The sequence below is a fragment of the Mirounga angustirostris genome, unplaced genomic scaffold (genome assembly GCF_029215605.1).
Source record: "Mirounga angustirostris isolate CCGP_5_RB_7025 unplaced genomic scaffold, mMirAng1.0.hap1 SCAF_4, whole genome shotgun sequence".
NCBI lineage: Eukaryota > Metazoa > Chordata > Mammalia > Carnivora > Phocidae > Mirounga > Mirounga angustirostris.
Window position 1 is genome coordinate 93,332,551 of NW_026991712.1, and position 60,948 is coordinate 93,393,498.

At 44.9% G+C, this 60,948-nt stretch overlaps 1 protein-coding gene across 1 annotated transcript; it reads right to left on the bottom strand.

Moving 5' to 3' along the window:
* Positions 1-9,287: 9,287 nt before the first annotated feature.
* MAB21L3 (mab-21 like 3) lies at positions 9,288-54,474 on the bottom strand. The gene is made up of 7 exons (XM_064588584.1): positions 54,168-54,474; positions 36,530-36,772; positions 26,368-26,508; positions 23,264-23,555; positions 20,055-20,233; positions 19,364-19,558; positions 9,288-14,961 (listed from the first exon to the last, which is right to left on the bottom strand). Exons 2-7 carry the CDS (start codon positions 36,575-36,577, stop codon positions 14,728-14,730), a joined length of 1,089 nt encoding a protein of 362 aa, XP_064444654.1. The 5' UTR covers positions 36,578-36,772; positions 54,168-54,474; the 3' UTR covers positions 9,288-14,727.
* Between the last annotated feature and the right edge of the window lie 6,474 nt (positions 54,475-60,948).

The following is a 60,948-nucleotide window of genomic DNA, read 5'->3' on the forward strand; positions in this document are numbered from 1 at the left end:
TTCCCATTCCAACCCCACTGGAGTCAGTCTGGCATGGGGACTGCAGGGATGAGTGAATTTCAGGAGGCACTGAAGATGTAGAACGGAATCTGAGATGCTACTGCAAAGGAGCAGTGGGCTAAGGGGGAAGTTTGCAGCGCCTTTGCAATCGATGTTTGGTGAGTAGAGACTGTAGGCAAGGCACATTTCATGTGCTGGCATGAGCAAATCATGGCAAGGGGCACGGAATGACTTCATTTTATTTTGTCTGGGAGCATGAGGCACCAGGGCATGCTTTTTAGGGAAGGCAACTGTGTGTCTCCGGTGCTTGCATCGACAATCCCTAATGGTTGGAAGAGGGGCAATCCTAGGAGGACATATTTTAGGGAAGAGTAAGAAAGACCCAGTTGCTTTTCAGGCAGCCTAAGGTTACCCTGGGAGCCTAGTATTCTTTCTTCCTTAAGGACCCCGAATGGTAGATTTTGAAATAATATTAAAATATTCCTATCTCCAGCAGCTTTCCTCTTTAGGGAGCAGATAGCCTGTCTTAGTGTTCCCCAAACAAAGCCAGGAAAAGGACCTGGGGTAATCCGGAATCCATTTTATGGTTACGGGCTGCTTTATTTCAGTCTAAGAAGCAATTTCTCACATGCTGTCTTATCTGGTTTTCCAATTTTCTGAGGCAGGTTTTATGATCCCCGTTCTACAGATGAGGAAATCAAGGCTCTGAGAGATTAGGAATGTGCTCAACTTCTCTCAATAATTATATGGCAGAGCAGGGACTAATTCCCGGGTCTGTCTGCACAGCGCCCTCCCATGTCCTCTGTCGCCTCTCCTATATGGAGCGAGGTTCTCAAACTGAACGCTGTCTCTAGGGATTGCGAAAATGACACCCGCAAGATGAGAATTTCCTTTTACTTCAGTTCTGAATTTAACAAGTGAAGACCTTAGTAGGTGCTCCACTGCTGGCCAGGAGTATTTGTTGAATGTTTCCCAAATTCAGCCCTGCCTTCCTCCCTCCCTTCCTTCGCCCCTTCTCACAAACGCATACTGAGGCACTGCAACCCACAAGTCATGGTGTTCGGCATCGTGGAAGTTACAAAGATAAATGAGAGTCAGATTCTTCCTCCAGGCGCCTTACGAGGTCGTATTTAATCACAAATAGGCATGTTACAGTAGACCATAGCAAAGTCAATGGATCCAAGGGCTCCTCCGTTGTACTTATGGGAATCTAGAATATCCTTGTTTGTTTGCTTATATTCTGTGGCCATCACAGGCAAGCTCCCTGTGAGTAGGAACACATCTCTACTCACCACTGAATTCTCAGTACCTGGAACAGCACCTAGGACACAGTTGGTGCTCAGTATCTGTTGACTGAATGAATCAGTGTGAAATTGAACCTTAATGGGGGTCTCCTAGAAAGTTGCAAGGAGAAATGAGCATTTGTACCAGGCCTTGATGAAGAGGGAGGTGTTTTAGCAGGTAAGGTAGCTACGTGTGTTCCAAACAGAACGTGAAGAGTGTGGCACTGAGCTGCGCTGAAACGTACAGTACATGTGGGAGGGAAGTGAGGTTGGGCCTGTATCATGCAGGACCCAGATGGCAGCTATTTGCTGGGCTGGCCGTGGGAGACCATCCAAGTGTCCGTAGTGGGAAGAGGCTGGCCAGACCCATGGGTTAGTGGACAGACCTGGCATGGATCAGAGCGGGAGTGACAGGAGGGAGGCTGTTGGGGGTATTTGAGGTGGCAGCAAGAGTCCAGGTGAGAGGTGACTGAACTCAGCAGAAGTTGGGGGACTAGGAACAGAGGGCACTTCACAACCAGAATGTTCCAATCTCAGGGAGTGGATGAATATGGAGGTTGAAGGACAGAGGGAATCGAAGAGGATACTGAGGGGGGCACCTGGGTACTAGGAAGAGGAGCCAACCGTTTGCTTGGGACATCTCATGCTTGAGTGCCCATGGGATGTCTGGTAAGAATGTCTAGCCACCTATCAGAACGTTGGAGAGATGGGTATGGCCTGACAATGTCAGCCCTTCTCATCTGCGGGTCAAAAATAGCCAGTGGAGCTAGCTTGTGGGATTACAGGCTGCAGAGCATTGGCTTTGGAAGTGGCCTTGGAACTCACTCCTCTTCTGAGGCCCAGAGAGGTTGAGGGACCTGCCCAAGGTCACACAGCCAATTGACCCTCCCTAATTCTTATAGGAGGTCAATTATCTTTTAGGTGATTCGAATATTAAAATTGAAAAGCTGCTAACTTGCATCTCTCTCTGTGCAAAGCTGATTAAGGAACTACAGTAATGAAATAAAGCAAGTGATCTCTGTTGGTGAACATAGCTGCCACCCACATGAAAGCAAGGTCCTAAAGGAATCAGGTGCAGGATGGGCGGTCACTTGGATTTTTTGTTTTTAGTATGCTTTTGTCCCCTTGGGTCTCCTGCATTCAGCATCCCATGAGGGCCACAGCCACAGATGATCAACTTGCTTGAGCTCTGAATCCATACCCTCTCAAACTTCCAAACTCCCAGGAGGTGGAGGAAAGAAAACCAAGGCCTGTACTGTACCCCAAATTCCTTTCTTCCTCACCTAAATGACATTGGTCCCGCTCTAAACTCTAGGACTTTTAAGAAAAGCAAACAAAACCCCAACCACATGCCAAAGGTCATCTGGCCTGCGGTGAGAATGAATGATTAACTCCTATGAAAGAGTGAGTTTTGAGGATTTTTTTTTTTTTTATAGCGTTCAAAGGTACAACTTGAAAATGTTAGCCCAGGGCAAATTCTAAGACAGCTCCTTCCCCCATCCCATGTGCTCCACCCAATCCCTTTCCCTCAAGGACCACGATCCGCATCCATGTGAGGAGTGAACCCTGCCAAGGGCAGAAGGTGTGGGTCATTCCCTCTCCCTTGGCCCCTGAGGGCTCATCTGACTGCAGAGGGGGCAGGAAGGCTGAAGCTTCTACCTGGAAGGCCCGGTCTGCTTTGTCTCCATGCATCTCTCCCGGCCCCTGTACTGTGAGAAATTCATTACGACAAAGGCACAAAACATGGCTTCCCCTGCAGCCAGCGGGGTGAACTTGAGGGAACTCCTTTTTCTCTCTGAGCCTCCAAATGCTCGTCAGCAAAATGGGTTTACGATGCCTACCTACCAACGACATAAGATAGAGCAGAAAGTACACAAAAATGTGCTTGGTGCATAGGAAAGATTAGCACACCTTGGAGTCCTTTCCTTTCCTGGAGCATCCCCTTCCCTCCTAACCCTCCTTCCCAGACGCCTCGGGGCTTCTCCTTAGGGGTCTGTAAGGACAAGGGATTATAGGAGCACGGTCTGCCTTTTCTCTTCCGCAGCCCGTCCACTCTTGTGGGGAGGCGCTGGGCGCCCAGCAACGCACGGATGTGCCACGGTCTGCTAGGGGGGCCTGGACACCCATGGTGCAGTCAGAAAAGAGGGGGCCCCGGGAGCACGCGGTCAGCCCGGTGGGTCAGAAGGGCCTTTCCAGGCACCAGGTGAAGCGACCGAGGACCCCAAGGGCGCAGGGCTCTGCGGGGGGCGGGGGGGGGCTTGCTGGCGGGACTGCTCAGGGCAGGTGGCATTGCCTGTGCGCAGGGTCCGCAGGAGAGGAGCCGCGGGCGCCCCCTGCCGCCCCGCCGTCATACAGCGCTGAGCGGGGCTGCGGACCTCTCTCCCCAACGCAGCCCCAGGACTCTCCGCACCCCGCCCCCGCAGGGTGAGGGGTGCACCCGTGCCCCGCCCCCACTGCTCCTCCTCACTCAGTCAAGAAACCATATCCTGGTCACCAAGGCCACAAGTCACTAATGGTAGCCCCTGAACAGAGAGAGTCAAGGGCAGAGAGCTTTCCTGATGTCCCTTGATCCACCCTGTGGGCAAGGAAGAACCTCTGGGAGGGAGGAGGAGAGGGGAGGGAAAGGCAAGCTGAGAAGGTGTCATGATCCCAGCAGCGCAGGAGCCCAGAACCCAGCTCTCTTTGACCCCTGGCCCCCAAATGACCCAAACTGTGGATTTCCTTAGAGAGGGGCAGGTGGCTTGCTCACCTGATCTCTCAGGTGTGAAACTACGCTGCCGTTTGGGTTGGGTGCTCCGCCTAATACCCTAATATCCCTCTATGCCCCCAAGAGGGAGGTGACATTTTACATGATATTCAAGAGTTCTGCATTACGCCGTGAAAGTGTACGCCGTTCCTTTACAACGCGATTCACGATTCACACAGAAGCACCGCTCTTTTGTATTTGGCCTTCAAAGGTTAGGTCCTGATAGAAGATTCACAGGTTACAAAGCCTGAGGACGGAAGATAAAAGCTCACAAAAGAAAGTCATGCAGCCCAAAAATGATGCTGGTTGAATGAGAGGAAATGAATGGTCTAGACCCAGAGACAAAGAGAATGGGACAGAGACCTTCTGCCAAGAGCCCTACTGTTTGTCCCTACGCTTGGCAGGAAGGGAGGGTGAAGGCTTGAACCCCTTTCTGATGTGTTTTGTTTAAATGCAAAGTGTGTGGGGGGGAATCGGAGGGGGAGACGAACCATGAGAGACTATGGACTCTGAGAAACAAACTGAGGGTTCTAGAGGAGAGGGGGGTGGGGGGATGGGTTAGGCTGGTGATGGGTATTAAAGAGGGCATGTTCTGCATGGAGCAGACAATGAATCATGGAACACCACATCAAAAACTAATGATGTATGATGATTAACATAACATAATAATAATAAATGAATAAATAAATAAAAGCAAAGTGTGTGTGTATGCACGTGTGTGAGTGGGGGGTTGTGTTGCTCACACAATCCACAAAACGCCGGTGTTGGATCCTGGCTGAGCTGATTACAACAAGGACACCTCAGTGTTCCCCTAGGTAGCACCAGGGAGGCTGAAAGAAAGGCATCCAGAGCCCGGAAGCAGCTTTTCTTCCTCTAAAGCCAAGGATGTGATTCCTCAACCCTTTGGAGTATTACTTCGTGGGGGAGAAGAGCCTGGCCTGAGCATCTGAAGACCTGGGTTCGAGTCCAGACCCTGCCTGGAAGTGAAGCCTATTGTGGGGCAAAATCATTCATTCATCCCTTCATCTAACTATCCATTTAACAAATATTCACTGAGCACATGCGAGGCACCAGGCGCTGTTCTCGGTGCAAGAGATGCAGCAGTGATCAGGACGACTCTGCCCATGAGAAGCTTACATTCTAGTAAGGAACAGGCAACCCTCTATAGGGAGAGTAAAGCAGGGTGACGGCACAGAGAGGAAGGGTGCTATCTGTTAGGCTGGTCAGGGAGGAGGGGGCTATGTTGGCTGCGAGTCAAGGGATTTCTGAACACAGGGGCAAACAGGTACGAAGGCCTGGGGTGGGATGAGCTTGTGTAGGAAACAAGGCAAGGGAGGCGGCATCCTGTGGCCCAAATGGAGTGGAGGTGAGAGGTGGGGGGCAAGGGCAGAGAGAAAGGTGGCAGGCAGATCACGTGGGCCGTGCGGGCGGGCAGCGGGGAGTTTGGGTTTTTTTCTAAGAGGGATGGGAAGCTACTAAAGGGTTGGGACAGGGAAACATGATTTGATTTGCATGGCAAAGAGACGACTGGGTCTTGTGGGGAAGACTTGGGTGGGGTGGGGTGGGTGGCAAAAGTGGGAGCAAGGGACCCAGTGAGAACGTCCCTGTAGTACTCTAGAGAGGAGAGGGGGGTACCTTGGCCTGCAGTGGGAGCAGCGTGGAGGGCGCAGGGATGCACACTCAGACTACATGTGGGAAGGGCAGCCAAGAGGATCCACTGGGGCACTGAAGGTGTGGGGTGATGGAAGGAGAGGCTCCAGGACAACTCGTGGGTTGTGGCTGAAGCAAATGGTTAGACAATGACTCTATTTATTGAGTGGGGGCAGGCTGGAAAAGGGAGATCAAGAGTTCAGTTGGGGACATTGCAAATTTGAGCAAATCATTTTCTCGCCTCTCTTCTGGCCTCTCCCTTCTCACCTCTACAGCGAAGGGTTGTATAGGTCACCTGCAGATCTCCTCCGTGGTGATTAGGGCTACTTTCCCTAATCCTTACACATTCCCATGCCGTTTAAACCCACTAATAGATTCTGAATTCAGAGAAAAGAAGCAACAGTACCCTTTTAATTCTCTTTGGGAGAGAGGGAGAGAGAAAGACCCCACAAAAGCAGGTCCCCGTGTCCCACAAGCGTCCCTCCCATGCTGATGTCCTGATAACCATGACAGTAGAACCAGGGTGGAGGGCGAGGGGGGGCAAGTCAGCACACAGGCCCCAGATGAGGAAGAATCACCAAAAATGTTTGACCAGCCAGAGACTGATTTGGATTTCAATTCCTACATTGCTTAGGTTTGCACTTGAGAAGTTTCAGGGGCTTCTGAGCGAAGGAAAGCATTTTAGACTTTCAATTACAAACCAGCTCAAAGTTTATGATCTGAGCCTCACAGTTCAACCTGTTTGAACCCCCAGGTACTGCACTCTAAATGTAAAGACCTCTACCATCTCTTCAAGTGAGAAAATTCTATGGTTCCATTGTTTTGAAGGAGAGAAAAAAACCCAAATGCATGTAGAAGTCCAAGAAGCTTGAGACCTGAATGGATAGTTTCTGAAGGAGTTCTGCAAACATTTTCATTCAACATTTTATTTATTTGGCATTTAGTATGTGCCCAGGGTTGTAAAGACATAACCCTGAAAATACAGATGAAGTCTCTTTCTCACAGAGATTTCACTCTAGTGGGAGATGATAGATAGATAGATGATAGATAGATAGATAGATAGATAGATATAGATAGATAGATAGACAGACATAGACAGAAAGAAGAAAGGAAGAAAGGAAAGAATGTCCAGGTGGTGCTGAGTGCAATGGAGAGAAATAAAGCCAAGCAGGAGGCTAAACATATCAAGACTGGGGTAAGGAGGCAGTAGGGACCAGTGATACTAGTTTGAATAAGGAGGTTAGGGAAGGTCTTTAGAGGAAGCAAGTAAAGAGTCCTGCAGTGGAGTCATGTTTGGAGTGTTCTATTAAGAGCAAGGTGTGACTGGAGGTGGGTGTGAGAAAGGAAAAGAGGAGGAGGTAGGCTCAGGAAGCTCGGGGGTTGCAGATCATCTGGGCCTTTGGATTTTAGGATGAGTGAGATGGGAAGTGATTGGAGGATTGGGAGCAGAGGAGTACCGTGACCTGAAAACTGAAGAGGACCCAGACTGTGAGCGGTGGGCGGAGACCAGGGAATCCCCGGGGCCTCAGACACCACATCAGGATACTTGAAGCTCTAAAGCGATCAGGCATATTTGTTCCACCAAATGTTCAAACCAAAATCATCATGAGAAGCCTACACCACTGCTGCTGGAAGCTCCAGTCACTTGTGCCCTGCAGGGTTATTGGCTGTCTGCTGTGTGCCACATCCTGGGGATTCCATGGGATGGAAGACAGTGTGTGTGTGTGTGTGTGTGTGTGTGTGTGTGTGTGTGTGAGAGATGGGTAGTGGCAAGCAAGCTGGACTCCAAATCCAGGGTCATAATAGCAGATAACAGGGGAAAGGGAGTGATAAGAGCCAAACCCCTGCAGTCCTTGTTGGAAGAAAAAAGATATTGGTTAACTTTTGACTTCAGCCTATAGAATTAGTCTATACGTACAAATAGCCTTGGCAACCATTAAAAGGACAGAGAGATAGCATGTGGACCTTACAAACTAGTAAGGGGGAAAAAGAAGTAGAAAAGGGAAAAAGAAAACCTTAATTTTGTATTTAAAATGGCAAGACAGGGGCGCCTGGGTGGCTCAGTCATTAAGCGTCTGCCTTTGGCTCAGGTCATGGTCCCAGGGTCCTGGGATCGAGCCCCGCATCGGGCTCCCTGCTCCGAGGGAAGCCTGCTTCTCCCTCTCCCACTCCCCCTGCTTGTGTTCCCTCTCTCGCTGTCTTTCTCTCTCTGTCAAATAAATAAATAAAATCTTTTAAATAAATAAATAAATAAATAAATAAATAAATAAATAAAAAGGCAAGACAGTGGGGCAAAAGACAGAAGAAGGTTTAGAAAATGGGTCACATAGAAAGTACAAGAGTAGCAATAAATCCAAATGTGTTAGTCATCAGAATACATGTAAATGGATTAAACATTAGAGTCAAAAGACCTCAATTGTCAGATGGGGTTTTTTTTAAGAAAATTAGCCATTTATAAGAGACAGAGTTATCAACAATGTAAAGATACAAAGAGGTGGAAAGCTGATAGAAAATGATACACTAGGGCAAATAAAGTGGTGGTGTCCTGATATTAGTATCAGACAAAATCAATGTTTACACAAAATGTTTACAATAGTGAAGAAAAAGTCACCTTACAATGATCAGCTCTTCAGTTCAGTGGGAAGATACAAACATTCTAACCCTGTGTGTCCCTAATAATATAGCCTGAAAGTACATTAAGCACAAGTTGTCAGCGCTGTAAGGAGAAATTGAAAAATCCACACTCATAAAGGGAAATTTCAAAACTCTCTCAGTAAATGTTGGAAAATGCAACCAAAAAAGAAATCTGAAATATACATAAACTTTGAGCAACACATGACCTGACATTCCTTGCACCTTGCATCTAAGCTTATGTACCCCCTTGTATGCACAGACCAATGCAGAAGCACAAGGTGAAAAGCTGGCCTCCACGGACATCCAAGGATCGGAGCCTTCAGACCACTGTCTTTTTTTTTAAAGACTTTTTTAAAAAAGATTTTATTTATCTGTTTGTTTGTTTATTTATTTATTTGAGAGAGCGAGCGAGCAAGCAAGCTCGAGCGCATGTGAGGGTAGGCGGAGGGGCAGAGGGAGAGGGAAAAGCAGACTCCCCACTGAGCATGTAGCCTGACTCCCCCGGTCTCTATCTCACAACCCTAAGATCATGGCCGAAATCAAGAGTCCGATGCCTAACTGAATGAGCCGCCCAGGCGCCCCAAAACCACTGTCTTTGACTATAATGCAATCTATTTAGACAGCAGTAACAAAAACATAATGAGGAAACCCAATATGGTTGAAAATAATACTTTTTAAAAACTTCTAAGTACCCCATGGGTCAACAAGGAAATCATGGTAGAAATCAGAAAATAAATAGAACTAAATGAAATGAAAATGCAATTTACCAAAACCTGTGGAATTCCACTAAACTGGTATTAAAAGGGAATTCATATACTTAGAAAAGAAGAAACGCTGAGGAGTTCTGAGATAAGCATTTAAGAAGTTATAAAAAAAAGAACATTAGGATAAACCTGAAGAAGTAGAGGGAAAGATATAAGTAAAATTAATGAAAAACATATGAAGATGAACAAAGCAAACAACGATTACTTGATAAGTCTCATCAAGAAAGAGGAGTACAAACACATCAGAATTTAAATAAAGTACTATGAGCAACTTTTTTGCCAGTAAATTTGAACACTTTGATGAAACAGATGAATTCTTAGTAAAATACAAATTAACAAGAAGCTCAAGAAGTAGAAAATCTGAATATTGTTTATCCCTAAAAGGAAATAAACAGCTTAAAATCGTCCAACAAAGAAAACACAAGGTTCCCAGTCAGCTTTTTAGGTGAGTCTTACCAAACTTCCAAGCAAAGAGATTATTCTAATTTTATTAGAATTGAATAGAAAAAAAGAGAGAGTATTTCCTAACTGGGGAAAGGCAGAGCAGTAAATTTTTTTTTTTTGCCACAAAAATAGATGTTCTCCAACTTACTTCAGGACAGCTTTTTTCTTATAATTTTCTTTTTTTTTTTTTCATTTGACATATATTATTTGTTTCAGGGGTACAGGTCTGTGATTCATCAGTCTTACATAATACACAGCATTCACCATAGCACATACCATCCCCAGTGTCCATCACCCAGCCACCCCCCCCCGGCCCCCCTCCACTCCAGGAACCCTCAGTTTGTTTCCTGAGATTAAGAGTCTCTTATGGTTTGTCTCCCTCTCTGGTTTCATCTTGTTTCATTTTTCCCTCCCTTCCCCTATGATCCTCTGTCTTGCTTCTCAAATTCCTCATATCAGTGCGATCATATGATAATTGTCTTTCTCTGATTGACTTATTTCGCTTAGCATAATACCCTCTAGTTCCATCCACATCGTTGCAAATGCAAGATTTCATTTTTTGATGGCTGCATAATATTCCATTGTATATATATACCGTGTCTTCTTTATCCATTCATCTGTTGATGGACATCTAGGCTCTTTCCACAGTTTGGCTATTGTGGACATCGCAGAGCAGTAAAATTTTAGAGAACAACATAGGAGCGAGCATACCTCCATGACCTTAAAAAATGGGATTTCTTACACAAGATACAAAATGCGCTCCACGCCATGGAGAAAGTCACTGAAAATTCACCTTCATTAAAAGGGAGCTACCCTTTTAACTGGTGCTACTACTTCAGAAAATATGTTGACATTACCTCACTAATTTAAACATATATATATATATATATACACACTTTGAACTTGAGATTTCACTCTTATGGACCTACCCTTAAAAGACCTGAGTGCATTGGAAGGTACATGTAAGAATGTGCATAAAAACGGTTCAAATCACTAAAACTAGAAACAACCCAGATATTCCACAGCAGTGAAAAGGAACACACCACTGCCACCTCCGTGCACACGGGAGACTCTCAGAGGCACACCACAGACAAAAGCCAGTCACAAAGACTTTGTATAGTAGGATTCCATTGATATGAAGTGCAAAAAAATGGGCACAACTAAAAAGACATCCAGATGCATGCAGGTCATGTTTTGTTGATTCTAAAATACACTTTTCACATTCTAATCTCCCTAAACGGGGGGTGGGGGGGGATGCATCTTATAAGCAGCTGCATCTTGCAATGACGTTTAGCAGCACTTTTTCTTTCTTAGACGTGAAATAAAGACTCGCCTCACAATTGTGGGGGGCTTAGGTTCAATGAAATATGATAGGTGGTCGAACTATAAAGAAAAGCAGCAGAATGACTGACACAAAATTGGGGAGTGAGGGGGCTAGGGGGAGGACCGGCACCTCGAATTCTATAGTACTGGCCAAATGCTATTTTTCACCCAGATGGTGACTATTGGTGTCTGTTTTATGGTTCTTGAAATACTCTCAAATCCAACATATATGGTAGCTTTCACACAAAAAAGGTGTTTGGAGGCAAGGAAGCAGGGCCACGTGTCCAACAGCTCAGGAAGCTGGATGGTGAAAGGGGGGAAGAGGGGGCGACACTTGCAGGAGGAAATGGAGGGTAGGACAGGAGCTAAATGAAAGCCGTCCCTGACACGTTGGGCAGCACGGTTCCAACACACGAGGAGAAGTCCGGAGCTACTTCTCTGGTGAGCAAGAGGGACAAAGGACAAGACGGGCTTGTGGAATTCGGGGTGGAATCCTGCGCACGTTTTCCTTCGATGGCTTCTAGCCTATTCGTGAAGGATTCATACATGGGGTGGGGGTCCTTACCAGGCCTGGCAGGGATGGGGCAATGGCCATGGCGAGTTGGCGTCTAAAATGCTAAGCACGTGTTCCACGGTTACTATGTGCCAGATTCTGAAATGAGGAGCTTCTGACACCCATTATTCTGCTTACCCCCCTCCTCAGAGCAGCGAGGTAGCTCCTCTCTCCTCAGGCCTGGATTCGTTGCCCAGCGTCGCCATCACAAAATACCACAGATCGCATGGCTTACACGACAGAACGTTATTTCCTCACGGTTCTGGAGAATGGAAACCCGAGATCAAGGTGCTGGCAGTCCTGGCTTCTCCTGAGGCCTCACTCCTTGGCCTGCGGAGGGCCCTTCCTCCCTGCACCCCTGCCCCAGGTGCCTCCGCCCCTTCTCCACAGGAACGTCAGTCCTGGTGGATCGGGGCCCACCCTCACGGCCTCATTTTAACCTGGTGTTAAAACCTAAAGAGGTGTCTTTAAAGGCCCCATCTCCAAACACAGTCAGATTCTGAGGTGCTGGCGGTAAAGGGCTTCCACCTACGAATTTTGCCCAGGCCACGGGAGACACAATCCAGCCCCTAACCATACCCATGAAGAAATGGAGACGTAGAGAGGGGTGAACAACTTGCCAAGGGCATACAGTTGTGTCAGAGCTGAGACGCAAAGGCAAGCAGGTCAACAACAGGGGCTAACTACCAACCATTCCACTCTAAAACAAAAGGTCTTTTGGAGAATTAAAAAAAAAATACTGACCAGAATAAAGGAATACTATCAGACTTTTCAGAGCCAGGCACTCTGTTCCTGCAAACAGAGCAGACGGACTCCTCTCTCAGGGGCTCCCTTTGAAAGTCTGAGCTTTAAGCACGGAGACTGTAATTGCTGGCCAACGTGGCAGGAAAGGTCAGTCATTGAGCATCAGCTGAAACCCTTCGGCCAGAAGCCAGGTTTAAGTTATGGGCTGAGGAGGGTGCCACCTACTGGGCTCTGAGGGGTATGGGTGGGGTATGGGTGGGAAAGAGGCTCTTTTCATGGGCAGTCCTCTACTGCCCTCTGCTGCGCAGCAGAGGAACACCCAGGAATCGACAGATAACCCTGCTTCCTTCAGAGACCCCAGGCGGATAGGGAAAGGTGGGGGCAAGAATCTACTGGAATCTGGTCTGTGGAGGATGTCAGTCCCACTCCTCCCCACACACATACACACATTTCCAATCAATGGTCCAGCCAACTTTCACTTCTTGGCATTTGATAAACTTGCATCAGGGCGCCTGGGGGCTCAATCCATTAAGAATCCAACTCTTCATTTTGACTCAGGTCATGATCTCAGGATGATGAGATCAAGCCCCATGTTGGGCTCTGGGCTGGGCATGGAGCCTGCTTAAGAGTCTCTCTTCCTCTCCCTCTGCCCCTCCTCCCCCAACAACAACAATAAAAAATAACCTTGCTCAGTTGTTTTCATCATTTAAAAAAATTATTTGCTACCTTCTCAAAAATGATGTTTCCCAAGGCCCTAGAATGTGAGAATTTGAATGCATGCTTTGATGACTTAAGAAAACATGGGTTTGCTCATTGTTTCATGTTTTCAAAAATTATAAACTTATTCTATAAAAGTTTATTCTATAAACTTTTTTTTTTTTTTTCATTTTAAAACCATGATTTCCTATGTGATAGCCCAGGGCCCCCAGCATATGGTTACAGTATTTTTGTAAAAATATTTCAATTTCAAATGTGCCTTTTCTTTTAAAAAGTCAGTAAGTAGTTCATGCTTTTAGAAATTTCAGTGTTACAATTAACATAACAATAAAATAAAATTTAAAAAAAAAGAAATTTCAGTGTTACGTACTTGGGGAAAATGTTCTAAGGAATAAAGGTTGCCTTGAATTGAGAAGCATACGTAAGTGCCAGGAGAAACCGCTGACCTGCCCAAACTCTCAGCGTTCCCGGTTCGTGTGCTGCACGGGGTGTGGCCCTGTGGACGTCAGTGAAATTCAAAATGGGGGGCTTACTGTCCTTCAGTGCCTCAGACTCCTGTGTGGGTCCCTAGGCCCCCTTTATGCAGCCCCTGGAATGGGCATTTCAAATGCAAGTCATAAACAAAGAAACAAAATGCAAATCAGATTAGGATCCCCTACTGCTCTGGGAGAGGCCAAATGTCAGGGCGCTTTGACTTTAGAACAAAATAACAAATTCCTTACCAGCTTTACCAGGCCACATGATCGGACTTATTCCAGCCCCTCCCAGCCTGCCCTCGCTCCGCTTCCCTGCTTCCCTTCCCCTTCGGCTGTTTGCATGTTCATCCTTCCAGGAGCTCTCTGTGGCTCTGTTTCAATAGTCTGTTTATTTCCTTCGGGACAACTTGCTACAATTTGTAATAATCGTGTCTGTTATCTGTCGTTCACCTCCTGTCTCCATTAGGCGCCGCCCCCGACCTGGCACGTCCTTTGTCAGTTTCGCTCTTGGCGGTATTCCCGGTGCCTGATGAGCATAGAGTTATCCCAGAGCGAAGTGAGCAAAGGCAGGTGGTGGGAGGTGAGTGACACCAAGTCCGCTCCAAGAACACCCGGCCCCGGGGCGCAAGGCAAGGGGAGCCCCTGGCAAACAGAGCTGCACTTTCATCTTTGACGCACGCTAGTCAGCGAAACCACCTTCTCCCTGCTTGGAGGACGGCGGGGAAGCGGACGCAACCACAAGCCCGGAACCACAGTTCAGGAGAACTGGACGGCAGCAGGGTCCACACAGGCGTGCCAAGCCATCAGACGCAATCATTTAATTAGCGTGTTGGGTGGGGCCCATCCAGGAGGCAAATGCCGGCTACCAACCAATGAGTAACACTTTGTTGATCCAGTGTTTTTGCCTGATGAGGGCCCCAGCGCAGTACCCCCGGCTGACGGCCCGGCTCGGAGAAAGGTATATTCACAGCTGCATTTGACCAATGGACAATAAGAAGAAGAATCGGGGCCAGTGGGCTGGAGACTCACTCCTGGGCCGCAGGCTGGTACCTGGCCTTCCAGTGGCTCTCGTCTCTGTCCTCTCCGGCAGGCAGTCGGAGCCCGAGCGAGGCAGAATACATTCAGTGCTGCCTGTCATCAGCTCAGAATCAGTGGCTTGGGGAAGCCTGAGGACAGCTGTCCCCAAGGGAGGTAGCTAGTGAGGGCTGGAACACTTGCTTGGCTCCAGGGAGGCCTGGGTCAGACATCTTGGGGTGCAGCTTTCCCCTCTTAAGCGCTCCTGGGTCCGCGTAATTTCCTGTGCCCTAGGTTGCTTCTCTCCTGGACAGGATCCTACAGAGAATGAGGTCAAGGCAGGATAAAACGTCTGAGAGCCTCCCAGGCAGGGGCAGCTTCAGGGCGGGCTGATCTGGGGGTTCTTCAGGAAGAGCGCCAGTCTCTGGGCCACGGCGTCCAGGTCGCCCGAGCTGGCAGACTGGAGGAGGTTGCTCTTTCGCACGAAATAGTGCCTCAGAAAGTGCTGGCTCACGCACTTGTGCAGTTTCCTCACCAGGCGCAGGAAGGCTTTGCTGAAGACCTGCCAGTCCTTCAAGTGTGGGTATTTCTCACAAGTCCAAAAGAGCACGGTCTGTGGAAGGAAGAGGTGGTATCAGACATCGTTCCAGGCCACAGGGGAGAGTATCTTCGGATATGTTACTGAGCTCACGTGGCCTTGGAAGGAGGGAGGAGGGAGTCACCCAGGGCAAGGAGGCTCCGCCATGATTTCATGATCCCCACCCTCAGGTGGGCTCTCGGCCTCAGCCTGCTGGTCTCCTTTGTCATTGTTTCTCTTGCCACTGACATTTCCAGTGACCAGCACTCTCCTTAAACCTGCGATCCCCGACCCCAGGCAGATGCCTTTGCCTCCTACTTTACAGGGAAAATGGAAACTCTCATGGCAGCAACCAGGACAGTTCTAGACAGTTCTGCCTACACAAGCCTCTTCCTCTCTTCTTCTCTGCTTGACCACCCCACCTAGCCAGGTGAACCCCAGGCAAGGCTTGGGATCCCTCCTTCCAGGAGCTGTGTGGAACTGACTTCCCTCTTGAAACTGTTCTAAGCTCTCCTGCCCCACCCCCCTCCCAACCTCTCACCTCTCTGCAAGTGCAATCAGCTCCATCATCTGTCATTTCCTCTCCTCTGGTTCCCATCTTAACCCACTGCAATACGGATTCTTCTGCCCTCAGGCCTCAGAAGCTGCTGTCTGTAAGGTCCAGTATCTCCATGTTGCTAAGTCCAACAGGCCTTGCCCGGCCCTGGCCTTACCTGACCCTCCAGCAGAATCGAATTCTCCCACTCAGAGCCTCCCTCTTGAGTCATTCTTCACCGGCTTCCAAGCCACTGTGCTCCCTGGATTTCTCCAGGCACTCCAGCTACTCCTTGGCATGTTATCCCCTTGACCTGCCTCAGTGCTGGAGTTTTGGAGGCTTGGTTCCACCCCCTCTTTTTTTTGTTCTCTCTTGCTTCCTTCCTCGGCAGCTTGAATCCCCACCAAACACACAGAAGTCACTCATAATTTTCTTTCTCCAAGCCAGACTTCTCCTCTGACCTCTTCCTCACCTGCTATCTCTTGGGAATCTGAAAGTTATCTCTGTCAACATGTCCCAGCTGTACTCATGGCCTCCCCCTCCCCACAGACCCCGTGGGCTCCAGAGCTGCTTGTCCAACCAGTCACGCAACACACAAGCCGGGAGTCACCCCTCCCTCACCAGCATCATCAACCCCGCCAGTCCTCTGAAGTGGTTCTCAAACCTACCCGTGTCTGTTCATCTCCACCATCTTCCTCCTCTTCCACCTCACCTGGACCTCTGTCCCCACTCTGGTCCCCATCCCGTCACCACCCATGCTGCAGCCAATGTGATCTTTTTGAAATATAAATCCATGGTTCTTCTTGTCTGAAAGACTTTCAAGCCTTCTCCTGGTTGGTTAATGAAAGACCACAATCCTTCACAGGGTTTGGTGTACAAGGTTTGGTCCCGTCCGTCCTTTCCAGCCTTGGCTTGCCCTCATCCTCCCTTGCTCTCTCCTCCCAGCCCCACTGGCCTCGTATCATGCTCTCTGCTACCACAGAGGGACTTCGCTCACATCCAACCTCTGCTGTGTGGAACATACTTCCTTCCCCCACTTTGTCCAGGACACTCGTCTGTCAGATCAAATTCTCCTATGAGACCATTGGACACTCTCTTCACCACATACTCCTCAGAACACCCATGATCACAGGAGTTGTCATCTCTGTATTTATGTATGAGATCCCGTACGAGGTTGTGAACTCTGTGAAAGAGGCCAATACCTATTTTAATGGCTATTATGTCACTAGCATCCAGCAGAGGAGCTGGCCCATGGGAGGCAGTCAAAAATGTTTAGTGACTAAGGGAAATAATTCACTAATGTTATGATTTGGATGTTGAGCATTTTTAAAATACAGTCTTTACTGAAAAGGAAAAGAGCAGTTTTAGCTTCATGGCAAGATACTGTGTATGTTTTGATTTAGATTACATTGTGTGAAATAAATGAGTTGGAAATAATGTCATACTATCAAGATAGCCTAGACACAAAAAAAGTGTTGTAATTCCTCTTGTAGTTAAGCTTTTATCTCCCTAAGCAAACCCGAAGTGGTTAGGCCTCTTATAATCAAGCCCCTGTGTCTTTGAGTGGGTTTTAGGAATAAATAAGCCAATGAAGGATGAGCTCTTGTTCACACGGAGTTGCTTTGTGGGGAGAGCCACTTTGGGGACGAGGTGAGAACCTCATCAGACCATGTCAGACTGAAGGTGGGGTGATGATGACTGGCACATCCTTCCTAAGGCTGTTTTGCAACCCAACTCTTCTACTTTCCCCAGACTGAAGGCTTGGCAAGGATCCCGCCCACTCAAGCCATCATCCGGGATGGTGTCACATTGTCACCAGCCACGTCCATCACTGTGTCTAAAGGTGAGGGCATCTTGGACCAAGGATGGAACACTAGAACAGGCAGCTAGTAGTGCTTCTGTCTGTCCTGTCCTTCTCAACAAATAACCCCCATTTTCAAATGCCCGTTCTTGAGAATGCATAATTCTGTGCCCTGTTGGGGAGTTAGGGAGAACCGAAACAAAGCACATTTAAGGAGTTGTCCTAAAATCCTCTAGTGATTGAGAAGCCACTGGAATAAAAGTAAATCCTTGGGTGTAATGCAGTTTTGACAGCAGTCAAGGGTTGGGAGGCCCAGGGTGGCCCTATTCAATCTTGTCTAAAATATTCATGTCACTTAATATGTTTCCATCTGTCTTAATTGTGAGGCAGTAAAGTCAATGGTTAAGATCATGAGGTCCAATATGAGATACAATGGAGTTTGCTTCTCAGCTCTGACTCCTCCTAGTGTGGCTTATAGAAAGGCAAGCAAGAAAGAAGCCAAACCCGCAGAATGAACTAGCCTATCCTCAGGAAGCACATGCCTTCGAGAACCGGTGGGTATTTTTAGGGGAATGTGCGTGGGCACATGTTGAGAGTGTTGAAACTCCAGAGAAAGGCCCCAGTGTGTGCAAATGAGATATTAACAGATTCTTGGGCAGGTCAAGGAGGACAGGTTATTAGGAAAGAGAAGAAAGCCAAGCAAAGACTACTGCCTTCATGGGGGAAAAGTTGAATATGATGTGAAGGCATTCATTCATTTGCTCAATAATTATATATTGAGCAACTACTATGTACACAGCACTGGGAGAGATACTAAGGATGCAATAGTAGGTGCCCTTGGATAGCTTACATTGGAGCTAGAAGAGTTATCCAGGGCCAGAAGATGGCGGTCCCCTGAACGAGAGGGGACACAAGCGGGAAGGCACCGCACAGACAGGCGGCCTGTGCTCACCTGTGCAAAAGGTCAGGGAGAAGGGACGAAGCTCCCGGATAGACCCCAGCTAGGCTTGGGCTGTGCTGTCTCTAAGTCGGCCACCTCCTGACCTCAGAGCAACACACAGCTGTGTTCCGGGAACGTCCCATTCACCATGTGCAGTTGGGAATTTGCAAAAGAGGAGTTGAGGGTGTGATGGAAGGCCCCCTCCCCAGGGGGACCCCCTGATGTCCCAGCCCAGGTCAGGGTCTGCTGCTCTGGGCCCGTCCTTCCTGGTGCTCCCCATGCTGTGTGACTCCACGTGCACCTGGGGGACCACCTGACTGCCGATCTCCCCCACTGAACCATCAGCTCCAAGGTAGCAGGAACCACTTCTGTGTTTGCTCACCTTGGACCTCCAGGAGTAGTGCTCACAGCCGGTGTCTGGCCCACAGTAACCTCAATAAACATTTGCTGAGCAAGTGAGTAAAGGCAGTCATGAATGTGTGTTGTTGGGTTTGGGACAAGGGGAGGCAGGTGCTGCAGAGTGAGGGGAAATCCCTGCCTGAGCATTTGGAACCCACGAGTTCAGGTCCGCAACCATGCTCACGTGGCAAGCCCCTTTTCCTGGTGGCCCCCCCTCCCCGACCCCCACCCCCGAGGGGCAGTGGCTGCACCTGGCTAGACTGGGGACCCAGGGAGTCCTAGCACCAGGGGAAACGTGAATTCCCCTGAGGTTTGGGCCATCCGCAAGATTTCCCCAGACTGTAGGCTTCTCAGGGGCGCAGGCCACACGGTATAATTGGTGCTGAACCTCAGCGTGGTTTCCGGCACAGAGTGGGCACTCACGTTGGTTTGGTGAGTGAAATAAGTGGAGGGGAGAGACGGAGAGAGAAGAGGAAACAACCAAAAGAAAGGAGTGGAAAGAGGGCAAGTGGGGCAGGGAAGGGAGGAGGCGGAGGCCGTTCAGCCTGGGCAGGGCTGTCCTGGGCACACATACAGCCCGGCTGTCGGGATCTCACTGGTGAGCAGGCAGTAACATATGGGATGGCCCATAGGGACACTAGGGACACCAGGGCCCCCTCTCGAATCGGTCGCATACACACACACACCCGGTGTGAGTGGCTCTGGCCGGGCCCCGCGGGGCACGCAGAGAGGACCCACACCAAGGCGGGGCGCACCCGCTCACCTGCAGATGGTGGGACGTGATGACCGGCCTCTTTCCCGGACACCAGACGTCCTCCTTCATCTGCCTCAGGGCCTGGAGACACCTGCTGCGGCAGCCCCCGTCCTCGTCCAGTTGCTCCAACAGCACCTGCTCGGCCTGCAGGAAGCTCAGCTGCCAGTGATACTGCGAACGGGCCAGCAAGGCAAACCCAAATGACTGGGAAAAGAGAAAAACACCAGGAAAATGAGGAGGAGGCTGCTTGCCAGAGTAGAAAGCCAGCACTGAAGCCATCCGCTACGCTGGTTTGGGCGGGGGGGTGCGGACCTACCACCAGGCAGGCAGAACCTCCCACGTGGGGACGCGGAGGGGGGCTCAGGGCAAACCCCCTTCCTTGTGCACGGGGAACGGGAGAGACAGTGTCCACTTTCCCACAGGCACCGGTTCTCCAAGCTGAGCCTGCACCTGGAGAGCTTCACACAGACTGCCGGGCCCTGCCCGTGGGCTCTCATGGTCCCGAGCAGGGCCCGGGAATCCTTATTGCTAACAGGCTCTCAGGGGCCGCGGCAGACTGTGGGGCCCCCACCTGGAGCACCGCTGATCGAGTGAAACCTCATTTTTCCCTTCCCAAGCTGGCTGACAGTCAGCGATGCTGGGGGTGGGTAAGCTGTGAGCGCCTCTGCTCTGGCGAGCTGGGCCCCCGGCTCCCCGATACCTTGATGCACTCCGCTCTCTGTCGGGAAGGCCAGCGCCTCAGACAGGGAGGCCACCGAGCTTTCTCAGACCAGGCAGTAGGGATCTCCACTGCGGGGACCAGCTCTAGCTCCACCTGCCACGTGGCTGTTTCCACGGCAACCCAAACTGCAGAGTGGTGTGTTAGCATGCTGACCTTACCTGGTGGGAAATGACAAAGAGGCAGTGAGAAGAGAAAGCCTGGCTCAGGCGAACATTCAAAGGAGGAATTGGGGAACAGTGGCGGCGAGCAGCTCCTTGCGCCTGGTGGGGCAACTGCCACAGGTCGGTAGCACCCCAAGGGTGGGGTGTTCATGGCAAAACTAGACAATTAGCTGAGTAGCTATTGATAGAAACGTTGCTAGAAAATCTCATGGTGGGTGAGTGTTGCTTTTTCCTTTCTCCGCCCGCCCCCTCCCCGCCCCCAGGCTTTTACGGCACCTTTTCTTTGAAAGTAATAAATTCTTTTCAGAAGCCTCAACTGAAGAAAAGAGACACAGAAGACAAAGATGGAGTATTTGCTAGTAAAAATGAAATCCAACCATTCTTCTACGCCCCCTCCATTCTGCCCAGATGTCCTGACCTTGTTGAGGACGGCGCACTCCCCTGACTCATTCACCTGCCTCTGGTGGAGTTCAGCTTAACCTGTCCCTTACCTGACTCCCAGTCTCTTGGATGGCATTGTTCCCACCATCCATTAAGCTAGTCTAGCCTCAGACGTATTTGTCATCCCAAGCCCTTGTAATTATAAAATACTTCAAAAGTGTGTCATAGCCATTGGCGGAAAGTGTCGAATGAGTGGGAAAAAGCCCCCACTGCCTCTCCCAACCAGGCAATGAGAGAGAGAGAAAACAAATGCATCTGGGAGCATCTTTCAGCTCCTGTACTAGAATTCCTTGCTAATCTGTTCCCCCTTCTTTCAAAAGATACACAGTCGTTTTTTGTTTGTTTGTTTGCCTTCATTACAGATAAGGATGAGCGGTCTTGAATCGGGATCGATTATTTTTCTCTTGTTTGTTCAGAGAAGAAAATGGAAGCTCACTCATTAATCGTGTTAAGCTGTTCAAAAGGAAAACATTCCTCTCCTTGGCTGGGGTGTGATAAAGAGCTTATAGTCTGCATCTCATCAGAGCTGCCCAGACAGGAACATGATGACGTCTGGCACCCTGGCATTATTTACTGAAAGCATCTCACCAACCTGGCCCGTTTGCCAGCTCTCATTTGCACTTTCACTATTACCAGTGTTTCAAAGTGAAGAAGTCAGCACATGCTGGAACCAGCCTGCCCCACCCACACCCCGCCTCTGCCCTGGCTCTGCTCACTTGGTGTGTGACCTTCCGCGTGTTGTTAGTTCAGCCCTCTCTAAACCTCAGTGCTCTCATCCATAAAACAGGCAGAAAAATAACTCCGACTCTCCAGGGTTGCTATGCGCAGGACATTTTCCACAAAAGCATCCTATACGTGGTAAGAATCTATTAAACGTGGGCTAATTCCGTTATGGAAACTTTCAGAACAGTTCCGTCCAGACAGGTAAAAGGACATTCAAATCTTTTCCTTTCTACACATGTGTGGGATTGCGTCCTGTTCAGCACTTTGGTTTTTCCCTTCATTTTCCACCACAAGGATTTTTCACAACTCTGTGTGTACACACACGGACCCCATTCTTAAAGGCAAACGTAGTACAATTTATTTCACAATTTCCCTTTGTTACTGACATTATTTCTAGTTACTTACTATTAGAGCCTATGGCCGTGGATGCCCTCGTGCATATTTTTTTTTCGTCTGCAGGAATATAGTTCTAGAACTAGAATTCTTGAATTGTCAAGTGAAGCACATTATAAAAATAAAAACATACTAATCGCCCTTTAAGAAGTAGGCACCAATTTACACTTCCAAGAACCATGTATGAAAAGGCCTTTTGCACCACACACTCACCCTTACCCTGAGCATGATCATACTTTTTCATCTCCGTCAATCTATTAGGTATTTTAATGCACATTGCTTGAAATATGTTAGATGAAACATTTTTTCCCACTTTTTTTTTTAAGATTTTATTTATTTATTTGAGAGACAGAGAGAGAGCATGAGTCAGGGATAGAGGCAGAGGGAGAGGGAGAAGCAGACTCCCCGCCGAGCAGGAAACCCGATGCAGGACTCGATCCCAGGACCCTGGGATCACGACCTGAGCGGAAGGCAGACGCTTAACCGACTGAGCCACCCAGGTGCCCCTTTTCCCCACTTTTTTACTATTACCTGTTTATATTCTTTTTCTGTGAGTCTTTTTTTTTTTTTTTTTTTTGGTCATTATTTCTGTTGGTCTACTTGTATGTTTTCTTACTGGTTTACAAATACTCTTTTACAATTAAGGAAATCTGCCACTTTTTCCCAGTGTGAAATACACTTTTTTATTCTGTGGGAACAAAATGTGTGTGTGAGCGAATGTACCCACATGCCACATGGTAGTGTACAATTTAAGATTTGAGGACTGTCAAACTTAATCAGTTCTTTATGGCTTCCCATTTTTGTGTTTTGGCACAAGTCAGTGGTTTCCAAATGTGGCATCTCAATACACTGGGGGACGGCAGTCAGTTGGAGGGTGTTACAGAAATGTGCTAGTAACAAAGACCTGTGGTTTGCAAGTATTTTGCTTTTTAAAAAGTGTACCTAAGTTTTTTAATTAACGTCCAGGAAAGGGCACACAACCCAAAGCCCATCATGTCTCTGCAGGAGCAGTAATCCACGGAAATCCAAGCGGGTGCTGTACGAATTCCACTCTTCGGTGTCAAAGCAGAAAAAAGAGCTAATTCATACTGTGAGGAGTGAACAGATGTAAGGAGCACATGGTTAATGTCTCAATCTAGGGGCACGAGCTTCAGGTAACACCTACGTAGAGGTTTTTTGTTTGTTTGTTTGTTCACGATTATATTTATTTATTTGAGAGAGAGAGAGAAAGACAGTATGAGTGTGATGGGCAGAGGAAGATGGAGAGAGAGAGAATCCCAAGCAGACTCCATGCTGAGCAGGGAGCCCGATGCGGGGCTCGATCCCAGGACCCCAGGACCACGACCCGAGCTGAAACCAAGAGTCGGACGCTCAACGGACTGCGCCACCCAGGCACCCCTGAGCAGAGGTTTTATAAAGCAAAAGGCAAATGCCAGAAATTGCCCTTTGTCCTTTTCTTGGGCCGCTCACCTGAGAGATGACAGGTTCCAACTGCATTTTCTACCAGCTTCCGGAACACCTGGAGGACCTTGGCGGGCACAATGTCTCCCTCAATGTTCACGTCTGCCTCATGCCACTGCCACAGGCTCTTCATAAACTGCTCCACCTCCAGCCACTGCTGCAGGCCCTCCGGGTCCCGCAAGGGGCAGGACAGCCTGGCCCCCTGTAGGGTATAGCATCGCCAGCGTTGCTCCCTTGCCTCCCTGTACCCGGCCAGGCCCCTCACCGGGACGGTGACCAGGAACTGGCTGGGGGACAAAACCTGGGGTCGAGAACGGAGACGGCAGTGTGAGTTCACGGACTTGAGAGGAAACCGCAATCCCCGGGGCGCCGACCTGTCGAGCCGGGGAGCTCAGTGACCACTCAAGCCTCAGCAATGCGCCCAGATGGACAGAGGGCTGCACCTGCCCGCTGCAGGCGGGTTCTGTCTTTGTTCTGCCGCACTAACCACTGTAGTGGTCGGGCAGGTGAGTTCATTCACTGAGCCCTGGGTGTAAGAATCTGCAAGGAGAAGACTGAACCTGACCTGGAACTCGAGGGGGCACCGAAGCAGGGAGAAGAGAAGGCAGGGGAAGGAAATAGTATACAGTGAGTTCTGCACATACTAAGCACTGCAAGTCTCAGGCGTTAGACTGGGTGATCTTCCCAGTTACACGAAGAGGTGGGCTTCATTAACGTTTCCGAGATGAGGAACCTAAAGCTCAGAGGGGCTCTGAGATCTCCCTGGGGACACACAGCCAGTAAGTGGGAGAGCTTAAGCCGTCTGATGGCTTGTTCGGGGGTTGCTTTCTATGCTGGGCTGGCTCTCAGTCAGGGAGGAATGACCTGGATCAGATGAAAGGCCTGGTATGCGAAGAGACAGGAGGAGGAGAAAGGATTCTGCAAAATGTCTCCCTCTCTTTTTGCTGGTACTGATGGTCCACGGCCAGTATTAATGACTGGTCCTTACAAAATCGCAGGTGAAATGAAAGGCAGTTGCTGAGACCACGTGAGCTGTTGAGATGATTCTACATTTAATAAAACTTAGAATAAAGCAAATGATCAGAATCTACCTACTCTGTTTCTATAAGTACCAGTTAGGCAGAGGTCAGGATGAAAGTGGTCAGGTCAACGGTCCAAAGGACAGAACAGATTGGCCAGCACTGCAGTATCCCCAGAAGGAGCTTGACCTCTGGCCACATCACGTGGCAGCCTACTCCACACCACACCTTTTCCCATCAGTCATCAGTTGTGCACTGGAAGATCCACCTCCTTTTCATGGAAATTTCTGACCATGGCATCTGGTTAACCTTTGCTCAGGTCTCTGTCACTGGCCAATTCAGGGGTGAACACCAAACTCTGCCTCATTCTCAGAGAACAACAGTGGGACACTTTAGATAATGGATCCACATGACTTCTGGTGCCCATAGAAAGGTGGTGGGATTAAAAAAGGGAACAAATTTAAACTCCGGCACTCAAAATCAATACCTTCTTTGAACCCACTTGCGTGTGAATTCGAGAGCACAACTATTACGTTAATAGTCACATAAAAGGTGCTTAGTTAATACTTGCTGGATTTGATCCAAGATAAAATAAAAGCAATTTTTATACACCCCACTCCAACTATTTTCAAAACTTAATATGCAGGACAGGATGTATATAAATGCAAGATATATTTTAACCTATGAATTCTAAGTGAGACCACAGAAGGAAATTTCTTTGGATATAATTCTAGGAAAAGTGGTGTTGTGTGTGGCTAAGTCGGTTAAGTGTCTGCCTTCAGCTCAGGTCATGATCCCAGGGTCCTGGGATCAAGTCCTGCATCAGGTTCCCTGCTCAGTGGGAAGTTTGCTTCTCCCTCTGTCTCTGCAAATCCCCCTGTTCGTGCTCTCTCTCTCTCTCTCTCAAATAAGTAAATAAATAAATAAAACCTTTTTTTAAAAAAAAAAGTGGTATTGTGTTTCTACTCCTAGTCACTGGTCTCTATTGGCCTAATGCAGGTTAGAAGGGCGATAGAAGTGGGCAAACGATGTTGTGGTATGTGGGGATCGAATCTACTTTTAGAATTTTCATCCTGGGGCGAATTTCCCAAAATCTGTCCTCTGTCCCCAGATGTGCAGGTCCCAGATTCTTGTGGATGGTCCTTGTGCCCAACAACCTTGGAATGTTCTGGACCAGCAAGGGTCTTCAGTCCAGGCACTTATTTCTTTTACTTATTCATCAATTCCCTGAAGCTGAGCGTCTGCATGGGCCACAACACCATGCTGGGTGCTAGCAATGAAGCGATCAATAAACATGATCTTTACAATCAAGGAGCTTGTAGTCTTGTGTGAGAGATAGGGCACGGATACATATATATCTAATCCAAGTGAAAGCAGTTCTTAGGTGCCATAAGAAAAATCGAGATAAAGGAGCATGGGGACTCAGAAGGGCTCAGAGCCCCACTCGCCTCATCTCTGAAAGGCAACGAGCCATGTCTGTTCCTCAAGGTTGTCTGCAGGTGTGAGGGAGGCCGTTTCTGTGAGGATGGCTCAGCTCACACAACACTGGTGCAGGAAGGCTGGCTGTCATGCATGAGCCCTGGTGGCTTAGAGTCCTGTCTGCAGCGGGGACAGGGGTGGCGAGGCTGTCCCTGCACTTTCTAAGGGCCACCTCTTCCCCATCTTCCTTCCCGCACCTGCAGCCCATAGACTCTCGCTTCCAACCCTTTTCTCGCCAATGCCCTCCCTGAGCTCCTGTCCCCAGCCCCCAGTCTATTAAGCAGCGGCTGCATACATGAATGCGTGCTCAACTAAACTTCAGTTGTTACAGCACAGCGTGCTTGGAGTCCGAAGCCCCGGGTTCAGTTCTGGCTGTTGGGCCAAACAGGACGTGATCAGGACATGTGGCTTCTCGAAGCCTCCATTCTATCATCCATAAAGTAGGACCGTGGGGGCTCACATGACACAGCACCTCTGGAGCGAGGGTGTAAGTGGTAAATACTAAGAGGACCTGTGGAACATGAAGGGTTATTGGTACCCTCAGTCGGGTGATGCCTGGGGCACACTGAGACCCACCCACCCACACACCTTACAGAACAGGTGAGCCCTGCTTACCTTAATGTTCCCATTGTACGTGTCAGAGTAAGGGACGGCCTGGAATCGAATGTCTTGGTGGCTGATTTCTGTGGTCAGCTGGTGGACGACCCTCTGCACGTCCTCCACAATCAGGGAGATCTGCTGGCGCCTCACGCTCACCTGGGTGGGAAGGGAGCAGCAGAGGCGGTCATTCCCAGGGCGGGGCCCAGGCACCGGCAGAGGGACATGATGAGACAGGCCCGGTGGTAGGGGACCACAGGAGCTCCGTCAAACAAGCCGGCCCTCCCAAGAACCCCAGGGCAGGCACATGCACCTAGGGGTGACGGCACTCGCTGGTGGTTCAGCGTTCTCTGAAATACAAGCATTCACTCCGCATTAATCCAGCTCCTGTGTGCGGTGGGCGCTGGGGCACAACAGCGAACGAGAGAAGAGCAAACAAGATAGACGTGTCCCCATATGTAGAGGATAGAGGTACATGTGTGTATAAGCACACGCATATACACGTATATATGCACACACACGTATGTGTGTGTATAATCCAACATCAGGTATGATAAATCCCATGACGACAAATAAAACAGGATAAGGGACTAGAGAGTAAAGGGGCTGCTATTTTAGATCGGGTGACCAGGGAAGGCTTCATCTAAGTGAGCCCTGACAACAGCAGGGGAGAGCAAATTCCGAGGCCCCCTAAAGCAGAAGCATGCCTGGCAAGGCAAGGGGGCCCCTGTGCTTGGACCCAGGAAAAGGGAAAGGAGGGTGACGGGAGATGAAGTTGGAAAGGCTGGCGTGGCCAGCCCATCCCACGGGGCTTTGCGTGCCGTGGTGAGACTCTGAAATGGGGTGAGAATGGTTGCGGTCCAGGTTGGTGGAGATGAAGCCATTCAACGCGTGTAATCATGCCGCAGTTTCCTGTCTTCTGTCATCCATAAATGATGGCTCTCTGGGCCCCAGGATTCACCCTCCCTTTGCTACTAGACCCGTAAGAAAAGGCATGTGTTTATGTTCCCTCAGAATCCGCACTGCAAGTTCCCCAGAACCGGAATTACTATGAGAGAGTTGAGCACCAACGTTATATACGAAGCTTCATAGATACTCAAGGTTTAGGGAACTAGGTGTTTGTGGGGAACACACAGGAACTTTTAGTAAACTCCAGGAGAGTTCGGAAGATCCAAATGAAGAAGAAATGGGAAGAGTCTGTGTTTCCTGAAATGGAGGGGCTCTGTTCTGTTGCTTAGGCTGGTGCCACAACAAGGGTTCCCCCTGGGGAGGCTGCTGAACCTGGCCGGGAACTGACTGGAAGCCATATTTGATATACCTAAATGCAGTGTCCACTGTGAATCTTTATGTTCCCTCTGTTTTGTATAATGGCTGTGTCTATGTATTCTCTAGTCATTGAAGACACCCATAAATTAGTCAAGAAAACTGTCCAAGTCAAAGAGATTTCTAGCTGTTTTTCTAAACTAACTCATCAGCTAGTCCAGTCACCCGGGACTTCATACCTCCCACCAACAAACCCAAAAGAGGTCACAAATGTGCATATGCACACATACTGTATGTCACATGTATAAAGTGTCATATATAAAGTTAGCTCATTGATAAACATTTATTTAGCACCTCTGGGTGCCAGGCACTCTGTGACATGCTGGGGCCCAGCAATGAGTAACACAGACATCACCATGGTTTACAGTAGGTGAGAAGACAGGCGTGAGTACTGAATATAAGCATGGGGGCCATGACAGGGAAGTGGAGGGTGCCCCTGGGTTCAACGGAGCAGGTGGCCTAGTCTGAAGCCTGAGACCTATTTTAAAGGTCCCTATTCCCACACAGGGGAATGTATTTGAAAAACTAATACCCTCCAGATGCCTAGGAATAACAAGAAACATAAGACGAGGCTCCTGATCTCAAGGAAGGAAATACATGATATACACGAAATAGTCTTTTCAAAATCCATGTGTCTTGTCTGACCTTAGATATGATGATCATGTCTACATAGGCTTTTAATGCCATCTTCTTGCCACCAGCTACCCACCCACCACTCTCGTATGTCCACCCACTACATTCATCACGGGAGGGCACCTTTCTTGAGCATTTGTAAGCTATTGAGATTCTGCATCTTCCTGTGTCCAAGTGGAAGAGAAAAGGTGGTCACGGAGGGGGCAGATCATTTGCCATGACAAAAATAAAGGAGAATGCATTTAGTAGCCCACGATGAAGGGTCCCTGCAGGGTAGGACCTCTATGTGCTGTGATTCAACTCCATTAGATCAATTTTGTTGAACACTTTATGCCAGGTGCTATGTGTACGTGTTTATTGTCAAGAGGTTTACAGCTGACACAACAGAGCAAGACAAATAGACTGGAAAATAAAGTCACAGCAATCTAGTGCTGTGTAGAGGTCTGTCTGGGATGCTATGGGTACATAGATGCTAAGTATGGGTACGGGATGCTACGGGTACATGGAAAAGGGAAATATCATCTAGTCTGGACGCTGGGGTCTCTTCCTGGAGGCATAGTGTAGGGGAGTTGTATCTTGAAAGATTAGCAGGCGTTAGCTAGAAAGAGAAGGGTGTGAGGGTTGTTCAAGAAAGAGCAAATGGCAGGTATCTAGCATGAGGAGCACAGGGGGTTGCAATGGTTCTCCTATATTGCTGGAGAAGAGACTGCCTTGGAGGAGGACGGCGAAATGGGAGAATAAGCAGCAAGAGGTCTTGAAAATCAAGGAAGAAGAATTTCAAGAACAAAGTCAACATTAAGTGGCTGAAATGAGATAGGGCCGCAAAAATGTCCACAGTGTTTGACAACTAGAACAGGATCGATGTGTTCAGGGAAGGGGTGGGCATTTAAGCCAGATTGCAGTGGGTAAAGAGTAAGTGAGTGGGAGGTGAGCAAGCGAACACAGAGGTAAGCAACTCCTCCAGGAAGTCTGGCCAGGGAAGGGGAAAAAAAAACAGGGTTTTTTCGAAATGACACACAGGTTTGAACACATTTAAATGCTGAGAGAAAGGAGCCAGTGGGGAAGGAAGAGGCAGCAGGGAGCTAAACCACTGACTCAGGGTTTCCCACCCAGAGCGTCATGCAAATCCAGAAACCTGGTGAGCAATTCACGTTGGCACATCAGAAGGAAAGAAAGAAAGGTGCAAGCACAGATAAAAAGGTAGGAGTACAGGAATAGGAGAGATTTCCTGTCTAAGGGCTGTTTTCTTTACAGAGCAGGAGACAAGGCAATGTGCTATGAGTGAGGTGGGGAGGGGACCATAGGAGACTTCGGGGTGACAGACTTTGGAAATCACATCTCTGAGGAATGGGGGCTGTTCAGGCACCACGTGCGGACTGCCAGGCAGTCCCAAGATTCAGTTGTGGGGGGTCCACGGAGCTGTGGCATATCGGTGGGCTCAGCTGTAAGATGGTCTCCACACCTCGGCCCTCCAAAGGTAACAATGGAGGTGCTAAGGCTAGGGCTTGCTGGGCGGAGAAGGCTAAGGCAACAAGGGAAGGTTTCTGTGGTGGGCCATGTTTTCCAGCTGGGGGAAGAAAATGGACAAAACCATTTAGTAGATTAGGGAACACTGGACAATGTCAGGGACCAGAAGTCTGATCAGGAATGGCAGGAGAGGGGCACCTGTGTGGCTCAGTCAGTTAGGCGGGCTGCCTTCGGCTCAGGTCATGATCCTGGGGTCCTGGGATCGAGCCCCACATCGGGCTCCCTGCTCAGTGGGGAGTCTGCTTCTCCCTCTGCCCTCTGCCTGCCACTCCCCCTGCTTGTACTCTCTTTCTCACTATCTCTCTGTCAAATAAATAAATAAATAAAATCATTAAAAAAAAAAAAAGAATAGCGGGAGAAAGTCATACAAGGCTAACTAGACAGAACACCGCAGTCAGAGTGGTTGGGAAATACTCTTCTCAAATAGCTAATTTCTTAGACTGTGTTGAGGACTAAGGCTCAGCCACAAATCCTCCAAGTCCACTGATGTGAGTTCATAGAACTCAAATGTCAGTAACATAGTGGTAACTCTATACATGCATGTACATTTTGTTTCCTGAGTTGATAAACTAATGAAAGATTCATCACCATATTGACACTGTCAATTTTTTTTTTTGAGAGAGAGAGCAAGCAGGAGGGGCAGAGGGAGAGGGAGAGAGAGAGAATCTGGAGCAGGCTTCACACTCAGAGCAGAGCTGGACAGGGGGCTCAATCTCAGGACCCTGAGATCATGACCTGAGCCAAAATCAAGAGTTGGATGCTCAGACCCATCTGAGCCACCCAGGCGCCCCGACCCTGTCAAATAAATTTTAACTGATAAAAGCTTGAGAGAAAAAGTATGTGTGTGTGTGTATGATGGGTAGTCTACTGGATAAAAGTTCTCCACTGTGAATCTCTTCTACAAATTCTGCCCTCCCTGGATGATGGAATTTCCTTACTGGGCAGAGCTCCCAGGTCACACACTCCCTGGAAGACACCTGTAATCTCTCACTCATTATACATCTTTATGACTTGCTTTGATTTCTGAAAGTAGAAATCAGAATAAGGGAATACTTTTCTGGGCCTAGAGCCATAAATTCTGGTTTTGATTTCCTTCATCCGTTACTGCCACTGCTATTTTGACTCGGGGTCTTAGAATTGGAAGAGACCTCAGAAATCAACTTGTCTGGTGTCACCCTACAGGAGGCCAGAGCAATGGGTGGTTCTCCTAATGTCACACTGGCAGTTGGCAGTAGGGCTGGCCCTATGTCCAGGATCCCTCACTGCTCTTTCTGTCCCTCTGTTCCGTACCCTCGAGTAGACGCTCCAGAAGTAATACCTACCTCGATCCTCTTCCTGAACCTAACCATGCCCTCCACTTGAACTGAAGTCAAGGCGCATGAAGTAACAGATCCAAAGTCTCCATTAATCTGGGCGTCACGGACTGTTCTGGCACCCACAGGCACCCCAGGGCAACACAGCAGGGGTCTGAGTGTGAGTCAGGTGGAAGCCTCTTCCCTGCAGGTGGTGATGGGCCGCGTCGCTGGCCACACTTCCTGCGGTCAGTTCTTCCCTCTACATCTCTATGGACCACGTGCTCTTCAGCAGCCCCAGAAGGGACTTACGCTGAAGGTTTCCCAGGCTCCGTCCCACAGACCACTCGTCACTCCCTTGGTGTCAATCAGCACCCAGAAACCCCAGCAGGAGATCACAGCCTAGCAAGGTGGTGCAGGAAGATTCCATTTCAGGGTGTGGAAAAGCAGGGAATGGGGCCCGAGGCGGCTCTGTAGGGAGTGATCTTGGGGGAAGAAGGAGGTGCCACCACACGCAGAGACCCGTCGCATGCCCGAGCCCAGAAGCCCTTTCGTGTGGGTCCAACTTCAGGAAGATACCAGGTGCAGCCTTGAGGCGGCCTGTCACCAGACCCATTCCACGGCGCAGCTTGGGAACACACGTAAGGGGGAAAGAGGTCACTTCCGAAGAAGGAATCAAGGCACATTCAGTCCAAACGTGACCTCAGTGCGCGTGTGAGTTTCACTCGCCTCCTCCGAGGATTAGGTCAGTGAACATAGGTGTGCTTTTCTTTTTAAAAGCCTACCTCTGTGGATGGGACAAAGCGCGAGCAGAAAGGAATTGGGTGAAATTAGCCAGACCCACAATGCTAGACCAGGGTTATGTCTTCTCATCCTCCCTTCCGTCCCACTGGCCCCGGAAAGTTACACGCCGTTTGTTAGCGAGCCAATTCAGGAACTCTAATGAAGCAGAGTTTTTGCAAAAACAGTCATCAGAGGCCCCCTTGAAGGGTGCCATGTAGTTTCTGTGGGCCTCCCTCCAGGGCACGTGGACCTGTCCCCACACACGTACACTTCCCCATCCCAGGCCACCTTCCTCCTCCCCAGCCACAGCGTCTGGCCCACTGTTGCCCCACACATCATCTGCTACTATTAATAGCTCGAGTTCAGAACAATTTACTGTTTCAAATATAAATCAGTGAGAATTCAAGGTTATTGCCTATCATAACACCATTCTGACTCACTTGCATTCCGACGTGCTTTCCGGAGACAGGTGGAGGGGCGGCGCTCAGTCGCATGCCAGGAATGTCACACGGGCCTGGCCCCCAAGAGCATGTGGCCCGTGTGGCTGTCACCCACGGTGAGTGCCCCTGGGGATAAAAGGCTGAGAACTTCCTGCCAGACATTTTTTTTTCTTTTTTTCTCCTTTTTTTCTTTGTTTTTTTTTATTCTTATGTTAATCCCCATACATTACATCATTAGTTTTAGATGTAGTGTTCCATGACTCATTGTTTGTGCATAACACCCAGTGCTCCATGCAGAACGTGCCCTCCTCAATACCCATCACCAGGCTAACCCATCCTCCCACTCCCCCTCCCCTCTAGAACCCTCAGTTTGTTTTTCAGAGTCCATCGTCTCTCATGGTTCGTCTACCCCTCCGATTTCCCCCGCTTCATTCTTCCCCTCCCGCTACCTTCTTCTTCTTTTTTTTTTTCTTAACATATATTGCATTATTTGTTTCAGAGGTACAGATCTGAGATTCAACAGTCTTGCACAATTCACAGCGCTTACCAGAGCACATACCCTCCCCAGTGTCTATCACCCAGTCACCCCATCCCTCCCACCCCACCCCCCACTCCAGCAACCCTCAGTTTGTTTCCTGCGATTAAGAATTCCTCATATCAGTGAGGTCATATGATACATGTCCTTCTCTGTTTGACTTATTTCACTCAACATAATACCCTCCAGTTCCATCCACGTCGTTGCAAATCCTGCCAGACATTTTAATTCTGGAATTGCATTAAATCCAATAATCGGATCTTTAAAAAAAAAAAACACAGGACAAGCACCATCTCTGTCTTCCAGGATTAATGATCTAAAAGGATGGAGACGTTAAGGTGCTACCTACAGATGAGATAGGCGGCCTTCCACCATCATATCCCCATCTTCTCAGACCCATTCTTCCCTGAGCCAGATGCTGGGGCCCCACAGACTCCGTACAGCTGCGCAAAAATCACAGCAACGGTTGCACCACGGAGCTGGGACGGGAGGCCCTCCTGTGTGCAGGACCCTCTCTGCAGCCCCCTTGAGCTGCCCAACAATCCTGGAAGGTGGATGCTGCGATCATCACCATTTTACAGAGGAGGAAACTCAAGTTCAGAGTGCGTAAGGAATTTGCTCTGGGTCCCGCCTCAGTCAGTAAGCCCCAGAACGGGGATCCATGCTGGGCACCTGGCAGCCCACGTTCGTAACCACTGTACTGCTCGGCCTCCCCAGGGACAAGGCTGCCGGGCACGACACCCACACTGACTGCTTGAATGGGGTTCCCTCCGCCAGGAAGGCCTCTCCAGTACTCCTCCACTTGTTAAAACCCCATGCGTGCTCTCAGGCTGAGTTTCCACTCCTCTTGCTGTACCACACCTCCCCCCTGAGAGCCAACACTCCTCAGTTCTCCTCCAGCACCCTGTGGAAATCTCCGGTGCAGCCCTGCGGTCTGCCCTGTGTTATTTCCCTGTCTGCACAAGGAACATTCTCCTTTCACCCTTGGAGTTATGTGCAAAATCTGCAGGAGGGAGAGGGCCATCCTTAAAGACACCCCAAACACATTTTCCCTCTCAGTTCACGGGCCACATCCTGGACCTGGGTTTTGGGCACAGTGTTTTGCACGCAGCAGGTGCTCAGTGTGTGTTTGTGGAGATACAGAGGGGTTTAGCAGAGCAAATACGGCTTTGGAGTAAAACAGAATTTTCTTACCGACACCTCGCACTTTCACTATCTAGCTGTGTGACTTTGGTCGAGTTATTGGAGGTACTGGGCACACGCCACACGGTTGCTGATAGATTCCATGAGATCCTGCCTGGGCCTCAATCTGCCAGCACCTTTTACACCATTCTTGTATTATCTTCAGTGACTCCTAAAGATATTCTGACCACATCTGGGAATGTCAAAGGGAATGAAGATACCCGAGACACTCTCATCCCCTACAGAAACTTGTAAAGAATAAAACAAGGGCGCCTGGGTGGCTCAGATGGTTAAGCGTCTGCCTTCGGCTCAGGTCATGATCCCAGGGTCCTGGGATCGAGTCCCACATCGGGCTCCCTGCTCCTTGGGAGCCTGCTTCTCCCTCTGCCTCTCTCTCTCTCTCTCTGTCTCTCATGAATAAATAAATAAAATCTTTAAAAAAATAAAAAAAATAAAAATTAAATTAAAAAAGAATAAAACGAGATGATATTTAAGTTGCCACCCAAGATAATAATAGGAAAGATGCCAAGAGTCAATACACAACTGATTGCCAAACAAATATTGTCAGTAATAATTACGACAGGAGTTCAAAGGGAAGCCAAAACATTCTGGTTAGGGTGTCAAGGAAATCTTTCGTGATAAGGTAGGCTCTGAGCTGAATTTGAAGGATGAGTATGAGCCAGAGAAATGGAAATGGAGAGGAGAGAGGATGTGTCCCCTGGCAGAGGAGAGAGGATCAGCTCAGGCCTTAGGCTTTCTCAGGACATGGTATTTGTGGGGCATGCCCGGCAGACTCACCACCTACAGGGACAGAGGGTGGACGCACACGAGAGGAAGGGCTGAGGGGGGGCGCAGGAGTGCCACAGCCCCCAGAGAACCCGTGAGCACATGCTCTGTTGAACAGACACTCAGCCCCAATCCACGGTTGCCAGGCAAGAAACGGGACCTGTGGTTGACAGATATCCTGATGTTTTCCTTTTTCCACAGAAGAGGGAAATCTGGATTTCTATGCAAAATCCCACTATTATGAAATGTTTGTAACAAATCTGAAAAAATTTAAAAATACTCTGCAGGCCAAAGAAAACCTGTGCACAGGCTGGATTCAATGTAGAGAGCACTGTTTAGAATTTCTGCTATTGGAGAGCAGGGAAACAGCGTGGAAAGATAAAGTATTACTTGCCAGGCTAAAAGAAATTTGGACTTTTTTTTCTTTCAGAAAACACAGGACCATGGGAAAATGCCAGCCAGCACCCCTTCCATTTATAATAGCCCCCAAAAGGGGAAATAATGGGAAATCACTTTGTTGGCTATAATTTTTTTTTAAGATTTTATTTATTTATTTGACAGAAAGAGAGACAGAGAGAGAGGGAACACAAGCAGGGAGAGTGGAGAGGGAGAAGCAGGCTTTCTGCAGAGCAGGGAGCCTGATGCGGGGCTCGATCACAGGATCCCAGGATCCCAGGATCATGACCTGAGCCGAAGGCAGACGCTTAACGACTGAGCCACCCAGGCGCCCCTGTTGGCTGTAATTTTTATCATCTTTAAGTTTCCCCTATTTATCTAAGTGGTTTGCCTACAAAATCAACTTATCACTGTGATAATGAACTCTGCTTTGTTTACTTGTGAAGGCATGTCCCTAATCTTAGACAAGTCCCTAATCTTACTTTAAATGTTCTGGTTTTACGGGTGGCTCTGTGCCTTAATAGCTTCATCAGTAAATGGAAAGGCTGAATTAAGTTAGATAATATGTAAGGTCCCTTCCAGTTCTAACACTCTAAGAGTCTATGACTCTCTAAAGAAGAAATTCAATGAACTCTTAATGGATTTATACTAAATATGTGATATATATTTTTAAATCTAGCAGTTTTATAGTTTCTAAAGGGCATTCTTAATTTCATTTACTCTTTTTCAGTGACCCTACTATCACCCCCATTTGACAGAGAAGAAAGCTGAGGCTCAGGCAGGTTCCGTGCCTCCCTCATAACTATACCCAGTACCAATGGCAGAGATGGAGTTCCAACCCACGTTCTAACTTTCTGTTCCACAGTCTGTACCCAAAGGGCTTCTGGCACTAGAATCTCAGAGAGAGGACTGAAATAAGGCTAAGTCCCTAAACACTCTTTTTTTTTTTTTTTAAGATTTTATTTATTTTTTAGAGAGCGAGCGAGAGAGAAACAGCATGAGAGGGGAGAGGGGAGAGGGAGAAGCAGGCTCCCCGCCGAGCAGGGAGCCCGATGCGGGGCTCGATCCCAGGACCCTGGGATCGTGACCTGAGCCGAAGGCAGACGCTTAACCATCTGGGCCACCCAGGCGCCCTCCCTAAACACTCTTATGGGTGATGGTCTGGGGTTCCCGAGGAGCATTTCATGCATCTTTGGAAGCAGCCTGACATCCCTTCTGAATCCAGGTTGGTGGGGCAGGAGGGATGGGGTGGGAATGTGGGAGAGACCCGTACCTGTCCTTACCTTAGTCATAAGGCAGTCTTCCAAGTCTCCTGCAGTCAGGGATTTCATGGCTTGTTGGTCAATCCTCAATGGAGCAGCAATGTCTTGGTTTGTCCCTCAGTGGAGGATACTTGCAGGTTGGCTTCCCAAGAATGTTAGTCTCGGTGCTAAATTTCTTTGAGAATGTGTACGTGGACCAGAGACTGGCCTTCTCAGTTCTTCCCTCCAGCTCTCATTTCCAAATTGGGAGCATCTGTCTGTCATCTTTCGGGAATTAAAAAAAAAAAAAAAAGGAATTTAAAAAGGAGAGTTGATGAAATTGAAACTGAATTCGAGTCCAACTTAATTTGACTCAATTTAGCTCTATTGACGGGTGCTTTGACCAAAGGCAATTTTCCCAAGTTGTATTTCCCACTCAGATACTTAAATCTCAAGATAGAAATGCTCTGTAGTTGGCTTCTTCCCCGCCTTTTTATGCTCTTGTCCCAACACTAGATGCACCCTGCAGCCCAGTATCTTATATCTCCTTGTTCTTATCCTGTTGACAGTAAATATTCCTTGCCCTCCAATCCAGAAAATCCCACAGATTGATTTACCTTCTTTACAATAAACAAACAGGGAACTGCCAAACAACCAGCCAGGCACCCATCATTATGCCTACAAACAAGTGATCTGGTCTCATCAATCAGATCAGGGCACAAATAATTTGCATGTGGAAAAGCACACACACACACATGCACACACACGCACACACACACACAAAGGTACAAACAGAGAGAGGCATGCACACATGGACAGGCACCCCCAGGAATAGCAGGAGAGGGATCCTTCTGCTCACCTGCTGACCTTTAAATAGAATCTTCCTCTTCCCACTTGAAAGCTGGCAGTAAAAATAAAGTCAGTGTAAACAGGGCCCTTGAGAGTAAAGGAAACACTCTTGTCTGGTTTTGCCAGCAAAACCATGTTGGAAAACAGCTCAGGCAGTAAGTTCCCAGTCTGGTTGGCTGGGGCTAGTTTTATTACAGAAAAAAAAAAAAAAAATTCACAATGGCCTGATCTCCCTGAAGCTGGTAAACATCGGAGACAGCTATCAGATGATCTAAAGAAATTACAGCGCTTCTGGGAGCCCAGCTCACTTCTGAGCAATGCTCTGAACACATGTCTTTCCAAACCCACCTCTGAGAGCTCAGCAGCCATGCTGGGTGCCTGGGCTACTCCGCTTTTGGTAGCCACTGTATTTGCGTAACGCCACGCTCTGCCCCGTCTGAAAGTCGCATCTGAGCCACACCAGAGCAACCTGCTCCGCCCACCTCATTAATCCAGCCTTCACACCAGCTTCTATAGATCCCTCCTGTTAAATAGTGTAGTCAACTGAAATATTCTCTGTAAAGATTGCAAAGCTACCCTTCCTCAAAACTGCCTTGATTTTCCATTTTCTTCTATTTGTAATTCAAAGTCTCCTTCGTTTGCTATCAGATGCTCCCGAATATTTCAGAATCTTCTCTTGGCTTACCACTGGTCAGTCATTCCGAACTTGGTTTTTCACAAACAGAACATGAGCCTGCCTCTTGGAATTTCCTACAATTCAGAATCCCCTCTCTGCCTCATTTTCAACTTCACCAAAGTCCTCCTGGTTTCTCCCATGAGCTCTCGTTTTTTTGTCCTTACTTCTACTGCACTGTAATCATTAACTTGGGATTCCTGGTCTTCTGGTGGGGCCTTTCCTACAGTTCTCAGCTTCCCCCACAAGCCGTCATCAGATGCACAAACTTGCATCATTCTGTGCCTGGGGCTGCCCTTCCTCCATTGCCCCAGCACAGCCGCTGATCAGAATGTTGCAACTGGAATTCTTCTCTCACTAGGGCTTAGTGATGCTTCCCAGATGTGAACAGGGAGAACGACCAGCAGGCCAGCTGTAGAGCCTGGGAGAAGGAAGAAATCTATGCTCAGGGTGGCTTACTACATTCTAATTTTACCTGGATGCCATACCTGGCAAACAGAAGGTTATATAAACCCAACCAGTTCCTGACTCCCTGATAGAGTTCCTCATGGGCAAAGGTTCCAATATATAGGGCGGTTCCACAGTGCAGGCCCTCTGACAGATTGGCAAAGAAGACCTTTCTTTGTAGATACAGATCTCTGGCTAAGTGGCTTTTGGATTAGCAAATATTTATTGAGCAACAGTCTGCCTAAGGCACTATGTTGGGCCACAGAGAGGGATTCAAAGTTAACTCAGATTCTCCTCCTTTCTGGGGAAATAAATATCCTCATTTCTCATGACTCATGCCAAATGCCAGTATGAACATGTAAACCAGCTTTGGCTCAATTTCTATTGTGAGGACCAAGAAGTTATTTTTTAAAGTTAGTTTAGCAAGGTATTCAAAATCCTAAACCAACAATATGAAAGTCCTAGGAAGATAATGTCACCCCTGATTCACCAACAGAGGTGTTTCCTATTGACTTACCTAATGGCTGCAATTTTCCTTCCCAGGAGAAGGGTTGGCTTGACCCAAATCAATCTTAAATACACAAATATGTTAAAGTTCACCAAGGTCACAAACCCTGACATATTTTTCAAAAATTTCCTTTAGTTCTAGGGTGACTCAAAGCTGACACCTCCAAGGACCAGAGACAATTGTCCATGCTGTGAGGAAGTCCCCAGCAGTGAAGAAGGCAGTGACCCTGTCCGTTCAGTATCCCCACTGTAGTCCAGTACTTAACACATAATTGACCCTCAGTAGTGACGAAAATTTGACTGCATTACACATGAAAGTGACATTCTCATATATAGGATATTTGGAGATGCATCAGATCACTTTATAAATTATAAGTTTAATTTTATACATGCACCTGTGATCTTTTAAATGACTATCATCTTTTATAGAGAGGCCTATTATAAAAGAACTTAGCATAGTACCTGGCACATGATAGGATCTCAATAAATATTTGTTATCATATTCCATTTTCCTCCCTGGGGAGGGGAACCCTCCTTTTAATGTATGTGAGTAACTGTCCTGGTCTTATCTCTGGGGTAAGATCTTTCACTGGGTTGGTCTTCAGAGTCCCATCAAAAAGCTAGTCTCCTTTCCTGTCATACCAGAAATGGCAACCGAGATAGCTTGAGCTTGATCTTTATCTAGGTTCAGAGGTAGAAGGTCCCAAACTCAAACACCTACATGGGTTGGGCAGATAATAAAATAAATCAGGATAGAGTAGAACAATGGAAAGGGGTGGGGCCAATGGTGGACTCAAGAATATATTCCCTATCTAGGGAGGATATTCTAGGGTGTGTGTGTGTGTGTGTGTGTTGAAATAATACTGTACAATCAAATACTGGACAATAAAAAACCTACCTCTGCACTCTATACTCCTGTAATACCAATATCATTGCAGTCCTCTGAAAAATCATTGACATCTTCTCTGGAATTTACATAGGCAATGCTCTCTGCTTGGGTACTCTCCCCTATCTCCTTCCCCCTTCACTAGGCTAACTCATATACAGACCTTCTCTAATTCTCAAGGCTGAATAAGGGACTCTATGTAGTGCTCCTAGACCACTTGTATCTATCACCTGTTGTACTATGTGCCCCTCGAAGGCAAAGTACTTGACACAGAGTAGGTTCTCAATAAATATCTGCAGAATGAATGAATGAATGAACGAATAAACAAATGAATATATGAGGGTGGCCCCTTTTCTCATTCTTCAGTCTAATCCCATCCTACCTAGAGGCATAAGATAAAGTGAGAAAAGTAAAAGGTAAATAATGAATAGATGCTCATTCATTCACTTTGGGAGCACCATCATGAATAGTAGAAAGGGAATCAGATAATGTCCCTTTAAAAAAAAAAAATAAGATTTTATTTATATCCGAGAGAGACAGAGACAGAGCACAAGCACGGAGAGCAGCAGGCTGAGGGAGAAGAAGGCTCCCCACTGAGCAAGGAGCCCGATGCTGGACTTGATCCCAGGACCCTGGGATCATGACCTGAGCCAAAGGCAAACACTTAACTGACTGAGCCACCCAGGCATCCCCAGATAACGTCTGTTTTAAAAGCTGACTTCAACTCAGAAAGAGCAGAGAAACAGGATAAGATATGTTTGCATGTGAAAGAAGCCACTATTCATAGCCTAAAACTGTCAGGACTGCTGAAAAACTGGCCAATAATTAGAAGATGCCATGTGGATCTTGGAATCCAAACACCCATGTGTCTTTGTAAAAGTAATGGCTCCATCTGGCCATGTCAATAAACAGTACATGATTTCTTAGCTGCAATTATTATCCTAATACACCCAGAAAGAGGAGAAGTCCTCCAACATCAGCCTGAAGGGAGAAAACATGTGTTTACTTAACACCAATGACTCTACCACTGCTCTCACCTGTGATCAAAAGAAATAATGAGAAATAATTAGTGCTATCAACCCCAGCTTTCTATGCAGCAAAGACAACCTATTTTAGTTACAAAATAGTATATAGCAAATGATCCCAGTTTGGGCTAGGGGAAAGGAAAGGAGACTATCTAGAAATGTTTCCATCTCTCTGTGTGTCCACCCATCTATATTTTTGTGCACTGGAATGTCATTCTGGATTTTCCTCATGCAAAGGGCCCATGCTGAAAGGTAACCCAGAAACTTCTTTTTAACAGAGACCAGTTGTTGATGTAATAAAACTCCTGCTATGGCTTAGATGAAATTTATTTTCAAATTAAGTCATAAGAGATGTTTCCATTTTTGTATCTCCCTGCATGGGAAGCAGAGTTAGTTGTATTTTCATCTGAAACTTTTCCTTAAGTCAGGGTACAGCTTCTTCCCTCTGCACTGAGTTATGTGAGCCTGGCATATTTTTCAGTTGACACCACGAAGAACACACTGAGAGTGAGGAAAGTGTTTAAGGAAGAAGACATTTGGTTTTATTAACTGGTTACACCATGAAGTTACCTGGTAACTTTATTGATCTATTCAGCTCAGTTTCCATCAGGTCTGAGCTAGGAGGGGGCAGGACATAGGTGATAGAGAGGATCAATTGCTGCTAGTTCTCGGGCCCACAGGGGACTGTTTTCTCCCCCATCCACCCTCTATTGCTCATGACACATGACAAATATTTCTGGGGTTTATTTATTACTATTTTTTAGTTAAAAGAGAGCCAGATAGAAGATACAGACACAGAGATCAATGGAACAAAATAGAAACTCCAGAAACAGACTTACACAAATACAGCCATTTGATCTTTGACAAAGCATAAACACAGTTTGGCACAGGAAAGATATTCTTTTCAACTAATGGGTATTGGAACAATAAGTCATCCATAAGGAAAGAAAGAAACCTTAATATAAAGCTCACACCTTACATAAAGATTAACTCAAAATAGATCATAGGTCTAACTGAAAAACATAAAACAATAAAGGTTTTAGAAGAAACACAGGATAAATCCTTGTGACTGGGGTTAGGCAGCGAGGTCTTAAAGATAAAACCAAACAGAAGATTCATAAAAAAAAAACTGAACTGATAAACTGGACTTCATCAAACTTAAAAATTTTGTTCTTCCAATGATACTGTTTTGAGTATGAAGAGACAAGCTATGGACTAGGAGAATATATCTGAAAACTACATACTCCATAATAGACTTGTATCCAGAATATACAAAGAACTCTCAAACTCAACAGCAAGAAACAAATAACACAATTAAAATATGGGAAAATAACTGTAATAGACACTTCACCAAAGAGGATATAAGAATGGCAAATAAGCATATAGAAAGATAATCAAAATCATTAACCATTAGAAGAATGCATATTAAAAACATGATAAGATACCATTACTTACATACTTATTTGAATGGCTAAAATACTGACAATACCAAGTGCTGACAAGTACTTGGGGCAACTAGAACACTATACACTTCTGCTGGGAATGTGAAATGGTACAGCTACTCTGGAAAATGACATGGTGATTTCTCATAAAGTTAAATATAAATTTGACCCCCAACAATCCCACTGCAAGGTTTATAGCCTAAGGAAATGAAACTTGGTTTATATAAAAACCTGTACGTGAACACCTGCAGCAGCTTTATTTGTGATAGTCCAAAGCTGGACATCCCCCCAAAACTATTCAACAGGTGAATGGATAAACTGTGAAACTTGCACACCAGACTACTATGCAACAGCAAAAAGCAACAAACTGCTGATAAACACAACATGGGTGAATCTTAACTACACCATGCTGAGCAAAAGAACCAAGGTTACATACCATGATTCCATTTATTTGGCATTCTGAAAAATTCTCAAAAAAGATCAAGCCGTAATTGTGGAGAACAGATCAGTGGTTGCCAGGGTGTTTGGGGTGAGGTGAGGATGTGACTACAGGCAGATAGCTGGGGGAACTTTTGGGTTGGTGGAAATGTTCTGTGTCCCAGTTTTGGCAGGGTTTTCTTGAATCTATATATGTGTCAAAATCCATAGAACTTTTCATTAAAAAGTGTTACTGGGGCACCTGGGTGGCTCAGTCGTTAAGCATCTGCCTTCGGCTCAGGTCATGATCCCAGGGTGCTGGGATCGAGCCCCGCATCAGGCTCCCTGCTCGGGGGGGAAGCCTGCTTCTCCCTCTCCCACTCCCTCTGCTTGTGTTCCCTCTCTTGCTGTCTCTCTCTGTTGAATAAATAAATAAAATCTTTAAAAAAAAAAAAGTGTTACCATAGATAATTTTTTAAATACAGACCCAATAATATTGATTATAATGAAAATAAAATCAAGTTGCCAGATTCTTCATAATATATTCTGTGTTATTTTATTGAAAAAATATAAATATTGTGTAAGGTAACCAAATAGTGCCTTTCTTTAAAAAGACTTTTTAAAGAGCATTTTCAGGTTCACAGAAAAATTGAGAGGAAGGTACAGAAATTTCCTATATATCCCTTTCCCCAACACATGCACAGCCTCCCCCATTACCAATATCTGCCACCAGAGTCGTACATTTGTGCAGTTGATGAACCTCATTACCACCCAAAGTCCATAGTTTATATTGTTTCACTCTTGGTGTTGTACCTTCAGTATTGTTGGATTTGATTTGCTAATTTTTACATTTTTTAGTTGTTGACCTAGGGTTTGCAATATACACTTACAACTAATCCAAGTCTACTTTCAAATAACACTATACCACTTTACAGGTGGTATGAATACCTTATAATAACAAAATAATCTTAACTCCTTCCTCCCATCCCATCTATCCCTGGTGTTATTGCTATCATTCATTTTACTTGTACATAAGAATATTTAAGTAGTGGGGCGCCTGGGTGGCTCAATCGTTAGGCATCTGCCTTCAGCTCAGGTCATGATCCCAGGGTCCTGGGATCGAGCCCCTCATCAGGCTCCCTGCTCTGCGGGGAGCCTGCTTCTCCCTCTCCCACTCCCCCTGCTTGTGTTCCCTCTCTCGCTATGTCTTTCTCTCTCTGTCAAAATAAATAAAATCTTAAAAAAAAAAAAAAGATTTAAGTAGTACATATACATAGAATATACATAAGCACACATAATTGAATACAATTAACAATTGAACATTTGAACAATTGAATAATTGTTTTGGGGTTTTTTGGTTTTTGGTTTTTTAAAGATTTTATTTATTTGAGAGAGAGAGAGAGAGCGGGGGAGGGACAGAGAGAGAGAGAGAAGCAGACTCCCCTTCAAGCAGGGAGCCCGACATGGGACTTGATCCCAGGACCCTGGAATCATAACCTGAGCTGAAGGCAGACGTTTAATCAACTGGGCCACCCAGGTGCCCCAATTGAATACATTGTTGCTATTATTTTGAACAAACCATTTTCTGTTAGCTCAAATAAGAATAAAAAATAAAAGTTTTAACAAATGTTGTTAAAATGTCTATACTACCCAAAGCAATCTATACATTTAATGCAATCCCTATCAAAATACCACAACAGCATCTTTCACAGAACTAGAACAAACAATTTTAAAATTTCTACGGGGGCACCTGGGTGGCTCAGTTGGTTAAGCGACTGCCTTTGGCTCAGGTCATGATCCTGGAGTCCTGGGATCGAGTCCCGCATCGGGCTCCCTGCTCAGCAGGGAGTCTGCTTCTCTCTCTGACCCTCCCCCCTCTCATGCTCTCTCTCTATCTCATTCTCTCTCAAATGAATAAATAAAATCTTTAAAAAAATAAAATAAAATAAAATAAAATTTGTACGGAACCATAAAGGACTCTGAATCGCCAAAGCAATCTTAAAAAGAAAAGCAAAAGTGGAGACATCACAATTCCGAACTTCAAGTTACACTACCAAGCTGTAGTAATCAAAACAGTATGGTGATGGCACAAAAATAGACACTTAGATCAATAGAACAGAATAGGAAACTCAGACATGAATCCACAATTATATGGTCAGTTAATCTTCGACAGAGCAGGAAAGAACATCTAATGGAAAAAGTCTCTTCAACAAATGGTGTTGGGAAAACTGGACAGCTACATGAAAAAGAATGAAGCTGGACCATTCTCTTTCACCATACATAAAAACAAACTAAATGGATTAAAGACCTAAATGTGAGACCTGAAACCATGAAAGTCCTTGAAGAAAGCACAGGTCGTAATTTCTCTGACATAGGCCACAGTAACTTTTTCTAGATAGGTCTCCTGAGGCAAGGGAAACAAAAGCAAAAACAAACTATTGGGACTACATCAAAATGAAAAGCAGAGGACATAAACAGACATGTCTCCAAATAAGATGTACAGATGGCCAACAGACTCACAAAAAAGATGTTCATCATCACTTACCACAGGGAAATGCTCATATGAGGTATCACATCACACCTGTCAGAATAACTAAAATCAACAACACAAGAAACAACAGGTGTTGGCGAGGATGTGGAGAAAGGGGAACCCTCTTGCACTGTTCGTGGGAAAGCAAACTGGTGCAGCCACTGTGAAAAACAGTATGGAGGATCCTCAAAAAGTTAAAAATAGTACCCTACAACACAGCAAGTACACTACTAGGTATTTAGCTGAAGAATACAAAAATACTAATTCAAAGGGATATATGCACCCCTCTATGTTTATAGCAGCATTACTTACAATAGCTAAATAATGGAAATAGCCCCAGTATCCATCAATTGACATATGGATAAAGATGATGTGATATATCTATATCTATATCATCTATATCTGTATATATCACAATGGAATATTATTCAGCCATTTAGAGGAATGAAATCTTGCCATTTGCAACAACATGGATGGAGCTAGAGAGTATTATGGGTTTTTTTTTTTAAGTTTTATTTATTTATTTGAGAGAGAGATTGAGAGAACGAGTCAGGGGAGGGGCAGAGGGAGAAGCCGACTCCCTGCAGAGCAGGGAGCCAGACATGGGACTTGATCCCAGGACCCTGGGATCATGACCTGAGCTGAAGGCAGCCCTTAACTGACTGAGCCACCCAGGCGCCCTAAAGAGTATTATGTTAAGCCAAGTAAGTCTTCAGTGTTCTTCTTTTTCTTTATGTAGATCCACCCTTCTGACCTATGTTATTTTTCTTCTCTAAAGAACTTCTTTTAATGTTTCTTTCCAGGCATGTCTACTTGGCAACATATTCTCTTAATTTTTGTTGGTCTGAGAAAGTCTTCCTTTCTCCTTCACTTTGAAGGATAATTTCACAGGGTACAGAATACTATGTTGGTGGTTTTTATTCTGTCAACACTTTCAATATTTCATTCCACCCTCTTTCTGTTTGCATCATTTCGGAGAAGTCCTCTATAGATAGGTGTTTTTTCCCTTCTTTCAAAAAAATCCCAAAGAGGGGTGCTTGGGTGCCTCAGTCAGTTAGGTGTCTGCCTTCGGCTTAGGTCATGATCCCAGCGTCCTGGGATTGAGCCCCACATCAGGCTCCATGCTCAGCAGGGAGCCTGCTTCTCCCTCTCCCTCTGCCTGCCTGTCTGCCTACTTGTGGTCTCTCTCTCTCTCTCTGTCAAATAAATAAATAAAATCTTTTTTTAAAATCCCAAAGATTTTTTTCATTTTTAAAATTTTCTGTAATTTAAATATGATATGCCTAGATTTAGTTTGTTTTGGTTTTGTTTTTGTTGTTTTGTTTTGCTTGGCATTTGGCACTTAGTGGACTCGGTATTCTCTGAGCTTCCTGGATCTGTGGTGCAGTATCTGCCATTTAATTGGGGAAATTCTCAGTCATTATTGTTTCAAACATCTCTTCTGCTTATTTCACTATTTCTTCTGGTATTCTCATTACATGTATGTTACACTCTTTGTGGTTGTCCCACAGTCCTTAGATATTTTGTTCTGTTTTTTACAATCTTTGTTTTCTTTGCTTTTCAGTTTTGGAGATTTCTATTGAGATAGCCTGCAGCTCACAGATTCTTTCCTCGGTGTGTCCAGTCTATCATGAGCACATCAAAGGCATTCTTCATTTCTCTTTCAGTGTTCTTTATCTCCAGCATTTCTTTTTGGCTCTTTCTTAGGATTTCCATCTTTCTGCCTACAATGCTTATCTGTTCTTGTATGTGGTCTACTTTACTCATGAGAGCCCTTTGCATATTAAACGTAGTTGTTTTAAATTTCCTATCTGATACTTCCAATACCCTATAATGTCTGATTCTGATTGTGATTTTTGTCTTTTCATATGCCTTGTAGTTTTTTCTTGACAGCTGGACATTCTGGGTCAAAGGATCAGCTGCAAATAGGCCTCTAGTAAGGTGGTGCTGAGGTCCAGGGGGAGGGGAAGCCTTCTCTAGTCCTATGATGAGGTTGCAGACTTTTGGTGAACCTGTGCCTCTGGACTGTGAACTTCCTTAGTTTCTCAGTTTTTTCTTCCCTCCTGAAGTGGGACAGGATGGCTAGAGTGGGCAGGAGTTGGCTGTTTTATTTCTTTCCCATGAGGGCTAAAGCTTACTGGAGTTGGGTATTTCCCTTCTTCTGGGTCAGTTCTTGATAACACCCCAGCAGGTTAGGCTTTGGTTAATGAGTTTCTGCTAAAGGCAGGCCTTGTTAAAAAGAACAGACTGCTCTGGTGTATTTAAAAATGGTTCCTTCTCCCTCCCCCACAGGAAGCATGAGGACATTTTTTTTCTGGTAATTACTGTAAGGATCCGGTGGAGAACCTAGAGGAAAATCTCACAAAATTGTGGAGGACCCTCATGACTGGGTCCCTGGAGTTTTTATCTCAGAGTTGTCTGTACCAAGCCTCCAACAACATGTCAATCATAGTTCAGGTTTTCCTGCCCTGCTGTCAGTTCCCAGGGAGGTTTCTTTCTCCACATTTCTGCTCTGGTAAGCTGGGATTCTCTGTATTCACCTATCTGTCTCTTCAATTCAGAGGGCAGTGGTCTGCCCTGTGGCATCTTTTCTCTTATGAATCCAAGAAGAGTTGTTGATTTTTTTGGCCTGTTCAATGTTTTACTTGTTAGGATGAAGTGGCGACTAACAAGATCCTTACGTGTGGAAGCAGAGATCAGACATCCGGTAGTGTCTGATCTCTTTTGAACTCTCGTTATTAGGTCTCATATACTGCTAATTATTAAAATGCTAGTCATGGTTTTAAACTTCAGAATCAGGGAGCTAACAAGTCAGATTGAAATAATTAAGTCTAATATTATGAGAGAAAGATCAGGAGGGTCATTCTGGACATGTAAATGTCCTATTACTGCCTTGGACAGTAACCTTTCTGAATGATACATTTTAATAACCAGGTATATTGGAAATTTTTAAGAGTATGTAGGGAGAAGGAGGAGGAGGAAGAAAAATACAAAAGGAAGTTAATGGTTGTTATTTTGGGATGGTGGAATAATTACGGGCTTTTTTCCGTGCATTTTTTTATACATTTTCTATAATGAGTATATGCTATTTATAATCAGCAAATGGTGTAAATGCTACAAATTGTTATTAAAATAAAACAAAAAGCTCATGTCTTGATGCTTCCCTTATATTTGCTTTCTAGTTTTGCCACTATTATTCTGCATAATTAAAAAGCAGTTTCAATTTTATAAATGTTTGAAAGTAGGAAAATATTATTAGCACAACTATAAAGTATTTATGTCTGTGCTGGTTTTCTTTATTAAGATGTATCATGCTGAGGCAGGAAAGATATAAACGGAAGAAAACAAAAAATATATGTAGGTCAGAGGCAGTAAGAGAACATTCATAAATCATTTCACAGTACATGTCTATCTTTTCAAGGTAGCTATACAGTTTCAGGGGCAAGCATTTGACAGAACTATTTGCAAGTACGTTGGGAAATTTTAAAAGAATCTTCAGACTACACAACCAAACTCATCACCCTCTTGCTTGGTACAAGTTCTGTGCTGGGTGCCAACAATGCAAAGATCCTACTGATTCCATAGGTTCCTTCTTTAGGTAAAGTTAGAGAGTCAAGGCCAAAGTATAAAGAATGGTATCATCAGTCCTGTACTGATGGGTCACTCTCCAGCTGGCCCAGACAAATTGCTTCAGGAAATCATGGAAAGGAAGGCTGAGAGCACACTGACAGCATACTGAAGAGGTGAGTGCTATGAAAGGTAGGTGGGAGGGAGTATCTTAAGCCAGGGATACCATCCAGACACAGGCATAGAGACACTGTCCCGGACCGTGGTCACAGCAGACCACCTGGAGGGTGCCTGACTAGTTTAGAGAGATTACACAAGACACTGAATTCAAGGCTAGGATGTTTTGATTTTTCCTTGTAAGCAGCGGAGAGCCTTTGAAGAATTTTGAACAATGCACTGATATGTCAGACACTGTTCTTTAAAGTAACTTACTTTGCAGCTAGTTGTGTATGGGATTATCCACCTCAACTAGCCTGTCAGCCTCGCAGGCAGAGATTGTGTCTGGTTCGCTGTTGTCATGGGACTCAGAACCGATACTAGACACTTCAACACCCAGTGCGCAAATCAGAGAAGGGTGGCCCCTTTCCCAATCCTATAAGGCTAATGTTTGGTGAGCTGACCACACCAGTGTGAGCAAGACCTTCCAGGGAGAAGCAGTCCACACAAAGTTTCATGGTTTGGTAAGTAGAGCACATTAGATTTCAGCCCCACTCATCCCTCACTCAGGTATCCTTGTGCAGTGCACAACCTAACATTAGGCAGAGACCCTGAGAAGCCACACATAGGGGACTGGTTCGGAAGTGGTGTAAATGCTACAAATAAATGCTTATTTATTTTAATAACACACTACCACTAGGCAGTGAACTAGGGTGAGAGCAGGAGGGTTAGAAAGAAGAGGAGAGATCTGAGCAACACATAAAGTCTCTAGCACTTTGACTGGAGTGGCTGCTCTAAGAGGTCCTGGGTATTGTCTACCACCAGCACATGACTTTCTTACAAATTTGCTCCATTCAGCTCCTCAATGATGCCTCTTAATAGAAAATTCTGTTTTCAAAGCCTTGTCTGAAGGCATTGGTTTCTTCATAGATGGACCCCAGTTTCCTCCAATCCCATTTGATGGTGTTCAAGCATGAGAGCTTACTCAAGGAAGCTTTGTTTCTTTGAGTCAATAGTACTTATAAATACCTGTCCTTATGCCATCTTAGAAAGAAGCTGTGAAGGATGTGAAACAATTGGTCGTCATTAATATTCTGGTGGTGAAAAGGAAATGGTGGGGGTGGGGAGAGAGATTATTTCTCTTATGGGTTTCTGGGTTATCTGTGAAGACCACTTCTATCAAAGTGAGGTCCCTCTGAACCCCACACCACTCAATGTCTACTATCCCAGAAACACTTGTTTGCCTTGTGGCATTTCTGGTTGTTCCATCCTGGTCTCTTTCATTGGTGCTTCCTCTTTCACTGGATATCTCTTTGCAGAGTTCCTTCTAGTGTGGTCTTGTGTATTATTTTTCACTTACTTTACATACCATTTAGCAGTCCTACCCACTCCCATGACTTCAAATGTCCCACTGCCATGACTCCCACTGATGACCTCCAGCTCATGCCTCTCTTCCAAACACCAGATCTTACAGTATCTTGACCATTTGGCATTTCCTTCTAGATATCTTGAAGATTTCTCAAAATCAACATATCTAAAACCTAACTGATTAGTTTTCATCTTTTATCATGAAAGTAATAGATTCTCATGGTAACAGGTGAAACCATTTGAAATATACAAAGAAAAAGTAAGAACTCTACATTGCCTCTACATTTGTATATACATACCATTTAGGTTTTGTTTTGCTGTTTCTTTTTACAAAAACAGGATAATATTATATACACTTTCTCTGCATCTTGCCCCCTAACAATGTAGTGTATAAATCCCCCCCAACCCCTGCCCTACCATGTTTGCTGCTATAGACAGAATTCACTCTTTAAATAGCTATATAGTAGTCCATGGTATAAATGTGCCACAATTTACTCGACTTCTGATGGGCATTCCCTTTGTTTCAAGGTTTCTGCCTGGAAACAACGCCACAACTCATCTATATCTTTCAGTAGTCTAGAATGGCTTAAATAATATAAGAAATGTCTTTTCTTCAAAGCTTAGATACAACTCAGCTGCCAAAGCATTCTGGCCTTTAAAAGTGAAAAATCTCCATTTTTGAATATCTCCCAAGGCTACTGATATGTTTAATTTTTCTATCCCTTCTAGGGTCAGTGCTGGCCATTTACATTTGACTCAAAAATCATCCATTTCCTCTAAATTTTCAGGTTGACTGCCACAGACTTTGCATAATAATGTTCCTTTATGATTGTTTTCATCTCTTTCATACTAAATTCTTGATATTTCTCTCAAATCTGTTCTTTGTCCAGTTTTAAGGAGATCAGAAAAAGGAACCACCCTCATCCCCAAAATGAAGTCATCTTTGACTCTTTCCCGTCCTTCACCTTCCACATTCAATCTTCCCTTCAACCCTGCCTGCCTCCAAAATAGCTCTTGGGTCTATCCATCCAATCCTGACCACCAGTGCCCCTTCTTCTCTACATCATCATCGCATCTAACCTGGACTATTCCAGTATAAACTGTCCCTCTACTTCCTTACTTGTACCTCAGCACCATTTCCACACTGGGGTGAGCAATCTTTTTTTTTAAACAGAAGGGGAGAAAGCCCGATTTTTATTATAGATTATATATATATCCCAAAAAGATGTGAGACTCCTGGGGTGAGCAATCTTAAAATTCTCATTGGATCATATCTCTCTCCTGCTCAAACTCTTAAATAGAATTTCATTTTTTTTTAAATAATTTTTTTAAAGATTGTATTTATTTATTTGAGAGAGAGAGAGAGAGCATGCATGCGAGCAGAGGGACAAGCAGACTTCTAGCAGAATGCAGAGCCTGATGCAGGGCTCAATCCCATGCCCCCGAGATCATGACCCAACCTGAAATCAAGAGTCAGATACTCAACTGACTGGGCCACCCAGGCACCCCTGGAATTGCTTTTTGTGGTAAGTTCCAAAGTCCTTTTTTATGCCTACCATCTTGTGTGACCTGATTCCTGACTACTTCTCAACTCTCATTTCTCACTACTCCTCTCCCCCATTCCCATAAAATTTTAGCCCCAATTATCTTTTTTATTTCTTTAAAAGCACCAAGCAAGAAAGGATGCCTTATTTAATAAATGCTGGTATAAAAACTAGCTCCCTACCCTGAAGAAAATTAAGTTTTCTTCACTCTATCTCATACCATATTTTTAAGGTAAAATAAATTCATACTTCTTAAATCTTGAAATAAATTTTAAGAGAATATATGTAAAATCTAGGAATTGGGTTTCAGTCAAGAAACCCAAAAGGTATATAAGAAAATACAGATATATTTGATTATATAAACATTAAAACTGATTATGTGAACAAAGGTACCACAAAAACTAAAAAGGTAAATAATAGTTCAGGATAAAATAGTCACAAGATAAATGAAGAAAAACAGTTACTATATGTGTCAATAAAGAGCTCTTACAAATGATAAGAAAAAGACAAATATTCCAGTAGAAAATATAGGCAAAGGAAAATAAAAGGAGAATCTGTCTTTTGCTCTCTCTCACACATGCACACACACACACACCATCACCACCACCAACAACAAATCAAAATGATCAATAAAATAGTTATCTTATAGTGCAGGAAATGTAAAATAAAGTAAGGAATTAAAGAAGTAATATCACTTTTTATCTAACTGGCAAATGCTAAAAAGAGTAGAAAATTGTGTTGCTGACAAGGATTTGGGCGAATTATCCTTCTGAAACATTATCAGTATAAGTATGAATCATTGTTACCTTTTTGGAAAGTATTCTGGCAATATCTACCAAAATTTAAAAAATATAACCCAGAAATCTCACCCTTCAGAATTCAACCCCCCAAAATAAATAATCATATATAAAAGTATCAGATACAAGTTATAATGATGGTATCATCATCTTAAATACATTTCACATCAGGTACTGTTTTAAATATTTTACAAATATTGAGCCACTTTATCTACATGACAAGCCGATAGAGATAAGTGCTATCATTATTTCCATTTTACAAGTGAGCTAGAAAATATAAGTACAAGAATGTATATTATAGCATTATTTATAATGGAGATAAAGGATTGTCTATCAATGGTGCAATAGTTGAATAAAAAGTGACCATCCACATCATATGATAGTGTGCAACTATTTGAAAGAATGATTAGAATCAATGGTTCTCAACCCTGGTTAAACATAGAATCATCTGGGGAGCTTTTTTTAAAAAAATATTTTATTTATTTATTTGCCAGAGAGAGAGAAAGAGAGCACAAGCAGGGGGAGTGGCAGGCAGAGGGAGAAGCAGGCTCCCCCCTGAGCAAGGAGCCTGATGGTGGGATTTGATCCCAGGACCCAGGAATCAAGACCTGAGCCGAAGGCAGACGCTTAACCAACTGAGCCACCCAGGTGTCCCTTATCTGGGGAGCTTTTGAAATAGATGCTTGGACCCTACCAATTAAATCAGCATCTGAGGGTAGTAATCTATAGGTAGTATATATATAATAACCTGGAAAAAGTATGGAAATATACAGATATGGTTATTAGTTAAGAAATGGGATGCAAATGGCTCACAAATGAGGGACAGAGAGGGAGGAGGCAGAGACAGTATGGGAAGAAACTAAAGAAGAAAAAGAGGCTTTCAGCTGCAGTTTACCATATAAAACAGCATATATTCCTATAGTAGTTATCCCAAGGAAATGAGGTTTCAGGTAAATTTTTAATACTTTTCTGCATAAAATAAATTTTCTATAAGCCCACATCATTTATATAATCAGAAAAAAATTTCACATTATTATTTTTTTTAAGTGATGTGTTGCTTTTAGCTCACAAAATGCCCTCTGCTGGAACAAGGTACCCTTGATTATTTGCCTGGCTAACTCTTATTCTTGAGGCCTCAACTTACATTTCAGTTCCTGTAGATTATAAACTGCCATAAACCTATGGTAAAAAGCCACGAATTCCCTTGAGATGGATTTGTTCTCTCTCACACTCAATCCTGTCCCACTGTCCTTTTCTTCTAAAGCACTTATCCCAGTTTGAAATTATTTGTGTGACTACTAGTCTGTCTCCCCCTCTAGAGTAGAAGCCACAAGAGGTCTGGGACCAGGTCTATTTGCTCTCCATTGAATTCCTAGTGCCATGCCCAGTGTTGGGCACATAGGGGTCTCAAAAACTCTTGGTAAGTGCTTGGATCATATCTCTGTATTTAATAACTTTCCACATGTTCCTACCTTATGCTTGAATGGGATTTTGTGGTCTCTGATGTCTGGGACTGTGTCTTACACCTTTTTATTCTCTTGACTTCTCAGCAGATCCATCTGTGGCTGATTGGATATGTTGCTGACCCTTGTTTCCTTCAGGAGCATCACCATTTTCTTTTATATCATGCCCATTGCTGCTGTCACCTTCTCCTGCTGCTCTGGGAGAAAGATAAATTGGGATAAGGGACCCAATCATCCCTTTCAGTTCTTTTGACTATGCTTCAGCAACTTTGATTATAACTAGATGATTATTAGTTGCCAGGTCAATTACAGTTCCCTTTTTTGTGAGCTTTCTCCTCCTCCGCCCCCCAGGGGTAGAGTTTCCTGTCCCATCTTGGTATGAACTGAATTATGTCCCTCCCAAATTCATCTGTTAAATTCCTAACCCCCAGTACGTCAGAATGTGACTGTATTTGGAGGCAAGACCTTTCAAGATGTAATAAAATTAAAATGAGACCTTTTGAGTGGGGCCCTAATCCAATCTGACTGGTGTCCTTCTCAGAAAAAGGAAGAGACACCAGGATGTCTGCATGGAGGAAAGGCCATGTGAGGACACACGAGAAGACAGTCATCTGGAAGGAGCCTCAAGAGAAGCCAACCCTACTGGCACCTTGATCTTGGACTTCTATCCTCCAGAACTGTGAGAAAATTGGGGCGCCTGGGTGGCTCAGTCAGTTAAGTGTCTGCCTTCAGCTCAGGTCATGATCCCAGGGTCCTAGGATCGAACCCTAGGTAGGGCTCCCTGCTCAGCTCAGCCTGCTTCCCCCTCTCCCTCTGCCTGCCGCTCCCCCTGCTTGTGCTCTCTCTCTCTGTCATATAGATAAATAAAATCTTTAAAAAATTTTTTAAATTAAAAAAAAGAGCTGTGAGAAAATAATTTCATTGTTTAAACCACCCAGTCAGTGGTATTTTGTTATGGCGGCTCTAGCAGACTAGCACACTCACGTGGGTTTTCCGGGGCTGGAGAGAGACATCTTAGTGGCACCACCCTTTGTTGTCCTCTCTCCCACCAGTCAACCAATTGCCCCAGGAAGGTGGAACAACCTTTCAGCTGATGTCTTCTGAAGGGTGAGTTCTTTGCTTTTCTGGGACAGGTTTCGGATGCTCTTCCCACCTCTCCCCGAAGCTGGGGACAGCATTATCATTCTTCTTTACTCAGGAGTTCAAATCTTAGGATCACAGGAAGCTCACTATTACCACCACCCTAATTACCCATTTATTATTTCTCTATAGGAGGCCTCGCGGGGACTCTTCAAATGAGTCTCCTGATGATCTGTCTTGGTAACATAGAGTTCTTGATGTAGGCATCCAAATCAGGAATCTATTAAAGTAAAATCTTTCTTCTGAGCTCTCCCTCAGGACTTTAGAAAAGTCCACAAAGTCCACAAAGGCTACATTAGATATAACACCCTAACTTTCCTCTGAGAAAGGAAAAACCTCTCAAAGTACATGCTGGAGGCATCATCTCCAAAAGGAACACTCAGAGCCCACTTCTGTCTCACTAGTCAGAAACCACAGTATTTGTTATTGAAACATGATTAAGGAAACCAAATGTCAAGGAAAACATGGCTTTTTACCATAGGTTTATGGCAGTTTATAATCTACAGTCAATATTGAGAAAATAAAATTTGGCCTTTTGGGCCCCTAAAAATAAAAATGATCAAGGTCAAACCATCCAGAAAAAACAATAACAACAATAAAAATAGAAAAAAATTAATGAAGTCTGATACCTAAACATCAATGAGTCTTTAATTATTAAACATTTAATTAAAAAAACCTGTGGAACAGAGTGCCAAATGACCGGTACCAATTGAAATAACTCTTTTATATTTGGCTATAGTTCCTTAATTCATCATACAAACACTAAAAATTTTTCATTACCAAGTCTCTGCCTCATATCTAAGCTTCCTTGGGGTCATGGGATAATGGAGTGAACACGGAGACAAGTCTGATTTGCAGAACTTAGTATATTTTTACCGTCTTAATTTTGCACTCTAGCATCAGAAGAGGTGACATGATATTTAAGCCCTATGTAGAAGAAGACTATGACAAAGTCCTATTAACAAAGGATATGTACATTAAATCCCCTTCTGCATTGCAATGACTATCACAGCCGCCTCCCAATTCATTCTCTCCCATTACCATGACAACCCCCATCAGTCATAAGCAGCCAGAACAACCAGGAAGTAAAGACTAAGCCTTTATCTCCACCTCATGTGGCTTTATTTCAAATAATCTTGTTTCTCTGTAAATTCTTGCCTTATTACAACATTGAGCAGTCAGTTATTAGCACTGGAGATATCCAAGGATTCTTGGGCTCCTGGCACCAAGAATTGCTTAGGTTCTGCTTTCCTCTTCAATATCCAATTGAGAGCAAGATTACATAAATCCTCAGCTTTCCAGCTCAATCTAATTATACATCAATCATTAAATGAAACTTAAGTGATCTAAGATAAATGATAATGTTGAATGACACCATGCAACACATATATCATATAAAAGCCCTATCAAAAAAGGACATGAAAAGGCGCCTAGGTGGCTCAGTCGTTAAGCATCTGCCTTCAGCTCAGGTCATGATCCCAGGGTCCTGGGATCAAGTCCCACCTCGGGCTCCCTGCTCAGCAGAGAGCCTGCTTCTCCCTCTCCCACTCCCACTGCTTGTGTTCCTGCTCTGGCGATCTCTGTCTCTGTCAAATAAATAAATAAAAAAAATCTTTAAAAACAAACAAACAAAAAAGGACATGAAAGAAACAGCATAGAGGTCAACCACATCTACAGTTTTTTGTACCCCAGCTTGAAAGCCTAGTACAGTTCACCATAACTTCTTTTGATTAACAATCTCTAGAAGCTTCCTAAGCCAAAATATCTGTTATAAATATTTCAGGTTAATTGAGATGACCCAGTTAAAGATATAACAAACCATGGCTGTAATTACTGGGGAATTATAATAGTTTTTCTCCACAAGCTGGGGACACAGTAATTATTCTTCATATAGTTTGTAACCCTGAATTGGGTAAAAGCCAACTACTTCTAGAAGACTGCTATGTAAAGTAGACAGAAAAATACATAACTGACAAATCTGTCTGCAATTTGAGGGTCTATCAATAACTTGGTTTTAATCTCTTGATAAGTGAATTTTGCATTTCCTAACTTAAAGTCTTAAGTAAAATCTGTAGAATAGCTGTGTACATTTAAGTTTTCAACAACAACAACAACAAAAAATATTCATTACATTAAACATGGCGCCACACTGAAAAGTTGCAAACTGATTGAAGACAAATGAAAACGACCTATTTTAATGATGAGAGAAATATAGACACTTAATTGTAACACAGGGTGTAATAAGTACAACAGATAAATATGCACAAGACCACTGATGGTGTTAAAGTAAGTAAAAGCAATGTTGCCTGGCAGGTTAGGGAAAAATTTCCCTGAAGAAGGAACATTTAGACTGAGCCTTAAAGGTGACAAGGATTCATGAGGGTGTTTAGGAAGGGAAGGGTGCTCATGAAAAGAAAATAACAGCTGCAAAAGCATGGAAGCAAGTGATGCCAGTGAAAATGGCAGAGTAGAAACCTTCAAAAATTCTCCCCTCCATAAAAATAATGAGAAAATTGGCAACAATGGGCAAAAGCAGCTTTTTCAGAAAGCAGTAAGTTAACCAAAGCCTTGCAGGATTCTGGGCAGGATTTATTCAAGAACACCTGCAGAATTTTGGTAAAAAGAAAGAATTTTGCAATGTTTTAACTTTTCCTGTATTTCACTTACCAACTCTATATGGCCTTGAAAATTAACAGCCTATACTCATGGTGAAAACTAGCAGGCTGGCAGCCACCAGAGGAAACAGACAGGGATGGAGTTCCTCCAAAGCCTCATTCCCAGAGAATTATCATTATTTCATCTGCTAGTAGTTCTTGTCCTTCCTGTCTATATCTGACCTCACTTGCTGTCTGTATTTGACCTGACTCTGGGTTTTTCCAGTACAAACAGACTTTTCCCTCAGGACATTTGTCAAAACAATTATAATCAATTGTTTAACTTCATGGCTGCTTGAAGAGGTGAATAGTAGTTGGGGCAAACAATGGACTAACCAAGAACTTAAAAGAAGAGCTGGGGAATGAGATGTTCATAGAGGCTTTGGAAAGCTCCTGTGTATTTCTGGGAATCTAAAAGTCTATGCCTATACACAGGGTTGTGCATATTGCCATGGCTGTAAAAATGCTCAGAAAAGACCTGTGAAGGCCCTATGCTCTCACCTCTGGCTGACTTGAGGCTCTGTACAAGCAGGAAATGAGTGCTAAGGCAAAGTTGTAAACTGCCTGGCTGTTTGTTGAAGGCATACCCCCAACACACAATGGAGTCCCTTGGCAAAGAATGGGAATCATATTCGTTCCAGGTGGTTAAGGAAATCTCTGTCCAATCACTAGCTGACTACTGAGCTAAATGAGCAGAGACTTCAGTGGCCACATATAATATAGAACACAGACTACAGAATTAGTCCAGAAAAATCACTAAACAAATAACAATATTCATAACAAGTAGAAACAACAAGAAACACTCGGGAGGGGAGGAAGCTGATTTCCACAGTTGTCATGTTATATATTTAAGATGTCTAGTTTTCAACAACAACAAAAAATATGAAACATTCAAAGAAAAAATAAATCATGGCACATACACAAGAAAAAAAGGCAATTAATAGAAACTGTTCCTGAGGAAACCCAGACATTGGATTTATTAGACAAAGACTATAAGTCCATGATCTTAAATATGTTCAGAGAACTAAAGGAACCATGCCTAAAGAACTAAAGGAAAGTATACAAACAATGACTCATCAAATAGAAAATATCAGTGAAGAGAATTTATGAAAAGGAACCAAGTGGAAATTCTGCAGTTTAAATGTAAAATAACTAAAATGAAAAAGTCACTAGACAAGATCAATATCAGATCTGAACAGGAAGAAGAAAGAATCAGCAAACTTGAAGATAGGTCAATTGCAATTTTCCAGTTGGATGAATGGAAATGAAAAAAGAATAAAAATCAACAGAGCCTCAGAGACCTGTGTGGGAAATAATCAAATATACCAACAAATGCATTATAGGAATCCCAGAAGAAGAGGAGAGAAAAGAGGGCAGAAAGAATATTTGAGAGGAGCACTTGGGTGGCTCAGGCGTTAAGCGTCTGCCTTCAGCTCAGGTCATGATCCCAGGGTCCTGGGATCGAGCCCCGCATCGGGCTCCCTGCTCAGCAGGAAACCTGCTTCTCCCACTCTCACTCCCCTTGCTTGTGTTCCTTCTCTTGCTGTGTATCTCTCTGTCAAATGAGTAAATAAGATCTTAAAAAAAAAAAAAAAGAATATTTGAGAATATTTGAATTCCTAAATTTGATGAAAAACATTATTCTAGATATCCAAGAAGCCCAATAAATTCCAAGTAGGAAAAACTCAGATACTCACAACTAGACACATCATAAACTGTTGAAAGACAAAGAATCTGGAAAACCTCAAGAGAGAAGTGATAAATCATGTACAAAGAATTCTCAATAAGATTAACTACTGACTTCTCATCAGAAGCCATGGAGTCCAGGAAGTAGTGGAATGACATATATGAGGTGCTAAAAGGAAAAGAAAAAAATAACCTGTCAACCAAGAATTCTATAATAAGTAATGCTATCCTTCAAAATTGAAGATATTCACAGATAATCAACAACTGAGAGAAGTTATCATTAGCAGACTGGCCCTACAGAAATACTAAAAGTAGTCCTCCAAGCTAAAATAAAAGGACATTAGATAGTAGGTTGAATCCATATTAAAAATAAGGAGCATTAGTAAAAGTACCTACACAGGTAAATAAAAATAAAATATAAATATGTATTTTAGTTTCTAACTCTCTTTTCTCCTATATGATTTAGAAGATAGCTCCATAAAGCAATAATTATAAGTCTGTATTGATGGGTACATAAGCTATAAAGGTGTAATTTATACATCAATAAGAGCATGAAGGGGGAGGGTAAGGAATAGAAGTATACAGAAGCAAAGTTTTTGTATACTATTCAAGTTAAATGGGCATCAATCTGTATTAGATTATTATGAGCTAAGATGTTAATTGTAATCCTCAAGGAAATCACAGAAAAAATAAGTTAAAAGTATATAGTAAATGAAATGACAAAAAAATTAAAATAGTATACTAGAAAATACCTACCTAACACAAAGAAGGCAGTAATGGAGGAAAAGAGGAACAAAAAGGACAAAATGTACAGCAACAAATAGCAAAATAGCAAATGTAAATCCTAACTTATCGGTAATTATATTAAATGTAAATGGATTAAGTACACTAATGAAAAGGCAGAGAATGAAGAATAGACTTTAAAAACCAACTCATAAAAACCAATATGATCCAACTCCATGGTGTTTATAAGAGACATACCTTTAATTCAAAGACATAAATAGGTTGAAAGTAAAAGAATGCAAAAACAAAACAAAAAACAGTAACCAAAATGGAGCTGGAGTGGTTATATCAATCTCAGGCAAAATACACTTCAATATAAAAATTATTGCTAGAGACAAAGAAGGATAGTTTTAAGTGATAAAGGGTCAATTCATCAAGAAGATATAACAATTATAAACATATTCATAAACCTAACAACAAAGACCTAATGTAAATAAAGCTATAACTGACAGAATTAAAGAGAAAAAAAGACAATTAAACAATAATAGTTGAAAACTCCAATACCCCCACTTTCAATAATGGATAGA

Bases quoted from the DNA above. Each gene is read 5' to 3' on its own strand.
- MAB21L3 (XM_064588584.1), bottom strand. From the start codon at position 36,577: ATGAAATCCCTGACTGCAGGAGACTTGGAAGACTGCCTTATGACTAAG. The intron at 26,509-36,529 runs GTAAGGACAGGT...CTTCCCACCCAG, and splicing joins AAGACTGCCTTATGACTAAG to GTGAGCGTGAGGCGCCAGCA. The intron at 20,234-23,263 runs GTGAGCGGCCCA...ATTTCCCACCAG, and splicing joins TGGAACCTGTCATCTCTCAG to GTAAGGTCAGCATGCTAACA.